Source organism: Seriola lalandi, unplaced genomic scaffold, assembly GCF_002814215.2.
Source record: "Seriola lalandi dorsalis isolate HSWRI2012SDOR001 ecotype SW California unplaced genomic scaffold, Sedor1 jcf7180002054923, whole genome shotgun sequence".
NCBI classification, from domain to species: Eukaryota; Metazoa; Chordata; class Actinopteri; order Carangiformes; family Carangidae; genus Seriola; species Seriola lalandi.
Window position 1 is genome coordinate 1,022,678 of NW_019525475.1, and position 59,906 is coordinate 1,082,583.

Below are 59,906 nucleotides of genomic sequence, written 5' to 3' on the forward strand. Positions count from 1 at the left end.
TAACGGGATGTGACTGTGTACTGGTATGAATGATCACTTCCTGATGTGTACTATTTTAGAGGCTCTATGCAGTGCCGGTGCAGCGAGCCATGATTAGATAGGAGATGAATGATGGAGGCTGCCCATTCCATTTTCTCACGAACATCCTATTTGACAGTGTTATCTCTTCGATGATTATTAACTGTGGCCCGCCGGGATCTGCTCCAGGCTAATGTAGTGGAAAGGGAGCAGGCTGCGGGAGCGTTTATAGGCCGTTTTTTTATTTTACTGTACCTCAGGAGCCATCCAGAAGGGAGTTCCAACGGAGGTGTTCCTCCTCAGACGGGTGTTCGTCAGCTGAGCAGAAACACCTGCGGGGAGGAGAATTCACACTTCAGCCATTTTAGCCTCTCGCAGGATCCAGTGCGGACAATTTGCACTATCTCAATAACTTCCTTTACATGTGTTTTTTTTTTCCTCTCAAACATCACACTGGCTGTGCAAAGGGAAACAGTAAACAGAAGAGTGCTGCTCAGCTGATATGGGGCTGAGCGGATCTAGTCGCCTCTGATAGAGCTGTCACTATACTGACAAGGAGAAAAAACAAAACACACACATGCACACAGCAACATCAAGCTGCTATGCTTTTTCTTTTTTCTTTCCTCCAAATGATAGATCGCTTTGAATTACAAATTCTTATGTCACTGCAGGGGATGTAGGTTTGCTGGGCATTTCAAGAACAAGATTTGAATACAATTCAACTGTAAACGGGCTGTGGCAGCTGGAGACGACATTTCACCCTCTCTCAGAACAAGATATTATATGATTTATTAGCTCCATGTTAGCTTTATCTGCCTATATAACAAGAGGACAGAGTCATCCTCCGACAGTCAAAGTGGAGGTGGATGTATTCAGCAGAAATGGGACTGCAGAGAGAGACAGAGAGAGAGAGAGAGAGAGAGAGAGAGAGAGAGAGAGAGAGAGAGAGAGAGAGAGAGGGCATGTGTGTCCGTATCTGTGCAGTAAAAAGCCTGACAAGGAACACGCTGACCCACAATCGTGACTTCAGTCCAGTCCAGACAAATCAGCGTTACGCCACGCTGCGATGTTTCCCGGGGCTGGCTCAGCCGAAGCAGCCGGCCAGGACAAAAAAAACAAACAAAAAAAAACCACAGCCTCCGGACAAAAGCGGACACCAACAAATAAAAGGTGATCCGCTGATGCAGGGCACGCAGCCGCAGAGAGAACTGTCTTATGAATCTCGAGTGTAGAGTTTGTGCAGAATTTAACTCTGCGGAAGGTGTTTCAGACGTGCAGCATAAGAACCGAGAGGGAACGAAGAGGTCTCTCGTGTGAAATGTGTTCAAAACGTGAAACGTGTGCACAACTACAGCGTCAGCAAACTTGTTTCTTGCAAAAAAAAAAAAAAAAAAAAAAAAAAAGCTGTGCGTCGCTGTCGGTACAGTAAACACAATGACTTTCTGTTGGTGCTGGTGGGTTTAAAGCCAGGGGCGGAGAGAAACGCCAATGCAGAGGAAAAACGGTTCTGTGACAAATCATCAAAAGGGATTAGAATCATGTGCAGGTGGGGATATATGCATAAGGCTGACACAGACACACACACAGACACACACACACACACACACACACAACCACGCTCACATGACGTTAGCAAACCACTACACAGTAACACAAACCCATAGTTCTGCTTGGATGCAGGTTTTTATACAAAGAAACAGGAAACCAAACTACCAAAGAAAACCTACAATGATCTGATCAAACTTATGATTTTATACACACACACACACACACACACACACACACACACACACAAACACACACACACACACACACGTCTTCTCCAATATATATATGTGAGGATACAGAAATAAAGAGCCCCCTATTAAAGCTCTCACTGCCCCTCTCTTTCCACTACATTAGCCCCGAGTGGAGCCTGGTGGGCCACACTTAATAATCATCACAGAGATAACGCTGTCAATTAGAATATTCATGAGAGACCCATGAACGAGCGGCTCCTCTCATTCTTCCGCCGCTCTTTTTTGGGTCCATCTCTTTGCTATTTTTTTTCTCTGCTGGTGATGAGTCACTGCGGGGGTTTTATCTCCTCAGCTGCTTAGTGTAGCGTGCGCCCCTCCACATGAAAAACCATTAATCCCAGCGTGACGCAGTGTAGCGCCGAGGCAGGCACGAGTCGGGCAATTTTTTATTTTTTTTCCCTCACCCTTCTTCGTCACTCTGCAAGCTTTTACACAAGTTGGGCTTATTTCTAAACTGCTTTCTTTCCTTTTTTGATGATGTCATAACAAGTATCTGGTACAAACTTGAACTATCAGCGATGTTAAAGACTTGCAGCCATCTTTTGCGCCTGCGGTTCTCCCGCTCTGCACACGAGCTGGAACCGACTCCAGGACGGACCTTTGCTCTTTCAGTGCTGCCAAATTCTAAAGCAAGCGAACACTTCACCGGCCAGTGATTACACAGGAGTCCACGTCTTATCTGCTCCAGTTTGCTGCCACCTTGGTTTCAGGTGACTGACATGACATTTACTTAAGAGTCACAGAAAGCTGAGAAATTCAAATTTCTGCATTTAAATGCAGGTTATATACTGTGTGTGCTGCATGTATCTATATTTTACTATTTTGTAGTACAAATCAGAACTGACAGCCATGCAAGCAGCTCTGTGACACTTCTACTGCAGGCTAAATGCTAAGATCGGCATGCTAACATGTTCACAATGACATAGCTAACATGTTGATGTTTAGCAGGTTTAATAATTATCATGTTTATCATTTTACTTTAGCGTGTTAGCATGCTAATGTTTGCCAATTTTTAAAATTTTGAGACGTGATTTGTTCAAAACCACAAATGTGAATCTCATGTTGTTGCTAGAGGAAAAATCAGAGGAACGCCAAAGTGAGTATGAGTCGTCCTCTGGGGGCCACGAATGTCCGTACAAAATTTCATGCCAATCCATCCCGTAGCTGTTGAGATATTTCAGCTTGGAGCAACACAACGTGGGGTAACAGAGAGAGTTTGAGCTTCCACTTCACCAACAATGTTTACATGTAATAAATTCTTTCCACAGACACTGTACCTTTTTTTTTTCTATCTCTCATATCTATTCATTACAAGTTTAGCCGCAGAAAACTGCAGATGCTTGATAAGATGTTCTGAAGTAAACAAGAATCACTAGATTGCAGGAAATAAAAAGGTGAGATGTTGTTTGTGATGCCTGGATTCCAATCACCTGAAATGAATAGTCTCATATGTGCAATAACTTCAGTGAGACCTTTTCACAGTGTACTTGAAACTTACCATAGTCAAAGTTTCTCTTTGTTTGCCCTTTTTATACACACATTTTTTTACTTGTTTACTTTGTTGCCGGGAAAAGATGGTAGGCATCTTTTCAAACTTCAAAAACATTTAATAAATAATCATATAAAATCATCACTAAATACCACTTCTAACAAAAAACTAATGTAAAAGTTACAGTAAACGTGTGTGTGTGTGTGTGTGTGTGTGTGTGTGTGTGTGGGTGAAGCCTGTGTCTCCACATCACCGGTGTGTTTGCTCTCCAGTGCGTCGGTGACCATTGGTTACATAATATGTTCAATTATTCAGATGTGTTTGAGCAGTTATGCTAAACAAGCTCAAAACTGTATAACATCTAAACTTATCTTGTATCTTCATTTGACGAACTGTACTTGCTCAGATATTGTGTTTAACGTGGGTATGTAAGAGTGTTTACATTTTATTCTTAAAGTCTTCACATCTTCAAATTTTCACATTTAACCTTAGATTCAAGGCCGTGTATTCAGCTTCACAGGAAGCCGTTAGCACCAGATGTAAACTAAACATTTACGAAACATTTTGAATTACATCTCTAACGTCTTCCTCCATAAAGACCTCACGGCTTTACTCTTTAAAAACTGGTGCAATAAACAGGGGTCGAGAATCTCTATATGACAGTCTTGTGAGAATGGAAAGCAAAAGGTGGCCCGGCTCCATATTAGCAACTTCACATTCACATATTAAGTGATTCCATTAATGCCCCCCCCCCCATCCTCCTCCCTATATAAGAGCTGTGCACTTCACTTTTGTGCTTCATGGTTAGGAAAAGGCTTTTAAGAGAAGCCCGCAATTAGCAGACTAAATGAAAACCTGCACGCACGCACGCACGCACGCACGCACGCACGCACACACACACACACACACACACACACACACACACAAACACACATGTTGAGTGGGGATTTTATTTGTAATGAAAACAGGCAACTGAAGACTGAGTCATCCCCCTGGAAATAGTCAGAATCACTTTGCCTATCATGAGCCTTCAATCCAGGAACTATGTCGCGCCGCTCTGAACGCCTCATTTGGTTAAGAAAACCCAAAAGCAAATCAGGGCAAACACACGATGAATAGCAACAATGTCCTCTGCCGTCTGCGGCAGAATGGAAAAGATAGGGTGTAATGGAAAAGTATAATCGTCCGCCACCTTTTCGGGTTGTGTAAATGTATTCCAACCTCTCGAGGAAACTAATTAGTGGCACAATATATTTGGCAAGCGGCTGAAGGTAATGGATTTGACCCTCTTCTGTTAAACAGCCATAACATGATTTTCACTGATTAGACGAGGGCGGTGCTGAAAAACAGACACGATGTTAAAGCACATCTTTAAGATGACACATCGCCTACCGAAATCCACAAGTTTGATCCCTCCGTGCGTCGTCAGCAGGATGTTATTGCCTTTGACGTCACGGTGGATGGTCTTGTTGATGTGCAGGTGTTGGAGGCCCTTTGGGAAAAAGAAAAAAGGGGGGAGGTGGGGGTTAACAGCTTTTTCTGGCAAGCACCTGCCTCTAAAATTATCTCGTTTAAAAAGGAGCTATTTGGAAATTTTCTCTGCCGCCAAATGTGGTTTCCTGCCGGGGGGGGGAGGGTGGTGGTGATTGCTGCTCGACTACAGCTTCGGCCATTGTTGCTTTTACAACACAAGAGGTTATAATACGCCCCTCTGAGCTGCGCTGCGTCTTCAGGGCAGATTGGAGGGGGCTAACTGGTTAGCATGCTAACTTCAGTAAGAGCAAAGAATTGATAGAGACAAGAGTTAACACTGGCGTTGCTCTTGGTGAGTAAAGGAATCAAGTTTGAGGATGAACTCGCAACGTGTCTTTTAGACTGGTAGGTAAACAGCTGTTAATGCTAACGCCGGCTATGTAGCAATAGCAAAACTTACAAATAGCTCCTTTAGCCTGTTTTCATTGAAGCACTGTCTCCCCTCCTGACTTACCATGAGGGCCTCACGCAAGATGTAGGCAATGATGGCTTCATCCATCCTGTCTCCTCTCCTCAGCATGCCTTTGGCCAGATCCGTCACTGAGCCACCGTTGCAAAGCTGCGACAGAGAAAAGCCACAAAGAGCGGAAAAACAATGAGCAAAAACCTCAACATGAGTCAGCACTTATAGCTCGGCTTACACAATGTGCCGAAATCTGGGGCAATCTTAGATACGAAGAATTTCACAGAAGAAACAGCAGAGGATGAAAATGTTTTGATCACCAGATTTCACAGTGAGAAAAGGGGGGATGCTGAAAGTAATTCTGTCAATCTCTAGCGGCTTATCTTTCTGAGGCAGCTTAGTGGGAGGTGAGAATCGTGCCTGTGCAGAGAATGTACATTTCGTGAGGAGGGTTTTAAATCTACGCCGTGATGACTAAGCGCGGTAAATATTAAAAGACTTACAAATCATCTACAAATTAAGTACATCCCCTTATGTTTTCAGACAATGCCAGGAAATCACACAGCATTTAAAGGCCGAGTGGAAACAGAACTCAGGTGGAAATCAGCATCTTTCGGCTTCTTCTCCTTCACAGAGAGAGAAACATTTCATTTCTGTGTTTATAGGTGTTTTTCTTGTGGTGTACTGCATCTAGACATGGACTCCACCGTCAATAGCAATCCCTCTTGGAAAATTACACAAAATTACCCAGTAGGTTGCCAAGGCAACAATAATAACCCTTAATTTGGGCCTTTCTTTGGAAGATGCCAGAGGTGTAGGAGAAAAAAAAAAAGAAGCGCTAAGATGTCAATCACAGTGCAAAAGGCTGGAAATGAACAGAAATTGTAGATACTGCGTATGAGCGCTGTTTGTAAACACAGACCTCGTCACTCTGTGTGGTGAAAGAAATCATCTACAGACGCATTAAAAACACACACGCATCCCTCCTTCTGCATTTTATTTGCGACTTGTGAGTGTTTTGCATTTCAACACGCATCTTTAGTCCTTCAAAAAGCGTTTTGTATTAGAGAGGAAAATTTCCATCGCAACTCTTTATGTATTAAACACTTGTTCTTTTATAATGGCACTAATTTCCTCACACTTGGAAACTGAAAGCTTAATTAGGCAATAGACGTGCAGTGGTGTGTGGTTACCGAGGATAAGAATCAGTCCCCTGCGGCGATCGTGCTAAAGAGATCATGCAGCACATATCAGAAAAGGTTAGAAATAAATAACTTTTACATACAACATGTTGCATAATGGAACTGTACAGAAAAACGATGCAATCACTGTGTAGCACGGATCGCTTCCCGTGCAATCCTAAGCAGAAAAGTGCTGACGGGTGCAACAGCAGCGTCATTACTCACATGTAATATTTGTTGTTCTGTGCACCAAATCTCCAAACAGGGACCCATTTTTGTCTTGGCATTACGATTCCACCCACCGGGCTCGACTGCAGTCTTTCTGTGCTACTTGCTGCAGCTAATTGAGCAAACCACAGGAAGCTATAAACAGCTTTGTCCAATTAAAGCGTACAGTGAACACTTTTAAAGCTCCTCTCCAGACATGTTTTAACCTATATCAGAAATACTCTGTCATGATTTATACTTTAGTTTAACGTGATTTTCCCACATTAAAGTGAAAATAATTTTTTTAAAAAGCTGAGGCAGTAAGCACATCTACTCTTACTTCGTCATTGAGAAATTTGGATTAGGTTTTGTGCCCCGCCCAGCGCCACTGCTTGCTGCAGGTTGACAGGTGAAAGAGCAGTGCATAGGCAAGACGGTTAGAGGAGGAAACATCGGAGAGACTCAGCCACATCTTTGAAGTCATAAGGTAAGAGCAGTTAATTAGTTATGTTGATTGTTAGTTTGTAACCGGCACTGGCTGACACACAATCCAAACTCTCACTCTCTGTATACTGACAGAGTAAGTTTCGGTGACTGGTGGAAGAGCAGAACGTTTACTCAGATGAGGAGTCTGTTGCGACTGAAATCAGCGACTGGCAGACGGATCAGAACGCTTAGCGTAGTTAGCATTAGCATCTTTTATTTGTTGATGCTGTTTGTTTGTTCACTGCTTATTTCACTCACGATATGTCTTGTATTATGTTAAAAAAATACCATATGGATGTTAAAAAGGTTAAAAACTCAGTAGACTTCATGTTAATCACTGTAGGCACATCCATTTTTGCTTAATAAAAGTCAGACAATGTGTCTCTTTGTTGTAGTTTTGAATCTCTTTGTGATCATTTTGTGTCTGAAGTCATTCGATTGACTTTCTAACGAGAGATGTGAACAGTCACTTCCGACAGAAACTGTTTCGCAGGGGCCCCGTGACCCCGTGGCTCCCTGGGCCCGTGCCTGGTAGTGCTGTTCAGTAATCGGTAATTCTGAGAGCGAATCACAGTCTTTGACCTTGACGAAGCACTGGCATAAGTTTTCACCACTGTGCCCCGTGTCTGTTTTCTATCGGCCTATCAATCTGCCTGTCCATCAGGAGCCCAGAGTGCTGTTGCAGGATGGATGGCGTGTATCTCAGCTGCCACATGGGGAGTTTAATCACTCCTCCTCTCTGCTATCGGACGTGCAGACAAACTGCAGTTAAGCAGAGAATCCCGCCGAGGCTTTTTTTCGCAGACAGCGCTCTGCTCTGACAATGAGCTGCGCCTGACGTCAGTCCACATCTCTGCTGCCATATCACCTGTCATCATTAAATTACACAGGGCAGACAGACAAATCCATATTAATGAGAGGTCCGGTGTCCTAGATTTAGCCCAGCTAAACGCTAGCACTCTCACCTTAGCCACAGAGCCACACATCCAGAAAGTGATGCTCGACATGAACATTAATTATTTGACATGTGATGAAGACTCAAACCTCTGCAGGGTGGAAACGATACGTGAAACCCGGTTTGATTTAATTCTTGTACGGATTAACCAGACTTCCTCTCTATGAAATGAAAGCTTGAGCACAGATGTTGAGACACAATTAGCTTAAGTTCCATTAGACTGCACCACAAATTGTACATTTCATGATGATATACAGCGCTAGTCAAACTTTTGACGGATACTCTACTGTACTTTATGTAATCCATAGTCTGAAAAACATTTGAATAATTCCCTCTGCCCCATAGATCACTCAAGAAAAACACATTTACCATCATTGTGAAGCGAAGCAACTACTGATTTTCTTTGACTGATGTGTTTTCCTGCCAACACAGCTTCATCAAAAATAAATACGTACGTTTGAAGAGGAAAGTCGAAGCCGGTTTGACTGTGTCGGATCACCCACTCACTACAATGTTACAGCGATTCATAGTAAACAGCACAAGTTCAAATTAAAACTTTCAACAAACACGTCCATAATATCCAACTATACATATAAAATCTGAAAGGAGCTACCCACTAAAATGTTAAATACATAGTATGGCTGGTAATTATTTTTGATAACAGCAATTAATGCCACCTAATTAATTCTGAGGCAGTTTGATCTGCCATAAAAGAGGAAGTGGCTGCGGTAGAAACTTTTAATATAAAAGACTTGTTAAGATTCACATCTTTCAGGTACATCCTGCACGTGAGTTTTCACAGAACGATCAGTTTTCAAAAGAATAACCTGAATACACTGAACGCCTGAGAGGCATACTCTCCATTACAAATGAGGTCAGGTGCTCGTTTAGTCATGCAAATGAAAGTAGTCGATCAAAGACGAGCAAAAGAAGTGGATGAAACAAACGTAAAGATGAAACAAACGGGTCGGTGAGGGAGAAACCCACACAGGTGCTGACTTCAACTATCTTTGATGCGCCTTTCACTGCAAATATAAACACACGTGTTTTTCCGCAGCACTGAATGAAGCGTGTGAGTCCCTGTGTGTGTGTGTGTGTGTGTGTGTGTGTGTGTGTGTGTGTGACGCATTGGATCATCTCCAGAGAAAAGCATTCCCATTGTTGCCGTGGCCTTATCGCTTACAGTGCCATAAAAGCTGAGGTGTCTACTTTCCGGCACAGTTTATTGAAAGGTCCGAACAGGGAATGGCGTTTTAAACCTCATTGTCAATTAATGACTGCAGAGGTCAGGATGAGTCGGGACAGAGACTGATGGCGGTAAATGCGGTTTATTTTTTTGACTTTAAGAGACTGTCCGTCACGGAGGCGAAGAGAGAGGACGAACCAAAGGGGTTGAAAATCGAAGCATCTGGTTTAACTGGAGATGTTGCAATATAAAGACAATGCCAAAAACAAATATAACTACAAATATATCCTTTCAATTCTTTAAAGCCATTCAGATTTTTTGTTTCTCGAGTTTCTTCCATACTTGCTTTCAGATTCAAGGACATTCAGGCTTTCTCTCAAGAAACCTCAAGTAACTTCAGCTTCATTCACGAGTTTCTCACTCATGACCAAACCCCCAAAACATTAATGTTTTTATCGCCATCAAATTCTTCTAAAAGTACCAATTTGACAAACTCTGTGCGGGCTGTCAAGTGGTGTTTTTATTCAGAAGTGGCTCCCTTTCAGCATCTCTCCCACAACGCCATGTTTAATGTGGCGCTGCAGAGACAGTTTGACAAATTCTTCCAATCTCTGCACAAACTCTCGACGATACCAACGTAATTTTGGTCCTTACAAAAGGCCCTTCATGCCCAGTTACTTCTTCCATTTCCTGAATTTTTAAATACTTGATGAGAGCTTTGCCTGTACATAATTCTCTGTGGACTGTCAGAGCTTGTATTGACAGGTTTTCGTTCCTAAATACTTTAATTTAGTTTTCTACAGGTAAAAGCCGGTAATTCGGCAAAGATTTCAGGCACCAAAGCGAACGTTAAATGGATCACCGAAATTATGTTTCACAGCAGAGATTAGAAGCTTTTTGCCAAGTGTATAAATAGTTTTTTCAATATAATTTTTTTTCTCCACAAAAATAAATAATTACCTACTTCTCGGGGGTTGTTTTCATAGATGAGCAAGACATTTTTTATTCACTTGCCTTTCAGGGCTTCCATAAATATGTGCTCAAAGTAATGCAATTTCAATTTAGCATTACAACATTGTGACTTTTCATTTTTGCATAATAGAAGATGAGATACATCTCTGGATGATGAGCTTTTAAAAGGTTGGACTAAGCACTGGCCTTCATTTAACAGAGACTCTGGATGAAACGTGGGAGCTCACAATTGAAATGTGCATCCCCCAAATCTGGTTTTTATTTCCAATTAGAGAATAAAAGTCACTCCATCGTCGCTATCTTTGAAGTATTTTTAAGCTCGCTGGGAGCAAATTTAGACCGTGACACATGAAAGCTCGCTCATCTCTGCCCATATTGGAACCCATAGAGGAGCACACTACAGGGGCAAAGCCAAAAAGCTTGAACACTCCAATGAGGGGCTAACAAAGTAGAGGATGCAATTTGTATGAATTCTGCTCACAATGAGAGGTCTGCTGTCAGCACAGGGCAGAGAAAGGCTCCTCTCAGCAGAGCTAAAGGATGGAAAATTACAGTTTAGAAAGGAGGGACAGTAACCATGGTGAATGACCACCACCACTCTCTGCTTTCCTGTCCCTTCACCTCTAAAAACCCCATGTGCATCTACTTCAGACCACACAAACACACACACACACACACACACACACACACTCAGCTCCACACAGCCACTTGCTAAACTGTCAGGCAGGGATTTCAGCCTCAGGATTAGCCACCAGATTTGGATTGCTGGCTGCAGATTTTTGCAAGGGAAATGTTGAAAATGGATGAGCGAACCACGGAGGGGACAGGGAGTAAACAAAGTAGCAAGGCTGAATGCAAGCCACAAAGACAATATTTCTATTTTTACTCATAGAAATTGAGTCCTGAAATGTAAAAAAAACCCAAAACAAACAACTGGCATGATATAAATCTACCAATTAGTACAGTGCAAAACAAGAACTACCTTATCAGATACAGGCCTTTGTTTTCCTGTGCTCTGATTATTCAGCATCTTAGATCGTACTTGATATCCGAGCAAAGTCCTCCACAAAAGGTCAGGAGGAAGGATGGCGATGAAAAGTGAAGGAAACACAAGCTGGAGAGGTGAAAACTATCTACTGGGTTTGCATAACACTGCTGCTGTTGATGCAGAACCCATTGAGCTTGGATTACAGAAATATGGGCGCTGTGTTCTAACAGTGCTGTACCTGATAATGGAAAAGGGAACAGGTACACTGTTGAACTGATGGTCACTGCTTTCTAAGTGGAGTCAGAAAAAGTTACCTTGAAACCAAAGACAACACGTGTGAAGGCAATCCACTGAGGGTTAGAAATGCCGCATAATTAGACTGGATATTTCAAGATGAACAGAAATGAAAATCTCTCTTTATTGTACCCTTTATACTTTATATATACATACACATTTTAAAACTACTTGAAAGACCTCATGGACCATAGCCGTGACACATTTCTTGCATTCTTTTTTCTATCAAACCTCCTCAGGTTTCCTGCCGGTGTTTACCAGACGTCTCCAGGTTTATACTGCTCGCTATCAAAGCAGGAACACAAAATTACACGGTGAAAAAGTCAAAAGGCAAAGAAAACTGACATCCTCCACCGCGTTGGACCCCACCAACACTTTTCCTTCCTCTGAGGTTGACCTCTATTACATGTTTGTCTGGAAGCTGACATTTCAAAAGGGGCTACAGCAAGCAATGACATATGAAAGATGAAGAACTGGGGACCTGGAGGCAAGGCAGCAGCAGCAACAAGGTCCCCTTGAACTTTTGCATAAAATATCATAAATTCACACCTGCATGTAACCATTGCTGTTCCAGAGCAGGTGCAAGAAAAGCAGTCTAAAAGTCAAATGCATGCAATGTGTTGTTTCTGCTCAATCATTCAGTCACCAATTAAACATGGCAAATTGAGCAGTTTAAATACAAAAATCTACCAACCTCAAACAATGTCCTATTATTTCCACCATTTCATCTTATTTTACCCAAAATCCAAACAACAGAAAATAGCTGCAAAAAAAAGAGACTTGTTGGCCTGTGCTCCAACCCACCATTTGTATAAACTAATTCACTGAGACAGCCCCTGTAAACAGAAATCCCTGCTCTCAGCAGGGCGTCTATGACACACAAGCTAACCCCCACCCCCAACACCACAACGATGCTAACTGGCCCGTGACCAAATCCCCCAGGTGGCCTATAAGTAAACTCCTAGACTGCCAATGGTGGCTTAAACTGTAACATAATCCCTGGCCAGATTTGGTCACCACTGCATATACCTGGCGAGACATGCGGTGAGAAGTACAATCGGACCTTTAATTTGCACTTACACGCTCTTTATCTGCACGGTACGGCCATAGTATGCACACAAATGCTGTTTAAGTCCTCAGTCAAATATGTGGGTCGTAACAAACACACAATGGGTTTTCTATTCAAATATGATGAGCGTTCTTACCTCCAGCACCAGCCACAACTGGTCCCCACATTTCACATCCTTCTTGTAGTACATCCCATAGAACTTGACAACATTGGCGTGGTCAGACAGAGCTTTGAGGATGTTGTACTCTGCTTCGATCTCCTCGTCTATATCCTGCAGAAACAAGGACACAGATCAGTTTAAAATTGCAATTTTACAAAAGTCATGTTTTCTCTATCTAAAGCTTTTTGCCACTGACTTTTTTTCTGTTAGCTCTGGACAGAACCAGGCTTGCTGTTTCCCCTTGCTTCCAGTCTTTATGCTAAGCTAAGCTAAAAACTTAGCTGAGAACAGAAATGAAAGTTTTTCCCATCTTGACGTCTAACTCTCACAAAGAAAATGCTGAACTGTCTTTTTTCTTGTAGCTGCTACTTCAGGGCAGCATGTCGAGCCTCCATCACTGACAGTGTGGGCGAAAAGGGCAAATCCAGGACATCTTGATTATAGCAATCATGAGATACTCCACCACTGTATGTTGCACCCACACTGTGTGATTAAGACTAACAAGAGGACAGGACTATTTTACGTAGAAATCTAGCTGATATACATTTAATGTACCAAACTAAGTCAAGCTTTATGTCTGTACAGTTCTATCACATCCTGCAGTGACGAAGTACAGTATATTACATTATCATTTGAGTCTCTAGGAACTGTTCTCTTTACAGTTTGCAGGATAAAACAATATTATACACTATAATTTCTGTAAATGTTCCATCAGTGTATTGAGGTTTATTGAGTTGTTGTAGCAGTATAATGCATGGTACTCTACCACAGGGATTCAAAGCCTTTTTTTTTTTTTTTTTTTTGGTTGTCATGGTTTTTATGTTTTTAATTCTCTCTGATTCATCTTGCAACTGCTTTGTGGGGTCATGATCCCCTGGTTGGGAATCACTGCTCAACCCCGAGGCAAAAATACTTCTGAACACGGTTCTTATTCAACACTCTTGAACACACTTCACCAAAAATGAAACTGGCAGAAGAATGAAAATCACAAGTGCTTCATAATCCTGAAACCGAGGATACTCTGGCACATGAAGGGACTTTTCAGTGTAGATATACTCTATTTTTATAGATCTATACATGAAATAATCAGCCCAGCGATCAAAATGGTGGTAATGACGGTCCTCACAGACTAGTGGTCTGCAGATAATCATCTCTCAATAATGAGAAACAGTAACAAATTTATAAAAAGACTAATGAGACTTTCATTAAGGCGAAGGCTGGATTTAATATATGAAAATAGCTGCTCATTAGAGCTGCTAAATAAGCCATACAGTTCACTGTGCCTTCAAAACAGACAACACAGAGGTCGTTATCTGTCTAGGATAGATACACAGTGACAACTTATCAATAATGGCAGTTTTGTTTTATAACTTTACAACAGCATGGCAAAAGAAAGCAGGAAAGCCTTTGTCTTTAAAGTCATACAGTAGCTAAACAGTGACCTGTGCTTGTGTTGTATTTCAGAAGACGACAGAAAATGATCTAAATAAATGCTCCGTTTCATTACTGCTCAGAAATGTCTTCCTAAGTAACGTTCACTAACTGGAAAATATTGTCGCTCTCTGCTTTGAAGGAAGAATCCCTCCCACACTATCATGTAGTAACATCATGCATCTCTGCTATATGTCAACTTGTTCTTTGCTTGAGGCCAAATTTTGCTGCAAATATGTTTTGGCTCAACGCTAAAGCCCTGCACAAGCAGAGGAGATGAAAAATGATCAGAGGACTGCTGCATATGCACAATGAAGAACAATTCATCAGAAGCAGTTTGCTGAGATAATGCGATGGTGGAAGAATAGTTAGAAGAAATCTCCTCTCTATACGCCCTATGCAGAGAGTAGAGCACAGCAGCATGATGTTTATCTTGTCAAGGGGAGGGCTAATGAATCGGTCACTATGTTGATGACGTATCAGATCTACCAGAGATTAATAAGCAAATCCCATCTGACGTTGGGCGGCAGGCAGGGGACACACGCGACAGGTCACAGGTCTATTACATATAGACATATAGAGACAAACAACCTTTCACACCAGTCACCAGTCAACCTGCATGTCTTTGGACTGTGGGAGGAAGAGCTGGAGGAAAGGAGTGTTTCTGATCATTAACAGAAATACCAATGTCCATGTGAAAACTGCATGAAAATAAAAGCCTTACACCTTGCAACCTGTGAGCCCTTCTATCAAATTTACAGAGAGAAATACTGAGAGTAAAAAAAAAAAAAAAGTAAAAAGTAAAAATGTTCTGATTTAATCTGTGTTGGTGTCTAAAACTCTAAAATACAGATGCTATAAATGTGACAGGTTTAAAGCCACAAGACAGCAACATGTCCTCCGTGTGCCTCCACCAAGGGCATCAACAAAGCACGAGCTTACAGCTGCTTTAACAAGCACTGACTGCAACACGTGTGGCACACAGTAAGGCATTATGCAAAACAAGTGAAGTTCAGACTGAACTAACAGAGAGAGTAGTAATACATTAGAAAAAAAATCATTCATGTTGGACATTCAAAGTCAACTTACATGGATGGGATCCAGGATCTTCACCGCTGCTTTACTTCCATCGATTTTGTTGAGCACTTTGTAGACTTTCCCGTAGGTCCCTTTCCCGATTGTCTCGATGATTTCCCAGGTGTCAGTGGGATCCGGAAAGTTGTCAAAGACAATCGATTTGCCTGATTGTGGAAACATCTTCAGGAGAGATCTCCTTTGAAAGAAAAGCACATGGGTCACTGTTAGACAAGGGGAAGGTGGCAGCTGGGAGAGAGCATTGCATGTGGCCGGTGTGCTTATACTGTTATTAATCAATGGCAGAACAAACATAAAACACAAAGGAACGCAATTATATGGATGCAATAAAATAACTGGGCCACCAGATAATGTTTAACACAGGTCAAACGGCAGGTTAACGTTTGATAATGACAGCGTGGAATGAGTTGGAAGAGTTGGAAATGTGGAACTAATTCAAATAAAAGATGAATAAAAAGTTGCAGCATGGTCATGTGGTTGTATTAGCTGGATCTCAGTTAGTGGAGACAGACCTCCAAAGATCCTGGTTAGCACTCAAGACAGAGTGTGTGTTCTCGTGCAACGAAACAGACAACCATCTCTCAGCGCAAAGACTGTGTTTGTAGTTATTTGTAAGGCCGATGCTGTGTTATTATATTGGATTTAACGCGCTGGAGCTGTAGGTGCTGGGTGCAGATAAACAATACAAAGGGATTAGACTGAGGGATTACAACGTAGGTTGATATTATGACTTTTTTGTATTAGGACTGAGTCATGCAGAAATAAAAATGGTTTATTTTCAGGACATTAAAAGGCTTAATTATCAAAAATGTAATCTTAATGATCATGGCAATCAGTAATCAAATTCTATAGTTTAAGGTTTATCATTTAAAGCTCGAAGATTGTCTTACAAAATGTGCTAAATTGGGATTTTAAATCATGTTTATACATTAAATTTTACATTAAGTGTATCTGATGACTGAGAACTTGAATACATCTCTTGATGTCAGTTATTTGGTAGAGGGGTGTGCGTTTCCTACTTTCAGGGCCAATCAAAGCAGAGTCTCAATTTCAAAAGCCCATATCAGTTGTCCCGTCTTGTTTTTCTTTCTGCATTTAGATCACAGACGTAACATTTATCAGACTATTTCCAAAAAAAGACAAGGTAATAAATGCACTGTCATTAAATGCAGTAATAACAGGATTGTATCTTTACATGGAAATGTGCAACAGAAAGACAGTAAGAGCCAAACAAATAATGATTATAAAGGAAACACTTTTAAATTCCACACAAACACACCTTTCATAAATCCTTCAAGTTAAAGGGGGGGGGGGGTGTTTCTGCCTCCACAGTTTTGTAAAAAATACAAACATCACCGAAACTAAAACAACAACAACAGCAGAATGAAGTAAAGCAAACTTACATTGTTCTCTAAAAAAGATGTAGGACATTTTTTCAAAATATGATTAATCCATTTCTGTGCAAAAGGTTAACATGGAAGCAGTGGCAGGCTAGCCTGGCCTGGCTGTGAGTGTGACCCACAGAGGAGGAGCTAACGCCAGCTAATCTCACTAGCTATTCCCCCTGCTCCAGGGCTGCCATTGGAAACCATTGCTAAGAGGTAGGAGATACGCTGGGATTAGCAGGAATTAGTCACTCTTGCAGCATGAGCCTTTCCCTATATAGATGCCCATTCATACACAAAGGAAAGCTGGTTAGAGGCCTTTAGTGCACAGTGCTGCAGAGAGGGCCATTCCTCTTTTTATTATCAGCGGTCACTTTATTTATGTTCAGGCCGGATTGCTACCCAGGGCGCTATCTTAGATTCACTTCCCTGTAGTTATTTTATCTAAACTAGTTATGATCATTTTGATGATTTAAATCAGTTTGACTGAGTTACTGAGAATAAATCACCCACGTGCAAGATAAACCTGGCAAAAACCATCATTATTATTAGAGATATTATCAGTCATCGCCTATGCAGAGCAATTAGACTCCTATACATGCATCCAGATGTAGGTAATTGCACTCATGTTTGCCTAATGTACAGTGCCTAAGTAACCTGCAAACGTCTTCAATAATACATCACTGCCTCTGTATGTGACAACATGCTGTGACACATGAGACAGGAGGGCGAAACCTAAGGACTCGCACTGGACACCTCCAACAGGAGCAGAGGCTGCAAGGAAATAACCCCTTAGAGGAGACAGAGTGAGTGAGTGTGAGTGTGTGTGTGTATGCGTTGGGTTATCTAACCTTGTGTACCCTGGAGCGCTGGCTGGCTGTCACTTTTAGTTAGTTGTATAGGGATGTGGCATTAACCACAGTCTGTGTACAAGTGCACAAATAATGAACTGTATCATGGATGTATAACTGAGCATGTGTTTAGTGTATGAGCAGATACACTACTGTGGTTTTGAAAGAAACAATATCGGTTTTACAAATTATCATTTTACATTGTTTACATTGGAAACTAAAGATAAATGACAGTGAAAGACTCCTAAGTGAAAATATACTCTTTGATCTGAGCAGAGGTTTAGCCATTTGAAGCTCTTAGTGGAAACGGAGGATCCATTTGGCAAAAAGTGGACACCAACTCGGACTAATCTGTGACACTGATGAGTGGGTTAAAGTTTCGGCTTAACCTTAGCTCAGGAAGACAGCAGGTCTACAAGCCAAGGTAATCTTCCTCGATGGACAGATCAATGTCAAAAAGCGCAATACTTTCCATTAGAGTACCTAAACCAAGACAATCCTGTGATCACAGGTGTGTACCTGGCTGTTTTTGCCAACATACAAACACTAATAGAAGTATTAATAGAGCTCTTTAATTGATAACATAATTTATTCAGGATTTAGGTTTAGAAAAACTAGTCAAAAATCACAGTCTACATGGTCCAGATAAAAATCTTAAAAGGCAACTATAGCAACAACTACAATTTTAATATTTTCCTTTACTGACCTTTGATGGCTGATGGTGAGAGGAAACAAAGCGAACAGAGACGCATACTGTATGGTAAGGATAAAGCAAAGATTTACACACATGCACACACACACATATACTGCACATACAGCTAAAAACACAAAGTCCAGTGTGTTGAGCCACGCCCAGAGTTTGCAAATAAGAAACCCAAATGAAGTAGCCATGTTTGCATTTTGTTAAGGCAAGGCAGAAAATAAAAGATTAACACATTTTTACGCCGGACAAGAAAAGACATGCAGTAAGTTTTTAGTTGTTAGTATGAGTAGCATTAGTGACATGAAAAAGCCAAAAGTCATCATCATACTCACTCTTTCTTAAGTGCATCTACATGCTTGGGTATCAGTTGTGGATGATAGCATTAGCAGGCAAGAGTAAAGATGTAGTTCCTACGTGCCCCAACCTCCTCTGCTATGTATTATACATCAGGAATAAGGAACACAATATTGCAGCGCACACCAAAGTTATTAGGCTCAAGTTATCGGTTTAAGTAATCAATTCTAGGCCAGCGGACATCCAGTAGCCAACAGCCGATGAGTCTGATAGTGTCATAAATTAGCCCGGAGAAGACAAGCTAACAACAAGCGAGTGCATGGTCTAGAGAGAGGAGCAAGTCAGGTGTAACAGGCCATGACTGCACTGGAGCGCTCTCAGCATCGTTTAGCAGTGTCCCATTACACAGCCGCTGCTGGGGGAAAGAGCTGCTGTGGGGCTGAGCCAGAGCTGGACTGAGAGTTCAGCTAAGTGCTCTGGTGGTATATAAAAACCTACTTCAAATGAACTCAGTTAGATGGAGCATTTTCGCATCAATAAATCATTATCGTAGGCATTTTGAGATATTAGCAGAGTTATTGCCAATAGACACAACAGTAGCTGCAAAGATAAGCAGTAACTGACCAGTGGATCAGGTTATGGCACAAAAAGCAGTACAGTATGACCAGTAGAACTAGCTAACATTTCGGTTGCTAGCTTGGGTTGTAAAAAACCGCCCTTATCACTCTCTAGTTACACACTTTGTATTAAGTTGCTGCATAAAACGCAACGTTGGCAAAAAAAGAACAGAAAACAGATCCGTTATTACAAATTGTTCCCACATTATTTCAAGGTGGTTAGCCCAGTGCTAGCTAGCTAAACAGCCTAAATTAGCTACTGTAGTTGTGTTTCGCCTTTGTAACAGGTAGTCAAAAGACAGAGGCTGCAATGACACAAATAGCTCATACAATATGAACTGAATGGGTTGTATTTGTGATAATATTGGCTTTTATTTTGATTTAACTGCCAGTGGTGTAGTCTGCTTTATTTTAGCAGGCATTCCGCGGGTTTGCAGTTGTTTACATGTTATTCAGATCTGCTAGCTTCTTTAGCTTAGCTGTTAGCGTTAGCTTCTCCCCTTCTCTCTCTCTTGCTCGGTGTGTCTTGGATCAACAGGTGAACTTGTTCATCAGAGCGCGGTGTTGTTGTAACTTCAGTGTAGAGGATTGTGATGTTTATTAAAGGGATGTCTGCTGTCTTACCTTCGACACACGGCTCCGCTCGCTAACCGGAGCTGCTCTTGTCCCGTGACTGTTTGTGTACACAGCAGGCGTCGGCGTTGATAGGCTAATGCTAGTGACCTGTAACCAATCAGATGGTGCTGTGGGCGGGACAACGCGAAACAAGTTTGTTTAGTTTACTGTCAGATCTCCCGATCCGTTTTTTATAAAACCTAATTGCAGAATTGCGAGTTCCTTCACGAACCTATGTTGTTACTATCGTCGGGCATTTTTAAGTGGTTATAGGAAATTCTGGAGCTTTCTTTGTGGGTATGCGGCTTATACCTACGTATCACGTAGACTACACCACTGTTTGCAGCCATTCTATTTTTTTCACCAAGTGGGTGATGTAACCGACTCGGAATTACAAAATTACGAGGCTGACTTGAATTGTTTTTTCACAATCTGCTGCTCGTAATTATGGTTTAAACAAAACAGTAGGAATGTGGCGTATTTTCACACCTGTTTATATGGCTAACACGTAAGTTGTAGAAAGCTGATCTCACTATTTCCACACTTGTTAAGGTTGCAAACAGCTCACGCATGTCGCTTAGTGAAACAGGGTGTTGTAAGAAACATTAACAGTCAGGCACACATATGCACACATGCAAAATATGACCTCTTATTAAGTTATATCCTTAACTGCCACTATGCTAATGATGTGGAAAAACAGCTCATTATTTGTCTTATAAGTCTTTGTTTACATTGATAACACCTCTGAATTGACAATGCACTCAACACTGTAAAACTTGGCCTAATTGCATCCTTTAACAGCCTCTTCATTGAGTGGAAAAGTGCGATTTCATGCAGCTATGACTTACTCTGCAAATTATTGATTCTGCTCTAACTGTCAGAAACTAATTGCTCTAACAGTGAGCCTGTTAATTTATCATACAGACTAACAGATGGCACAGTGATTGTTTTCCTCATAACACTCAGAGGCATGTATCCATCAGAGAGAGAGAAACTCACTGAACACAAAATCTAACATCAGTGTATTCATCTAATTATTGTTGCATCAACTCAATTCAACATTTGGGATACACATGGGGAAAAGTTCAAAATAGCATCTAGACCTTTACTGTCACTTTTTTTTAAATACCAGAAACATTAAAAATTAGTGTAATTGAAGAAGCCTTTGTATGTCCTGCTATATAAAATAACAAGTTCCCTTGCCTTGCATATCTTTAGAATAATAAGTGGCTCACCATTGACTAAGTTTTTGGTGTCCTTAACAAATAGTGGTGTCCATTTGGTCAGTCTGTTAAAGTCACCCATGCTGCACCTGCACAGTACAGTGGAACATGGCCCCATTTTGCAAGAATGTGTGTAATAGCAGGTTGAACTCTTGGGTGGCTCCACACTTGGAGGCCTCATATAGCTGAAATATTGATGGCAGCTTCTCAGCTCAGAGTAACAAATATATGGCTGCTCCTGTTCCATCGCTCTGCTTTTTGCCCTTTCCCTCTGGACAGGAAACTATTTATTATAACCTTAACCTTTTTTTTTGGAGTAAGTGTGTGATTTGGCAACCAGAGGCAGTAGCTGAAATATGTACAGCATTATGAATAGAAGGGATGTTGACCTGAAAACCAACAGATAAACTGAGGGCAAACTGCTCTTGCAATTGATGCTCATACTGTATTTCAAAAGGGAAAGAGAAGAATTAGAAGAAGATATAAAACTCTATGAAATGGTTGAGAGGATCTAATTTTTCATTTTCAAAAGTGGAACCACAGTAGCTCCATAAAACCTCATTCTGTTTTAGGGGCCTTAATAAACCTAGGGCCCAGTGATGTCTCTGTCCATTACAAACACACAGTGAATCTATGTCACCCCCCCACCCCCAATGGATGACCCCTACGCTCTCTGTCTGGGAGGGACCCCGCGACTTGAGTGTGGCACATCCTCCAGGCTTGGACGACAGCAGCAAAGCAAGCTCATTTCCTGCTCCGCTGCTTTACAAATGACTCCTGGAAGCTGAACCAAAACCCGGGATGGAGATGCACTGATGGCCATAATAGCCGTATGATTAGAGCGGGCAAAGGTCCAGCTCATTGTGCAGACCGGACACACTTCCGAGCCTTTGGACCAATTTCAAGACAGAAAAATAAAAATGATGGAATATATCTATACAAGGAACTCATGAAGGAAATGAGTCTCTAACAATTACTGTGCATAATTATTGATTTTGTGATCTCTTTTGTGGCAAGCAGCCACAAAACGAGCGGCCTGTAATTTCATTTTCCTAGGATTTACATTTTGTATTTTATCTCAAAATCTACAATATGGCTCGGCAGAACATTGTGTAAAGACGTTCATGGTTGCCAGATGAGATCCTAATGACTCTGTGGATCCCTTGACTTTTAGCTACACCATTCAGTTCATAACTGTGGTTTTGAGTGAAAAATTTGTCGCCATCAAAATGGATTTGTGACTCCTTTTCATTAGCGCAAAATTTGAATATGTCGTTTGACTTTTACACCTGACTATAACATCGTCCTCAGCTGTACCTGGTGTTAACTGCTTGTCTAAGATGGTAAAAATGTTACCTGCTAACCCTGCATATTAGCATTAGCATGTTATCATGCTACCCTCAGCTTCTATTAGCATTAAGCTGAAAGCACTGCTGTGCCTGCGTAGTAGGTTATCATGGAGTTGTTTGCATGGCTGTATACGGAAGCAGAGAAAGGCCATTCTCGCAAATATTGTTTTTATCCTGTTATCTCAAGATAACGAGTTTATAACTTTTAATATTTTTAATATCTCATTATCTTGGAATAACCCATAGCTGTACACTGTTGTCATGCTACTTTTGCTAATGGCGTGAAATTAATTTCCTTCCTCTCTGTAATAGTTGAGACACTGTGTGGTTAGACAAAGCAGAGGTGTTGTCTTTGATTGGAAAATGGATATTTATTATTATGAAAATGTCACATAGCATTACATTACTAAAGCCAACATGGAAAGTCATGCTGTCACAAAACTACAACAACCTATGAATACACCATCTTCTCTTTACCTAATGCCACATATGAAATATTGGATGAGAACCCAAGTGCTACACACACAGCCAAATGTGTGACGTCTTACATAAGCAGTTAATAGGCTTAATTTCCTGACAGGTAACCTACATACGTCTCTGCTGCACGCCGAGCCTCTCACCGACCGATCAGCCGCTATGGTCTCAACACTGTGAGGAATCGTTCTCTCTGACTGACACCGTACTGACGGAACATCTCATCCTGTGAAACACTCATCCCATGAAGATGGCTGCCTGATCAAATAATCCTTCTTACACAGCGCACAGAACTGAACGTTCTCCTAGTTTGATTTGGCTCATGTGTTTATTTCAGTCTTCTCGGTTCATGCCTGTTTCGACAGTGTCAGAATAAAAAGCATAAAAATGAATAATAAATGAAGACTATCCAGTGACTTTATGGTTAGAAAATTGTATCCATTTCCATAATTATGACGTAAATTTGTTAAACCTTAAACATATAAACACAACAAATAAACATTCAAACACTTATGTAATCTGACTGGGTGCACAAAAGCTGATTTCTATTGTTTTTTGCAACTGCTTTTTCAAAACTGCAAAGCTTTTTCTGTTTCCTTATTCATTAGCGAATGATGAAGGAATCCAAATAATTGTTTCTATGCTCATCCTAAGCTACTTGACACAACAACTAATCCATACTTACGTATAAAATTAGAATTAGAAAGATTTAATTAACAAAATGTCTTACCTGAAATTAAAGAAGCTGTTTTCAGACATGTTTTCTGAGCTTCTCTGCTGACAGATAATTTGTGAAATGTTGGGATTCAGAACAGTATAAGGGGTTCAGGGCAATTATGTTGTTGAGAATGAAGTGGCACTATAACGACAAGCAAGTAATTCAGCTTTGTCTCTTGTAGCCCACTCGTTAAACTCTGCCTGCATTGTTATTGCGAATATGTCTGAACAGTGTCATAAACCAAGGGAATTTTCTTGATTCAGACAGAAATAAAATCCACATTTTATATGAAAGCAGAACTAAACTTGAGTTCATACAAGATATTTTACATTACAGCCGTAACATCTTAGTGAAACTGACTTTTACTTCACATTTACACTGCACAGAAAAAGCAGGATAAATTTGCATGAAGTCAAAACTTTTTCTTCTGATGTTCTGACGGTTTTAGAAAGTGCTGTTCATGTGGATTCTTTTGCAGCACTGGTGACTGGTGTGAAGGACAAGCGACAATTCATGAGGGTTGATTGATTTATAGAGGTATTGATTAACACGGTCTCTCACTCTTTGTGTGTATGGACATGTGGGAATCAATATCCTGACGCCATCTACACTGCAACCAAGCAGACCCCACTGTTTCCTGCTTGTCTGAATGACATAACTTAATGAATTAATGTTTTGTCTTCCCTTACTGTGTCCTGCAAACCTCAATTTTGAGGTCACATGTAAATATCTTGAATGTCTTGTGTATTCAGACTGACCCACACGGACAATTGTTGACAGTTGACTAAAAAACCTTTGCCCACCACTACTGCTCAAACAGTGCATACAACAGATTAACAGTATGCCACTGTGCCCTTCCTCCCCTGCACTAATCACGTGGTGATCCTCGAAAGCGCTGAGTGGAATAATGGCACGGTGTCCGACACAATCAGTCGAAATCAGAGATCACTTCAAGGAGATTCAAGGGGGGGGGGGGCTCTGATTGTTGACGCCTCTGTGATGCAGATCAGCGGATGGCTGACTGGGTCTGCAGCACCCGAGTTGACTCTGTCTGCGAGGACTGATTGAATAAGGCTACTGATGAGGCTATTGTGGCCGTAGGTACGTGGTGTGAATGCCTGACAGGCCCGTGGCTGGCGTGAGTGACTGGCTGCCATTGTAGCCAACCACTGGGCCGTGACTTCCCCAGCTGTGGTATAGAGCATATCATGAGCCACTTGAGTGAGTATTGGGATTGTGCAGTTGATAGAAGTATCATTAGGATATCATTGGCACAACCAAATGCACAAAAGCTCCACCTCTTTTCAGCTGACCCGTAGCTCATTATAACGTTCATGTATTTTAGGACGCTGCTGCTGCTTAGAAGTAGAGTGAAATGACAGAACACAATTTGTATTCTCATCCATTTTTGTTTCTGTTATTTGTGCAGAGGACACTGCAGTGTGAAGCTTGCAGTTTGTTGATTATTTAAGCTGTGTAAAGTCAAAAATGCCTTGAGCCAAAATCAGATGAAAAAAAATCAGCCACATAGCTAATCTAATTGTGGAAACACAGGAGTATTTTAGGAGCTTTGCTTCCCATGTGATGTTAATGAATTTGTTGCGGGTTGTGTGATGTGAGCCGGGTGAATGACTGTGTATTTATAGCTGCCTTTGATATACAAAAACATGAATTCTCATTTAGATCTCCATAATTGCAGATCTCAACGCAGGGCTTCTTTAAGACGTGTGTTCCCTCAACTCTGCACGCTAATCTGACCTGCTCAGGGGGAAGTGACGTTCACTTGGTGGTTAACTATTTTTGTTCTACAAATGTATAAAGCACAATAACCGCTGTGTTTACACTGAAGAAATCTATTTAATTAGTTAAATGTTTTTGGTTTTAATTTATTTATAAACCTGACAGTGTTTGTTTTTTTTTCCAACAAAACATAAACAAGATTAACAGTTAGCACAGTGGTGCTTTGAGCTAAACGCTATCGTTAGCATGCTAACATGCCCACAATGAACAATGAACCAGAACACCGGTTCAGACAAAGAGACAAAATTAGCAATAAAAACTACAAAAGCTCAACTGAAAATCCATAAACAAGCCCAAGTGTCCATGTTTGTACAGTTGTACCTTCAGCTAAATGCTAATATCAGCATGCTAACATGGTCACTGTCAATTAGTTGAGTGTGTTAGCAAGCTAACCATTGCTAATTAGCACTAAACACAGAGTCCAGCAGCAGTTATTTGTCATAAAATACTGGACAATTTAAGATTTTTGACTTGATGGCCCTAAATGAGAAGTTGGGAATTACCAGAGTGATTAATAGTAATTAATCCTGTGAGGGACATGAACATAACACATCCCAAAGTAAACCATCCAATAGTTGTTGAAATATTTCTGTTTGGATCAATTCACAGACCTACACTGGCATCTCCAGAGCCACCTCGTTAGCACTGGTACTTCAGTAAGTAAATAGGTACATAAAAAACATAAAGTATGATGTGAACAACAAACAGCATTTTACCCAATCCGCCCACTCCTCTGCAATCCCACATGAGCACAAACAGCAGGGTTCATGACATGATGCTGAGTAGTCCCAACAGTGACTCATCTTCAAAACAGACTTTGTCCTCTTCCCCAGTGGAGAAGAGTTGTATAACTTGATGATGCAAATACCCTCTGCTGCTCTTCTGTATTCATTTCCCCTCCCCTGATTTTATGACCGCGTATGTTTGTTTTTCTGTCTTTCAGTTTTTGCATGGAAGTTCTAGCAAAAGTGCTTGTGTTATTAGGATTGACTGCGTCCGGACAAAAATTAATTGGGTGTTTCCAGGGGTTTGGACAAAAAGCCAGTAATACTCACACCTACATAAAAACAGGTTTGACTCTTCGGTTAACCTTTAGAGTTTTACTTTGAGTTTTCCCTTCCTCATCTTATTTTGCAGAGCTGAAACTCCCCGATAGAGCAAACATATTGAATTTAGGATTTGGCTGAATCTGCTTTTTCTCCATATGGCCACAGACATGGTTTTCTCTGTTTAGTAGCACTGGCAGCTGCAGCTGATATTCACAGCCATAAATACACCCGCCCCGTCACACATGGTCATACCAACAACAACAAAAAAAATGTCCGTAACACAACAGAATACACAAGAACGTGTATTTTTTATTACTACAGAATCTCAATATATGTTGTGCTATTGTGTAAAACAATAGGGGAATAGGCGAACCTGCAAGGTGTGAAAACAATAGACAGATTCACCCAGTAATTAACAACTGTTAACACAATAGAGGTCAAGTAATAGAGAATACACAGAAAAGCCCAGTTTTCCCAAATCTGACAGAATCCCTCTCTCCTGAAATAAAAAAAAAGAAAAGGACAAGACTAGATCGGGGTTATCAGATCATTTGCAGAGACAGTGTGCGGCATGAAATCTCCATCGTACTGCAAAACACGTCTTTCTCACCAAGCATCTTTCCTTTACTTCCTTTTTTTTTTTTCATTAACGCAGCAAGAGGTGAAATGATGGAGATGAAATACTTGGGCATTGACTAAATCCACGTCTTCTCTGGTTATCATGCAAATATTCTCCAACATAATGCAAATGCATTCACATTCTGAGTTGAGTGTCTGACTGGATCCGGTCCCCTTCACATGATTTTTTATTTTTTATTTTTTTTGGTTTCAGGTCAAAGATTTTCTGGTTCGTCCTGCGTCACTGGACCAGTAACCAACAGGATTTGAGGGTGGGGTTGGGGTTCCTTCATGCTGTCAGCTTGCGTATTCCTCTACGTCACGTACCATCACCTCCTCTGTGTCCAAACAATGCATTCATCAACGTAGCTGTCGTTACTGGGGGAGGGAGAGAAAACAGCCATATTTACAGAAGCATGCCTGTGCAGTTCTGCAGTTAGATTTTTAAAATTTTTAATTTCTTTTTCTTTTTACTGCTTACCTTTTTGTCTTGATACCAATACAATGTACAGTTGGTCAGATATTAAAAACAACCTTCTAGAGCCTGGAGCATACATCCATTTATCATTTTCTGCTCTTTCATCTCCCATGAGTCAGTCTGAGGACACCTGGGGGAGTACAAACCAAAAAAACAGTCAGTGCCTGTGACCCTGAAAATAGAGGTCGTACCAGCTTTACATATTTCCCTCAGTGCAAAGAGAGCAGGCCATGGAGGTGCTAGCCTGTACACAGAAATAGATGAACTCTAGTGCAGCAGCTCAGCCACGTAACACGATCACAGTTAAATGACCGGATCAGTTTTGATTGTTGCACTGTGAGCGTGCGCCTCACATGTTTGCGGTCCGAGTGCAGCCATCTTGTTTCTCCAGGAGCGAAATCACACTCCAGGCAAATCATGACTATGGCAGCATGATGTCCCCACCCCACCTCCACAACCCCCAGTGGCTATATCGCGGGGGCCGACTATGCATGAATGTGCCTCGTGTGATGGGAGGATGGGGGGGGGGCTTGGTTTATAGGGTCCTGTTTGCCGGATTCCCTCAGAATACATTATGCCCCCCCTGTATGCTTTTAAGCCTGTGAGACTATTATCCAGCAGCCCCCAGTAAGTTCTTATCAGTGGCAGCCAGATGGAGAGCGCACCAGCAATACCTTAAGACTTGTTGATCGAGCGGCGCTGGCAGAAAGGCTGTCATTGTGGAGGGGCTCTTTGGTTTCAGATTAGCATCTTTGCTTTTTTCTCTATTTTATAATTGCCAAGAGAAGCCTCATTAATGACTATTATTTCCTTTGCTGGATTTATCTGTCAGTCTGGACGGCCTCAAGAGATAAAAAAAGAAAGAAAAAACTGCAGGTAAAAACTGACATGCAAAACATGACGTATGTTCTCCTATCCATGTCTGAGGGCTGTAATAAAAAAACGGACACTACACTGTAGTAGAAGCTTTTTGTTCTTCACCTATCAGACTGAATCTAATCAGTGGTGTGAGAGCAAACTGTGCATTGAGGGGTGTTTGCATGATGTGTCAGACGGCGAACAATAGAACATGACAAGAGTGTACTGGATACAACACTGTCCTCTAGTGCCTCTTACCACTAGCAGCTCCGTGGCGTGCTACACTGAAGCAACCCTGCTGTTATCCAGTGGTCTCATGCAGTAAATAAGACGGAGGATTAGACACTGTGTCAGGGAGAACAAGAAAATGTGCACGTGTGTTTTCTTTCTTTTTCCTCCCGATAAAAAGGCTGAAGATGAGACTATGATTGCACGTTGTTGTTGACCGCTCCACCAGTCATCACATGTCACTGCAGGAAAAAGCACAGGGATAGGCATCCACCAGTGCGCAGACTCCGGCCCCCACCTCAATTCTACCACAGGGGGAAATACCCATAATGCACCACTTGATGCTTTTGTATTGAACTGGCATTGCATTGGCGCTCTGACCCACTTTTTTTTTCAGTGGTGAGCAGGTTATTTTTGAGATTTTCATTTGCAGGAATACCAAGGGCAAAAGAAAGGTGAAGAATCTCACACACACACACACACACACACACACACACACACACACACACACACACACACACACACACACACAGACCAACTGTCTGTTCGTTTTTTTGGGGGGAATTCAGATCTGTCTGAGCACCTGTCAGTGCTGTTTCTGTGCAGCCCGCCTCCCACCAAAATAAAACAAAAAACGCCAGTGGTGTTTAAGTGTGTGTGTGTGTGTCTACATGTCGAGTCCTCTTGTTGTGAAGACGTCGTTTTTGCTTAGGGGGAATGTATCATCGAGTTTAAAGGTTGATCCCGTCTCCGCTGCTGTTCTGAAACACCAGACGCACCCTGCAGACAAACTGCAGATATAAACCAATTTAAATACCACGAGTGACTCAGAATGCTCATTAATCTGACTCAGTCTATTATCAAAACAAAAACTGATCTAAAAAAAAAAAAAAGTAATGGAGGTCTGAAACGGCGGTGGTTTAAAGAAATAATCTGACATTTTGGGAAACGTGTTTAATTTCTTGCTGAGAGTTACAGTATATGGTGAGACTGAGATCACTCTAATGTCGTATGCTAAATATGAGGCTGTAACCAGCAGCATGTTAGCTTAGCTTAGCACAAAGATGAGGGGAAACAGCTAGCCTGTCTGTCTGTGAAACTTACACTGACAAATTATATTTAGTTTGTTTAATTTGTACAAAAACCAACTTCTTGTCAAATTAAGGTGACTGCAGGTGCGCGGTCGGACTAGCTGTTGCCCCTGTTCCCAGTCTTTGCGCTAAGCTAACTGACTCCTAGCAGTAAGTTTCATATTTATCATACAGATATGTGAGTAGCATCAATGTTCTCATCTCACTATTTACTAGGACTGTCATGAATTTAAAATAGGCAGCAGTTTAACAAGAAAACAATGCAAAGAACATGTAAGACTGACAAACGTGGTGCTACATGCACAAAAATGTCACTGCACATCATTAATATTTGCAAACCAACAAGAAGCCCAAGGAAATCCCTACACAAGCTGAGCATTGTTACTCAATATCTTACAGTAATCTCAGTGATTGTGAAAAAGTGACATTACACTCATTGTTTTTCAAGCCAAGAGCTACGTTCCCCCGGAGAGCATTTAAATCAATCGCTCAAGTCTGAGCTCTTTCGCTCCATTACAGGCCCTGTAATCTTTTTGTCTGAGGCGTTTGTTATGCAGCAGGTCTGGCACACGCTGCCAGTATAACAAAACATAACCCCATTCCATTTGAACTCACCAGTTCAAACACATTTTACTTGCACCATTAAGAGGGTGATTGGTGGTTATTACAAGCTCCTGTCTGTGAGAACGTCCAGATGCTCTTTTTGTCAAGGTCAGAATCAAAGCCGGACAGGGAGGAGGAGGAGGAGGGGGTTGAATTTTTTGTACCCATCAGGCACTTGGAGCCTCTGCAATGACGCGGCACCTGCAACCAGGAAAGGCACAAAATGGAGTCCCAGCTGGCCCCCCGCACCGGTGTGAGTCAAAAGGCCGGGGGAGGAGGAGGAGGAGAGAATGCTTCAGGCTCGATTAGCTCCACATCCTATCTCCATCTTCAGCTCTGAGCTTCATCACCCTCAATCATTAGCACCAAATTCACAGCTGCCACTCTGGTGTATTAGCAGGTGGGGGCTGCGTGTTTGTTGCCTTATTTAGGGACATGCTGACCAACAAGGGTGGTGCGCAAAAATTAAATAGTCAATGAAATCCTGCACCTTTCTCTAAGTGTCCCCTTTTTTTTTTTTTTTTTTCTATTTCAGGATTTGCCCAAAAACCTTCAGTCTTCACTTCATGTTCTGGTGACAGGAGAGCAGAACTGACATTTGCATGCATCAGTAGGTGGGAAGAGATGAGAGCTGGCAGAGATACACCCACCCCTTTTTTCTACCGCATGCTGCTGAGCAGACCAGCGTGCACCTGTCCCCTCTGGCTGTGAACAGGCTGCAAGGAACTTCAGGTTGTTGACGGCCGCCTCTGGTGGCACGAAATGTTTCCTACACTATCCAAAAACTCCCGAGCCACCTTCTTCGCCTTCATCACGGTTTATTCTGGGTTAATAGATGAGACAAAAAGAGACGGAGAGGTGATAGGTAATGAGAAATGACTGAATGAGTTCATAGGAGAAGAGGGTGGAGGTTTGGGGGAGGAAGTGGATGGAGACGGACTGGGGTGTGAGAGGGAACGATAAGCAGATAGCTGCCGTGTGAATGGGAGTGACAGTGACAGAGTCCCATGCAAAGATAAACAGCCCGGGTGCAGCCTCTGTAATGGCTGTGCACGAGTAATTTGTCACTCCACGTGAAAAGCAAACAGCAGGGAAGGCAATGCCAACACTCTGCACTGACACTTACCATCGCCCAAGGATGTCTTACCAAGCTTTCCCATCCGTCTACACAACCGGCGCTGCCCCCTCCTCTGGTCAAGAGATAGTCTAAATATAAAACCATACACAGCTGCATCACGTTTCATCTTACAGAATTTAACAGAAATTATATTCAAGATCTGGGAGTTGATGTTTTATTTTCAGTCCTTTGACCTGGGATCAAGTGATTATGACTCCTAGTCTGAAAGGTTACAGACTCAGTAGCTCTATTAAAAGGCCATGTGCAGAGGTGTGCTGTCACATTTTGGTACATGACACTTATAAAACCTCCTTAGATAAAAACAAAAGGAACAAAACTGTTTTTTTATTTATTTTCATTTGTTGGCAGTTCAGGAACATTAACTTTGCATTGAATGCAGCTTTTAAATCTCTCGGTTCAATTACAACCTTTTAATCACAGAATGATGGCAACAAAATGATTTTTTTTAATATATAAAGTAAAACAGCTAGTCCTGGAGAATTTTAAATTGACTATCCACCATTTTGGATTAACTAAGAATAGGAGTGATTGGTAAAAAAAAATAAAAGAAAAAGATCTTATGTGTGAGCACTGCCATCTTGTGGTTGTTTCTAACACTACACACACATCTTTTAAATAACAATAAAAAAGATCCATTATTTCCAATATTTAAAGCAGCTGTAAATAAATTTCTATGGCTATCAAGTACAAAATATACATCCTAAATGTGTAACTGCTAAAATGCATATTGATATACTGAAAATAATCCAACTTTCTGGTCCCCTTGAGACATAAAGTTACTTCAAGATATGCAACAATAAGACATAAAACATTTAAATCCAGCAGTTCAGACTGAGGGAAAACAAACAAACAAAAGAACATTATTTTGTGAAGGCCCATAATGTTTCAAGAAATTAAATAATCATCAACCTATTAAAATGCTTTCTGTAGCACCCCCCAGCTGCTGGAGGTGAGAATGTAACACCCTCGGCCTTTTCCCTGAGATGGGCAGAAGCTCGCCGTTGGCTTTCATCTCGTCTATCCTCCTGGACAGGTCGGCGTCGCTGTCGATGACCAAGGTGCACCTTTGGGCGTAGCTGACCAGAGTCTCTTCTCCCTGGCGAAACATGCCCACCAAGGGAACCATGTCTTTGCCGGCCAGGTGCAGCTCGGCGATCGACGCCGTGTTCGCGATGGTGTTGCGGTCGATTCCCAGGTGGCGGAAGGCCTCGCTCATGCTCTTCTTCTTGATGAAGGCGGTCAGGACCTGTTTGTAGCGGTGGATGACGTACTGGACACCTGTGGCTGGTGGAAAGAAAGGACAGAGAATGAGCTTTCGTGCTTGAACGTTTTGAATGTCTGCTTCATGACACGGTGAAAGATTACCTCTCTTTCTGCTGTAGTCCTTCCCTTTCTTTGACCTTTTCTTGTCCTTGTGGTGTTTCCGCCTTTTGTGTTCGCTTGAGGCCGCGGACACTTCGGATGAGTCGGACGCTTCAGAGCCGCTGTCGCTGGTGTCGGACGAACTGGAGGAAGCTCTTTCTCTCTTGCGAGATTTGTTTTCTGAGTGCTGCACTTTGCTGGGTTTACTGGCTGTATGATCGACGGAAAACAAAAGATGTGATCAACGAAAATAAATAAAAGCGGCGACTAAATGTACATATGAAGTCAGACAGTAGTCTCACCAACCTTCCGTCACTGGACTGGGCGAAGCGAACGTCGGCATGGAGCGGTTGCTTGTGAGGTTTTCGATCTGGCTCCTCAGGAACTTGCGGTCCTGCATCAGGTCCTCCACCTGTCTCTCCAGCGCAGCAATGCGCTCCTGTTTGCTCTCCAGCATGCACTGCAGCTTGGTGATAGTCAGCAGCACCCTTGGGGGCAGGCTTTCTACATGTGAGGCAGCTAAAGACAAGGGAACGGGCATGTGGAGACCATTACAACACAAGGGTATAGATCCTATAAATCATCTGTAACACAGCGCGACTATTAATGCCGACACTGCTGCTCACCTGACATGGCGCTGCTGGGTGTGTTGTCCTGGACGGCGTCCGTCGAGGCTCCTGACTGAAAATTCTCCCACTTGATGATGCGGAGGTCATCCTGCTCCTGCTTCAGCCAGGCCGGAGAGCTGAGCCTGTCCTTGGTCCTCACGGAGCTGGAGTCGATCTCTACGCAGGGGGAGTAACCCGACGGCTCCTGCTGCCACACGGACGACATCTCTTCAGACCTGGGAAAGAGTCAAACAAAGGGAGTGTTAATGTTTCGTATCACGCAGAAATCCTCTCGGTTCAAGTGCCACATTCGTGAAAGGTTTTCCATATTGTAGAAGGTCAAAAATGAGGAATGATATTCCCTTTTGATGGAATGGAAAGACCTATGTATTTTATTTTGAACCCCATCCCTATCTATTTGTATTTCTAAATATATAGCATAAGTAAAATCAAAACTAAAACCTTTCAACTATTATTAACTCCTCTATGCCCTCAACATGTCCATATATATATTGGCTATATGTAACTACAACTTTATACAGCATGTAATATAGACATATAAAATATGTTGAGTCAAAGGAACAAGCTTGTTTGGTACAAGCCTCGACAATAATCACATGATTATCTTTTTTAAATTTAATTCGGTGAAAATGAAAATGTAAAAACAATCATTCCAACTGAAATCATCACAATCTCTGCCAAAATAATCACAATAAAAAAAAACCCTCAATAATAATATAATAGTAAAAAACCTTAAAAATTATTTAATAATACTTTCCACCATCTTTTTCGAATTACTAAGTGAAAAGGGTGAAATACTGAGTGTAATTCCTTTCACGACTTGATTTGTTTTCTGTACAGCGCACAGATAATTAACAACTGTCAAAGACAGACAGGTGTCATTGGCAACAGGTGTTGGCAGACTTGTCATCTGTCCTCTCTGTGAGGTGAACTCAATATAACAATAAAAGCCTGTTGTAAATACACGAGGCCTAACCTTGCCAACATGTTGGTTCAAGCTTAATCACTTTATTGTGGCTGGCGATTCAGAAGCATCAGCAAGTAAGAAACAGTGACTTCCTGTGTTTGAGCCTTCAGTAACAGTCGAAGTGCAAATCCCGGTTCCCACAGACCATGTCGCTGTTTCACACAGACGCATCAACGTCACACATACATCTCATGCTGCCGCAACGTTTGCCGTCAACAGCTGGCGGCAACTAAACTCGGGACTGGAGCTGTCTCCGTGGCAACAAGATGCAGATCTCGTAATTATGAGATCCTGTATCTAGTCGTTAAAAGATAAAGACGTTATAATTATGAGATCTTTACCGAAATATCAAAATTACAAGACACAGAGGTTGTAATTACACGACAACACTGCCAGTTTGCTTTTCTTTGGTGCAGCACGTTCCTACACAAAATAATTCAGTAATGCTAAACTGAAGAATGACTCATCGTGTTTTAAAGCATGAATAATGTTTATGTAAGATTTAATTTATTGCATGAATGAGTGCATCGTGTTACATGAGATCCTGTCGCTCAATATTAAAACAATAAGCGTTACTTCACATGATTATTTATCATGCAGTGGACCATCAAGTCACTGACTGTATGTGTATGTAAATGCAGCTCCTTGTTTCTTTTCAGATCCACTGGTCCAGGGAGGTTTTTATTTTTCACACTTCAACTGCTTCACAATGAATTACAGGTTACACAGGTTACACGAATAAACATGTGACGTCCCCTTCATATATATATAATAAAAGAACCGGAGAATGTGTCTCGTAATTAAAACTGTCATAGCTCATAATTATGAGAACAGGTGTCTTTTTTCCCACTGTAAACATTATAATTAGACTTTTACTATACTTGTTTTGATAGTTATCAAACATGGTGGTATCTGATATCTCCATAATGCCTTGAGGGAACTTTGGCAGAAACATTCACTCAGACTTAAGGATGAACTAATTAAGAGTTTGGTGGTCAAAGGTCAAGGACACAATGACGTCATGGTCTTGACCTTGTGAACGAGATATCTCGAGAATTCTCCATGGGAACTCCTTCACATTTGGCACAAACATCCACTGGGACTCAAGGATGACCCCATTAGATTTTGGTTGTCAAAGGTCAAAGGTCAAGGATCAGTGTGACTGCACAAAGCAACTTTTTGGACATTGCTCATGACTTCACTCAGCAATTATGACAAAATTTCACACAAATGCTTCATATTTAATACGACTCTGGATGAACAGGGATGTAACCTGAAACTAGTCTGAGTGGCGGAGGCAGACGACCACGAGGCGGTAATTCTAGCTCTCATGATTATGAGATGGTAAGTCAAATTACAAGATACAGAAGGCATAATTAGATAGATGCAGCCTTCAGTTTTTCTGTTCTGGTTATTGTAATGGACTTTTATACTTTCAAAATATAAGTTCATATGTTTGTAATATACAAACAAAAGGAGTCGGTAAACCAGCTATCTGCAAACTGACCAAAAGATTCATTCCATAAAGGCTCATTACGCTTCATTAACTGCCATTAATTCATGCATTCATTTCTGCATGGAAAAAAAAAGATCATTAATTCATGCATGTGATTCTTCATGAATTATGGGAAATGCATATATAAATACATCCACATCAACTCATGCAAACTCAAACACATGAGTCAATGCAGGAGCTGAGGTATTTTATAATAAATGAACTTATATTCAACGTGTTTCACGTCTTCGTCTTAGTTCAGTTAATGACAATCATTGCTGGGTCTGTTTGATTTTTATGACCACAGCGTGCGACGCTTCCACCTTTGTACTTAATAATGGGAGACGAAACTAATAGCGACCTAATCATTTATTAATCCAGAGCCATGTGAGTTCATGATATATCACGCATGAATACATTCATTAGGACACAATGAATCATGCATTAGTTAAGCATTAATTAAGCATGAGCAGTGGATTTTGTGCCCACATCCCAAATTTGTTTTAGAAGCAGGCCTCCTGCTTTTGTTTTTTTTTTTTTTTTTACACTGCTTAGTGGTGTGAATAAAGAAACGCTGTGTTTCTCTATCCATTAATATTTTCTTACCACTGGACACATGAATCAGAATAAGATGATGTAGAGAAAACATTTCAAGTCAAAGTCAAGTTTGTGTTTATTTGGCTTTTAACGGCCGAACCTCCGTAGGAAAAATGAACTCACCTCTTCAGTCACTACCACTGTTCGAGACCAGTGCTCGATTTAAATTAGATTTAAAATGCACATGAATTTGCATCTGCAACAAATCCATCCAAACTTTCAGGCCGGATAAAAGAAGGAAGGAGTTATTTCACACCAACAGAAAAGTATTCCCCCTCTTTAAATGTAAACATCAAAAAGAGGCTTCATGCTGCAGAGAATAATTCATAATTCACATTGTGTTTGTGAAGCTGAAGACTGCTGACAACTTCTGCTTCAAAACTGCAGTGGAATCAAACATCAGAGCTTGTAGCGCGTAGAGACACGTACCCTGTAATTTTCAAGACTTTCATTTGTGCACTTTGTTATCTCTTGAAACCAGAGCAACTGTAACGGTGGGAAGGTTTAAAAAGAGCGATGCAGTTTGGTAAGTAATGGATAACTAATGCTCGGGTCATGATGATGATTTAATGCATGAACTAATACAAGATGTATCATTAGTTAATCCTTAATGGTTCACAATTGTACGCCACTGAATGATTGGTCATTAATGATTAATCCAGTTACAGAGAAAAAAAGGCCATTTCAACCCTGTGCATTTTATTCAGCCTCTGAAAGCAGATTCTCATTAATAAATTAAGTCATTTTACAAGAAAATTGGTGGCACTTATGTATTTTCTTATGATATTTTTCATTGTTGTTGAAAGAAGTGAAGTGCACCTCAAAGGACAATGGTTGACAATGACGATTAATCAGTTAGTCGATCGACAGAAAAATAATCGGCGACTATTTTGATAACTGATCAATCATTTGAGTCTTTTTTTTTTTTAATAATTTTTGAGGATTTTCTGCTTTTCTCTGATTTTCTATACGATTGTATATTGACGTTGAAGTTTCTGACTGTTGGTCGGACAAAAAAAGAATCATTTGAAAATGTCACCTTGGATTTCTGGAGGATTTTGACAGGAATTTTTCAGTGTTTTATGACATTTAATATACTTTTATAAACAATTAATCAAGAAAATAATCCGATTATTAAATAAATAAACAGTTATTTACAGTCCTCCTAAACTTCATGTGTAAAATAAGAGGAGTGCTCCTGTAACCAATCACATAAACTCATAGTGACTTGATCATTTCTGACTGGTGAGCAACAGGAATCAATAACACATCCTCCTTTAATTAATGAATCAAATCATCATGAGTACATACATTTAATAGGAATCACTTCAGAAGAGTTTTATAACCTTAGTGGAACCTATTCTGGTCGGTGGCTGCAGAGAGAAGCGGTGCATTCAGGTGCTTGATACCTGAATGCAGGATTTCAAACAGATGAAAAAACAAAACAAAACAGTATTTTGCTGGTTTTTGTTGCAGGAAGTGGACATCACTGTTTTATTTAATGTTTCCATGGAGATGACGATGGGACTCCTCTCTTGAACATGTGCATGCTGCAGTATCCAAACACAAGTGAGGAGTGAGTGCTGCAGTGATTAATCTGCTCCCAGCACCTGACATAACGTGTTAACATGAGAATTACTCTCATGTAAATGAACTACTGCAGTCTGAAAAAACATTTTTACATTTTTCAGTGACAACAAATGGGGTTTAAATACTAATAAAGTGCAATAATACAACACTAAAGTCAGCAGGTTTATTATATCTTATCACTAATGATTTATTGCAGGAATATAACTGTGTGTTAATTTGTGGGAATTTAAAAAAAAAGAAGCATATTTGGTTTAAAAGAAGTTATAAACCTCAAAGAACATACAAAGCTGTGATGTTTAGAGGGCTTAAAGGAGCCAACCATTTCTCCTTGCAGTGCTGTTAATTAGCTCCTACCAAGATGGATGCTAATGACTGTAATTACCAGGGAAAAAGGGGAAAAGGAGCAACAAAGCCAGTGAAACGCACAGAACAACGTACCTTCAAGAGAGTCCAGTGAACGGGGCTGACGCCGGTGATGTTCCTCCGTTTGTTTGGCTCAACGCCGAAAACTCACTTCGTCTAAAACGTCCCGTTTTTCATAAATATAAACAGAGACGAGTAACAAAAATGCGGGACCACAACAGGCATGTCTGAGGGAGGGGCGGTGCCACAGAGCACTGACGAGACGGGAGCACTACGGTGCCTTCAGGTGCTGGACGGAAACTCGTACGTTTCATAACTATATTGAAGGAAAATCCCTACATGATAAGCGTTTCTGATAAAATATTTGCTATTTGACATCACTCCCTGTGCACACTGATATCACATTGAGTTATGCCTGTAAATATGAGTCTTTGCCATTGTTATGCAATCTTGATATGACTTATTCAAATATTTTCAGTTTTATTTATTCAAATTTGTCTTTATTGTTGTTAAATGCTATTTTATTTTAATGTTATATTTTGCATGTATTTCCATGCGTCTGTGAAGCACTTTGATTTCCCATGTGTCTGAATGGTGCTACTATATATAAATGAACTTGCCTTGCCTAAAGGGAAAATCCTTTTTTAAGCCTCAAGCAGTTGCTTATCCCTTAAAATAATTAATGAAACAAAATAAATAATTGAAATAATTAATAAAACAATCTTAAAGTTACTTTAAAGGTTGTAAACTGTATAATACAGCATTACCATTCATATCCACATGTCTGGTTGGTTATTAGGGCAATAGGGGCCAAACAACGAGGTTAGTCCAGACTCAACTTCAAAAATGTACATATTTCCGATGGTACATGAATGCAGCAAAAGAACGGAGAGAAATTTAAAGGGGGCGTGTCCTTTCTCAGACAGTGCAGTGATATAAAAGATAATTTCCACTCACACCTGTTATTACGGAAGCCGAGAACGGCCATGCCCCTTTTTTATTTTTGCACTGTTTTTTTCTTTTTTTTTGGTGCTGTTTTCTCGTTATCTCGATATAACAAAGATTGTTTTCTCGTGATAACGAATTAATTATTTCGTTATCACGAGATAACAAAGATTGTTTTCTCGAGATAACAAATTAATTATTTCGTTATCTCGATATAACGAAGGTCAGGTGTGATGATTGTGTGCTGGACTGGACCGGAGCATCCTCATTTCAGTCCACGAACCTGCCACCGGCTGCTTCAGCTAAGGTAACGTTAACGTTAACAACATTTATTTAACCGGAAGCAGCCGGTGGCAGCTCGTGGGCTGAAATGAGGATGGTCCGATCCAGCACACAATCATCACACCTGACCTTCGTTATATCGAGATAACGAAATAATAAGTCGTTATAACGAGAAAACAGTGCCAAAAAAAGAAAAGAAAAAGACAGTGCAAAAATAAAAAAGGGGCACGGCCGTTCTCGGCTTCCGTATGTGGTGGTTGTTTGGATTGAACACTTTTGAAAAGACACATTGTGTTTCATCGGGTTGTCATGGAAACCACATTGACCTGCACCATGGGTGGGTCGAAGTGCTGCCATGACAACTGCATCATTATGCATTAAGACTTTCCATGGCAGCTGTTATGATTATTCCAACTTCACAAAACCCTTTCACCTGACTCTTCCACACATTGATCGCGGAGTTCATGATTTTATGTGGTTAAATTAGGATGGTTTGACGTTTTCATTATTGATAAGTTGTTATCAATGCACCACAGCTTAGTTATCAGTGCAGGGTAACAGTAGAACTTCTTAGACAGGGCCCAAACAAGCCTACAATTAAAATGTTGAGAAATTGTATTATAAATAAAGAACAGTAATTGCATTTCTTGAGAAAAGAGGTTGAAAAATTTAGATTTTTCACATTGTGCAGAGTTTAAATGCACAATTAACACTTCATTTTCTACTTGATTCAGTTATTTGTAAAAGGTGTGACAGTGGATGGATGTATTAAAAAGGTCACGGATTCTCACTGAGGCTGCGTATGTTATTTATGTGCAGTGTTAAACACAGTCGGAAGCATGATGACATTATAGGGAACTTTATTTGCAGTTAAACTAAACTTCTTTGGCTATAGAGAGACAAACACCATATTCCCACGACAACAGCGACGTCACCATCGAATGCCCTGCAGTTCACTTGAGTATCTGCTCGGCTTGTTGCCATACGATTGCAACAGTGGTAATGTTAACAAAGCTGCCTTATAAAGACATACAAATGACAGACATCACTGTCCAGGTGTTAAATGTTTAGCTCACATTAAAAGATTTCCTCTCATATAACCTCTGGCCAACCTCCAACTGGCAACTAAATAATGCTATATATTAATCACTCTATTGTGTTAGTCATACAATACAAAAAAATATATAACAAGGTGAGGTGTATTTGGATTTGTCAAGTTTTTCTAGTTGTACTGGATTTTTAAAAAAAAATGCAACATACTGTAAATCAACATATAGTTTTCTTTCAATAAGCAACTGATAAAATACAATAATCTCTTTCGTGAATGAGCCGTGACGACAATTCAGGGAATCCATTCACATAACATTGCATAGCCTTCATGACATCAGCTAAAATCCCTTCATGACAAACTTTCACATTTCTTCTTTCACAAACTTTCAAGCCACACAGAGTGATTGCGTTAGTTCAAACAGCGGTAAAGTGGATCAGGACGGGGAGGGTGAAAGATAATGGCCCAAAGAGCAAAGAATTACTTGATCTAAAACAGAAACAATAATACGTATATGATGATAATGATATAACACTATTGTCTCACGGTGTTAGTACGTGCACCAGCAGAACGACGCACTTATAGCTGACTTGTAAAAACATGTCTTATAATGTGATTATCCTATCAGGTCTCAAACCACCTGATCACATAACTCTCAGTCAAATTGCCTCTGTGTGATCCCAGTTGGCTCCTGTGAACGTTGGAAATGTATAAATTTTGGTGCTTCTTTCCAGTGACTGAAAATGACTGGCCGCTACTCACAGTTAATGCTGGTAAAAGATGTTATAAGAACCGAATCTAAAAACGGATTCAGAAATGGGCAGTGTTTGACAGACACTGTTTCACACACTGGTTAAGTCCAGTTCAATGTCTGTGGGGAAAAATTAGTTAAAAAGTTAGTCAACCACGTTCACAGTAACTCAGTTTGGACAAGACATGAGCCAAGTTAATTCTTTGATCACTTCCACCCTCCTGCTCTACGACATAATGTCACATGGAGAGACTGTGTAGTGTTAGTTGGTTAGACGGAAAACAGCAGTGCTCTCGGTATAAACGTACTCCGCTGTCTCTGTCCTCCACCTTCGCCACCGCCCGCCTCTCCGGCCCTCAGTGGCAGATAGCCACGAGGAGACGTTTAAAGTCGCCGCTGCACTCGTCCTTCAGGGCGTCCTTCAGAGACACATCATACTTCTCCAGGTACATGTCCTTGATGGTCTCCAAGTCATACTGTCGGCGTAATGAAAAAGCATTAGAAGAGTTCAAGACTGGCGAAACCTACACTAAAGATCGAGTGCCGCAGATTTTCCTTGTGTACTTCAACCAAATGAAATAAACACTGTGCATACATCTGCGGCTACAGTGAATCACTATCGGAAAGTGACGGGACAGGCCGGGGCTAGCTGGTTAGCATGCTAACTTCAGTAGAAGAAAAGACGTGATAAGAGACAAGAGTTAACATTGGTGTTGCTTTCCACTGCTGGCGAGTAAAGGAATGAAGTTTAATACTGAACTTGCAACATTTCCTCTACATTGGTAAGTAAACAGCTGTTAATGCTAACGTTAGCTATGTAGCAGAAGCAAAACTTACAAATAGCTCCTTTAAATACTGATGAAATAACATAAATGGTGGACATCACCAAAAATCTGATGCAGAAAACAATGGGAGTTTGGTTGCACCGGTCGTATTGAACTTTAATTTTACTTATTTATACAAAAGAAAAGTGATTCCATTACCTCAGCGCGACACACGATGATACGTATAAGGGTGTCCTCATCAGTGCCTGCTCCTTTCATGGCCTTGTGAAGACGCCTGGCAAAGTAGAGCTGAGGGTTCTTCGCGACTCTCACTGTGAGGAACGGAGGAAAGGTTTTCATTAGGTTCCCACCATCAGCTCCTTTTCTCCTATAACACTAAACAACCTCCATACAGGTTCATGATATACGATGAGATATATTCAACACTTTGCATTTCATACTAACCAAGAGCGATGTAGCACTTCTTCAGTGTCCCAGAAGTCTCATTCTCGATGGCATCCAGGATTTCAGTTCCAGAGAGCTGTGGAGAGAAAATCACTGGTTAGAATCTGAGCGCTGGCAATGACTTCATGTGGTAACGTTTCAGTTTCCAGTCCCACATTTTCCTCTAGATTTGGTTATAGTGACTAGTGTTTGACTTAAGGTATGTTCAGGACATTTAAAGTCCCGGGAATATACTGTATAGTACACCAGGGTAATGCAAGATACCAACCCTGATCACTTCACATGCTAGCTGCAGATGACATATCAACTGATACCTGCTCGTAAATCTTGAAGGTGGCCTGGAGCTGCAGGTAATTTCTGGAGGCCAGGATGTGGCTGAAGGTGGACTCATCTGTCCCAAAACAACCCTCGCCGGCCTGCATCGGACAATAACTGTTAATTTTCAGGATGAATGAGTCTGCTTCGAGACGTATTTTGAAGACGTATCGCAGAGAGAGAACGCAGTACCTCAAACAAGGCAGTAGCATCTTGTTCAGCCAGATCGTCGTCCACGTCGTAGCTCTCATCTCTGTTGCCCTGAAAGAAGCAGATTTAAGAGTTTTTTTTGCTGTGTATAGAGGCCTTTATGTCTGACCCAAGCAACCGTATCTGGTCTGAGTGTGTGTGTGTGTGTGTGGGTGTGTTTATAAGCATACTTGGGCACAGGGAGAGTGAGCTCGATTTCAGTCCAGGGACAGATGGGAGGACTTCAGTTACTCGGGTGGAATAGAAACACGAGGCCACTTACCTCCAAAAGAGCCATGAGGAGGTTTCTTACATCCCCGCTTGTATCTCCCTCGATATCTGCTTCTAGATCACGTTCATGCACTGAGAAGGAAACACAGTGCACACAAAAAGGACAGTCATACTTAACTCAGTATATCTCTGTATTTAAAGGAGGTCCACCCTTAGATATTCTTGTACTGTAAGATAAGTTTGTCACATTCAGTACATCCTGCTTTTAATTTGAGTTGATTTAAGTTTCCCTGTCGTACATTTCCAAGTGTGGCCTGTTTTCCTTCTTAAAGTCCTGATGGATTCCAGCCTTCCAAGAATTCAATTGTTCTTCTGCCCCTCACTCGTAAGTGTAGGTGCACAGCTATGCAGCTTCCAGTAAAGGTTTTAAAGACGGTGGATTGTTTTTACTGGAAGTAACTGTGAAAAACACAGTTGGATAATGGTGATGATAGTGATTACAGAAAACAGCGAGATTCCATAAACAAGAGTTAAACCAAGAGTATTATTAAAAATGAATTACTATAGCAACAAGGATGCTGGATTCCCAAAAGTATCTATAAGCAGTAAAGATCAATATTAAGTCCCTGCAGCAAGTACAGCATGTTGATTCCTTTACAAGACGTACACAATGAGTGAAACTAAAAAGAGTAAGTAATTCAGAAGTTAGCATCACAAGAATGTCGCTATAGCAACACGTTAGCCCCAGAACACAGCTAACTAGTGGCTAGCTTGGTTAGCAGGAAGCATCTGAGAAAATGATAAGATACAACAATGTCGGTTAAGTAGCAACTCGTTCATTTCATTTCAACACAACAGGGTGATCACATTGTGAATAAATTAATTAATAACCATAAGTGAATATGATGAATATAGTGGTTATCAGTACATGTGGTGAAATGTGGCAAAAGTTAGGTGAGTATTTCTATGGAAGCCTACATTAGCATTAGCACATTAGCATTAGCAGTACTAGAAAGTGAAAGTGCGAAACTGGTATATGTTCTGTTATATATGTTCAAGAATTTATACGGTTCCTTCCACACATTTAAAGCAAGGATGAGAAATCAAGTTCCAGACGTAAACTTCAGATGTTATCACAGCAAACAGGAAGTGGCAGCGGGGTGGGCCTTGACTAAACAACATGTGACTGTACATTACGTGACTTAAGGGACAAGAATAGTACAGTATGTGGTGTGTGTTGGTCCAAATGAGTCACGCTCAGCAGTTTCCTCCAGAGTTCATGATACGAGGAAGTGAAATCGTGACATTTAGTAACTTGGTGGTTTAAAAACTGCAAATAATGACTTGTATTTAAATAAAAATACCTGGTGTTATTTCAGGCTTCACTGCTTATTGGCTTACCCTGAAAGTAGCATTCCTTAAACAGTGCGATGTCCTGTTGAAAAGATGAAGATAGAACAAACATAAAGTTAGAATATTTTATATGAAGGAACTCAAACTTCAGTACATTTCTTAATTTTTTACATCAACTCACAGCGTTGGTGGCGGTGCAGAGGATTTCCACCAGGACGTCTTCATCAGTGCCCGCTCCCTTCATGGCCTTCCTCAGCTCCTTCACGGCGTAGATGACGGGCGGGTCCAACATGGCGAGGATGGCCTTCTCAAAGTTTCCTGACAACTCGCTCTTCAGCTTGTCCACCAACTCCTGTCACAGAGAAACACAATTTAACTTTAATTCAAGAGAAAGGAAAAGAAACTGAGGAGGAATAATATATTTCAAAGCCGAAATATAATTAAAAATGTTCTTAGTATAAAAATTATATGTTAAATGACATATAGATATTATCGTGTGTGTTACTGAATGACACTCACATCGTCATACTTGTCAAAATAGGCCTGTTTAATTTCCTGGCGCTGATAAGAACTGCGGTTTGCCAGGATCTCAATAATGGCCTTTTCATCCGTTCCTGAAAGAAAAACAATAAAAGAAAACAGATGCAGCACAATCACAAACAATGTCATTTGTGAGTACAACTTACAAGAACTCTTCTAGAAGATGAAAACAAACATCACTCCCCCCCCCTCCAACTCACCCAGGCCTTTGCAGGCTTTGCGGATGGCCTTGATGTCGGCTACGACGTCAAAATCCTCATAGTGCACGATCGTGGGCTGAGATTAAACAAAAGGTAGACTGTGACCACAAAGCTCATAATGACTTCTCCTGACACACGGTGACGACGTCAAACTAATCAGCGTTTAAGCAAATGGAGTTCATGGGGAATTCATGATAGCGAGCTATTTCAGGAGCAGATGGCGGAGTGGGGGGAGGGGAGGACTGCTATACAATTGCCTTGGTTGAGGAATTCGGTGCCAGAAGTCTTTAAACAAACTTAGTGGGGGCTGTATGGATGCCAGCAGCAGGCAGAGAGCGATGCAGGGGCTCAACAGGGGTCTGAAAAGAGGTTTTGAAAAGGTCTCCACAGTGGGAATATATATCAGCCTCAGCACCTTTACTATAACAAGTACACTGTAAAGTATTTGATTCTTGTATTGGTTTGTATGAGTCAAAACTTCTATAGACCTCTGTGTTTTGTTATGTAATCACTTCATTTTGTGTTGGACCAACACTTTTATTTATGTTCTGAATAAGAACACGACTGTAATTCGACACTTAAAGCACTTTAAAGTAAATATCAGACTATTATGTAACAATAATATAAGAAAACACTGTAAAAAATGTGGATTGGTGCAATTGAAGCTGCAGCTTTAAAATACAAAAAGGAGAAAGGTGACAAAAATTAGAAAAAATGAAAAAATGTGACACACATACAACAACACATACTGTAAACCTCCACTCATTCATACAGGCTACGCACTCATCTAACGGAGCTGTGCAGAATTCCGCAGGGGAGTGGCTCTTTCCTCTGCGTAGAGCCAGACACGGGTGTCTGTCACACGGTGTCATTTTACCACGTTTTGCATCGTCTCGTATTTAAAGAAACACCAGATATAAATGAATGTGGAGCTTTTACTGTGAAATTCAGTCACAATAACGCAGATTTATCATGTTGTTGTTTTTTTTGTTGACGCTCTGCGCAGTAAACTGACGCTGAACGGAGCCACTGCACCACCAGCTTAACACACGTGATAATTAAATTTAACATTAACCGTGAAAACACCGGATTTCTAACATCGATTCTGGTGTTTGAATCAAAAATCTTTGATCTATTCATCAACCCTAAACTGCCGCTCACACTCCGAGCGAAGCGCAGTCTGCTGACTGTTGAGATTTGTTTTACTTCTTATTTACCAGTGGATAATAAAAGACATCGAGTCACTTACCTGACAGTTTCCCATCGTGTGGACGGTGGATGATCCAGCAGCTGATGATCTGTTGGGGGGGAAAAAGTCGTGCGGCGGGGATTTTTTCTTTTATTTTTTGGTAGGTGGTGGATGTTTGTCCTCTTCAAACCAAACTGCGGCCCAAAGCGGTAGGAACCAGCCCGTGACGTCACCACGGACCGCTACACCGTCGGGTTAACCATTTACATCCGGTCACTGTTTCATTAACAAACGCTTTCTGTCCGTGGTTGTTATAATCTATACATTTATAATCTAAATATATCACACCACTGTGTTATTACTTCCTTATATATATTTATTTATATATACCTACATTTATATACAGACAAATATACACTCACTTTTTTGAATTCTTTCTACTGTATTTACAATGTTTACATGTTAAGTGTGTATCAGCCTGATTTTGGTATCTCAATCATTTAATTCATCATTTTCAGATTAATACATAATATGACACCAGACGTGCTCATGATTTACACCTTCCAGGATCTCTGTTAATACTCAAATAGTGTTGCTAAATACAATATCTTCTCTTATAAACTTGACATTCATTCTCATTTGGTGAAACAGACGACTTGAGTTTTGTATCTTGTGGCCTCGTTTATCTGAGTATTTTTTTGTAGCAGCTGCGGCATCATTTACTTTTTTTCTGTTTTCTTTTGTATGTTGTGCTAATGTGTTTAGTTTTTTGTTTTTCTTAATTGATAAACTGTGATTTAGATGTTTTTTTTATAATATATTTTATTATAATAATAATAATAATAATAATAATAAGAGCAACACAAAATACTCAAAGTTTCCACCAGAAAACTGTCCATTACAACTGCAATAGGCTAAAAGCTTTAATGTGGGACTGCTGTATCAGACTGCACCATCTTATGAACTGGAAAATGAGTGTAATTCACCAAAGGGTTTATTGGGAATATAAAAGTGATGAGTCGGCATAAAGCAAGCTTCAGTAAGGTCACCACCGAGTCTGAGAGAGAGAGCATGGAAATTAGTGGTCAGAGTCCTTCAACCAGAGCTTTCAGACATCCTGCAACTCGACTGCACTTTGCTTTAACTCGTGTTGCTGGGGTGATGTGTTGTTGTTTACCATGACCTCTGACCTTCCTGGTTGAGGGGTGCTGCTGTTCCAAATGCTGGAAGCGTAAAAACGGTCGAAGTTTACACTGAGATGAGCTCGAGCTCCTCATGGACTCATCGAGGAGACGATGAATAAAATCTATTTTAAAGCTGGGTGAGCAGCTCATTGTACAGAGGATGAAACTAGAAGGAGTAGATGAACCAAAAGGTAGATCCTCTGTGTTCCACAGTATAATTACCAACCTCAGCAGCCTACATCCCTACATCATAATTATTCTCCCACTGAGATGGAAAGCTGCCGCTGCCCTCTGCAATAAGGCCCTTATCCTATAAAAAACTAAATACAATCACTCAGTGTGTGCGTAAACTGTTCCAATTAAAAGCCCGCTAACGTCACGCTAACAAAGCCATGCAATTAGAGGGGATGAGTCATCGCTCCTCACAGTGTAATTATCTGACGACTACCTGGTAGATCAATCAGGGAAAAAACTTTTTGGACAAATAATTCAAAGTATTCAAGTCGAGGCTGTTTGTTCTTTATGTCCAACACTATAATGAACAAATCAGCGACGTATTCTGCCACGATACGAGTCATTTACAGCGAAGATATATTCACAAACTTTTCTCAGACCTGTGTAGGCCGATGTCATCTCAAACTTCTGCAAGCTCAAACTCTCCAGCAAAGCAGAATCAATCATTTGTGAGTGTGTGTGTGTGTGTGTGTCAAACTTTAACCTCCTTGGTCACTGATGAAATTCAGCTCTCAGTCGTGCAGCTCAGTGGTTGAAGTTGTCTGGTAATCAATCTTTTCATTTTCCAAAATGTAACTTTCCATAAAGACTCGACCTGAGCTGCAAGAACGATTACCGAAGGCCTTGACCTCACGCAGGTGTTCCATGGAGACGCAGCTTCAATATTCAGTAATTAGGCCTTGAATTAATTCCAATGTCGTATGATTTAGATGGTCATGAGGAGAACAACTCAGCCTGTGAAAACATAGTTGTGTAATGTCGTCTGTGACTCTGGAGGAAGCTTGGTGTGTGTTTTTTTTTTTGAACATTATAATGTCACAGTGAAGTTGACCTTTGACCTTTTGGATATAAAATGTCATCACTTCATTTCATCCTTGTAGACGTTTTGAGTTAAACTGTGTATGGATTTGTGACAGAAGTAATGAAATTGCCTCTGGGCGTTTTCTGATATAATGCATTCACGACAATATGACATTGACCTTTGACCTTTGTCCACCAAAATCTAATCAGTTCATCCTTGAGGCCAAGTAAATATTTGTGCCAAATCTTGACAAAGTGATACGACATTCAAGAGGCACAATACCGTGTTTTGTGAGGTCACCGCCACCTTGACCTTTGACCTTTGACCACCAAAATCTAATCAGTCTATCCTGGAGTCCTAGTGAATGTTTTAGCCACATTTGAAGAAGTTCCGTCAAGGTGTTACAAAGATCTCATGTCCATGAGAACGGGATGAACAGACAACCGGAAAACAATATGGCGGCTCCGGCTGTTGCAGCTCCTCAGTTAAAAAAATGAACCGCTGTTTGACGCACAGTCAGTTTGGCGCCTTCTTAAATGTTTGCACAGCAAGTTTATTCTGTATTCTGCCGTCAGAATCTGCTGCTGAAAAAGCCCAAATTCCTTCGACGGCTACAAAATTAACATTGCTCGAGGAGCAGGAAGTCAGAGGCAACAATTAGCCCCTCAGTTGTCTCAGTTTGGGGATGTTATGGTCTTCATGTCACTGGGAGTGGAAGGGGATCCCACAGAAGCCTTTATCACGGATCTGTGACGGAAACAAAGAAGAGCTTTCAGAAGCGCCGGCCGCAGAAACGGGCTGCAGTGTCATGCTGGCACCCGAACCCAGACTCATGTTATGACCTCAAACAAAACTTGTTTAGAGTCTGAACGGCTCCCACTGTTAGTAACCACAGACAGAGGTTTTTGAGTTTCAGCTGCTGCGAGATGAATGCAATATGTGGAAAAGAGGTCAGGTCGGAGTTTTACTTAGGAAAATATTTTGGGCCGGCAAAGTTCGGCAGGAGGTTTAAGGCTCACTGGGAACGTTTTAGAGCAAAAGTAAGAAGAAAGTTTTACCTCTATTTGGTCTGTTGTCAAGGAGACGTTGACTCTCTCCTAGCACTTGCTCTTTTTGCTATTTCATACTCTGATTAAGGTTTAATTTAACTTTGATTTTTTGCTTTACAATTGGTGATATGATAAAAATAAAATACTGAGCATGGCATGATACAGCAGATATTTGCATTGGACAAACGGCTGCAGACTGTCGTTCAGTTCTTTCCCATCAAAGCCAGACTGATGTGATCAGGAGACCTTTCTGAGGACACTAGGCTTTTGTTGCACCGAACAATGCTCGGCTCACAAACGCCGCATTGTTCACCTGCTCTTGGGGTAAAATCCCGGCGGTGCAGAGGATCTTGGTCCGTCTCACTGTGCCCAGGTGGTAGTTCGGTGCACCGCTTCCTGGCCTCCCCCAGATGGAGTGCTGCAGGGTCTCATTGTGCTGCAGATGGCAGGAGAATAGTGAACACTACAGTAGGAATTTTCGAGCTCAAACGTGTGATTACTTAAAATGAGAAGCACTAAAACTACACACATTCTCCTTGTGTTGAAGTAACTAACTTTCTGTTCGTCAGTGTAATTTCTCCTCCTCTCTCTCTCCGTCTGCTGATGTCTCTCCTCTACCTGCCTGCAAAGGTCGCTGTAATACTGCTTTTTGGTCTCCTAAAGAAAAGAATAAAATACATATCTCACTATTTTTATATATTTCTTTTCTTTCCTGAAATAAAAAGGGACTTGAACACAACCTGTTTGCTCTGTCTGAGCTCATACTATATGATACTGTGTGAGCAGCTAAAATCTCTGCTACACACGGATCCACGCCTCCATCTAGTGGTCATATTCACCACCTACAGCTTCAAACTGATTTGCAGTAAAGGTGATGTACGTTTTTATTATTCTCCGTCTCCAAAGTCTGATATTATGTATTCCTACTGTTTTCCAAAAACACAGCCGCACAGTTGCGCTGTTTCTGCATTACAATGAACAATGAAAAAATACATTATTCACTCCTGTAAAAGTGCACAACAGTTCCACAGCTGTTTAAGGAAATGATTCAACCTTTTAAATAAATGAAACTACAAATCTGTGAACTATTTTTTAAAATATTACATATGCTCATGATGCTGCCACTGCCCTTAAACCACAGGATGGTGTCTTCATTTACAAGGTGTTGCTGCCTAAGCTGATAGATGTTATAGTCCTTAGTTAAGTTAAGAGCTAATAATGAAACCACATCACAGGATGGACTGGCTTTAGTTCCTCATACCAACTCTGGTTGAAAGATTGAAAAGTTTTATTAGCTTAAATATGTGATTGTAGTTTTATCATAAATGTGTATTTAATTTAAATATAATATGTAATTAAAGCAAGTCAGAAAGTAAAGAGAGACAGGCTAAAATGTGGTGTAATTGGCTTTTCATAAGATTTGTTGACAAAAATAAATTAAAAATGGCAGGGAATTTGTGATAAACTTACAGTGACGGATGCGTGAGCTGGAGACGTCCTTACAGTTCCTCTCAGTGTTAGTAACGGAGGACGGGCTGGGAAAGAAAAAAACAATTAAACATTCAACCTCTACAGAAGTAAAAGTACAGTATTGTATTTGATCTATTCACTGCCACAGTCCCGTCTCTGTCTATCCATCTACATGTGTTGAATCTGAACAGCCTCAAAACACACGACTTGAATCTAAATTCCACTTCACTGAAACATATTTCGTGGCCCAGAGTAAGTGAGGGCTCCATTTCACTCCCAGAAAATAAATCAATAAATCTGCTTTGTAACCCAGACAGTCTCTTCCACTGAAAGAGAGAGAGAGAGAGAGAAAAAGGCCTTTGTATGAGAGCCAGAGTTATCCATTTAGCTCCCACTGTAGTGAAGCCCACTCATAATAAGTTGTACTATCAGGCTGACTCACGTTTGCTTTCAGGCTTTGACTGCTGAACTCACCATCTCCCCCTCCAGGCCTCCCATGAGTGGAGAGAGAGTGTGTGTGTGTGTGTGTGTGTGTGTGTGTGTGGAGGGATTGTACTGTCATGAAGGCAGTCATTATAACATTAAGGAGACTCAGCCTGATGATATAACTAATTCACTGCGTCTGTAATGTGGATTTAATTCAATCTCTTGTTCTTCTTCAGCCATAAACACCTGTCTTCTTTGTTGCACTTTAAACACACAGCAAAGACGATACAAAACATTATTAATGTCAAATCATATTCATTTTGATTAATCTTACAGTCACTGAGCTGATTTTTACTCGTATTCGCAGCAACTGTATCTGACGAGTGAAACTCCAACTCGTGCTGTTTCACAAAGCTCATTCTTCACCTTGGAAACAGCGGTCGAGAAAATGACCTCATGACAAGGTCCATTAAGTGGCTGTTCCGGAGCTTTTGATCATATTACATGACAAAAAAAGTGGAAGAAATCTGAAACATATACAGTGTCTGATTGAACATTGAGTGGACAGTCAAATTTCATCACCTTAGAGACGATACACACATTTTCTGGAAACGGGTCGGTTTACAGAGGCAGTGGCATCTCTGATGTCCATTAGGAATAAACGTATTTAAATCTACTTAGAAAACTATGAAAAGGAGATTTCTTATACTCACAAGCCTCATAATCATCATGTTTACATTTTGTTTTTAGAATCAGAAGTCAGGAACAGCCACATACTTTAGGCCGCACACTCTTGTTCATATCATATCAAGCCTTTTGTGGCTTTTTACTTTGTAAAGTTTCATTTTATACTTTATGTTTTGAGCATTGTGAAGCACCGTGAAGCACCATGAATACATCATTACACACACACACACACACACACGGTATGATTCAGAAATTTCCATCACTGATGCTCGAGAGTGAATGACTAACAGTGTGTAAATGATCTCACATTGGTCCCTGAGAGAGGCCGCCTCGTTCCCATCACTCAGCTGCCTGCTCGCTACCTGGAGGCAGAAACGGCGAAGATAAAGCACAGTTACCTTCTGGAAATTGCTATAATTGAGTGATTAAGACCGATGACGTCAAATGAAAGCTTTTTTTTTTTTAATTTACAGACTGAACGTTCACTTAGCCTCCATTCACACACATGTCGGCATGACTGTGACTCACCAGCGTCCTGGCCTTGGGCTTTGTGTTTGGCATCTGTGTTTGTGCAGCAGCAGTCCCTGGTGAAAGAAAGAGCGATGACGCTGAGTCAAAAAGGCTGTTTTTTTTTTTTTTCTTTCTGTCTTTTGCACCTAATGTGAAATCAAAACAAATTGGATTATTAGATGAGTGGACCTGCCTTTGTCCCCTCTGCGCTGGATGTCCTTTTTTGATGCCTCCACTTTTGCGTAAACAGCGTCCGGCTCACGATTGTTGTCAGAATCATCACTGTAACGATGATGAGCCCTGAAACAATGACATCCACTTACTGAGCTGGATTTCAAGAGGAGCTTCAGTGTTTAGCAACTTTTATTTCTGTTAGTCACTTACTCGCAGGGTTCACTGTCGTTAGAAACGCAGGAGAAAAGCTTGACTGAGATTTTGGGTTCGGATGTTTTCACCCCCAACGTCAACTCGACCCTCTCACTTCCTGACTCTCTCTTTTCCCCCCCACATTTCTCCTGCCCTGTTGAAATCAGATGGATTCTCACAACAACACACACTTTACACTGGAGTCAAAGTCAGGCAACAATGTGATTACAGCAAATATGTCTGCAGGGAAAAAAACAAAACTATTGTGAGTTGTCTTTTTTTAGTTAGATTTAATTCTTTCTTTTTGCAGTAATGTTCAAGTTTCAATGAGCAGAATTGCGCCGTAAAGACAGAGCAAATTCCAAACTCAGGAAGTGAAAATTAATCCTTTTTCTTTCTTTTTTTTTAACTTCATCATATGATTTTAATGGTGTTTATGTGAACTTTTCTATTAAGGGCTTTGTTTTTTTATACTGTACAAACCTTTACTGAGCCAGCTTTGCACTGCTGAAGATGTGCTGGTGACTCCTCATCACTTTCCATGGTGTTTCTAGATAGATAGATAGATAGATAATTTACTCAAGTACAGTACTAATCCAATAAATAATGAGTAGATTTACATTTGCTTCTTATATATTTCTACTTTTACTTATAGATAATATATTAAATTCAGAACTTTTACTTGTAACTAACAAACAAACAAACAAACAAACTAATTAAAGCAAATTCCACCAACGTCTTGCTTCGTTTGGTGCCGCTCTTTGGGGATATTTTCCCAGCACCGTGTGATAGACGTGTCCGAAAATAAACATTACTTTTAAATACAGGTAGGTTACATCTAATTAGCCTGGAGTTTAGCTTAATTATCCCCCCAAAAAACACGCAGTGACACGTTGTATTGAACATATTTACCTGGAAAGTGACGGGTGGTGAATGGAGGGTTCAGTTTGTGCACATTTAAAATCAGCAGAATGAAGCTAATGAGGAAGCGACGTCACCGCAGGACGTCATGACGTAGGGTTCTATCGCCACTAGGGGGCGGTGCGCAGCCGAGCGAGCGCCCACTCTCCTGCCTGCAGCAGGTTAGCAGGTGGAAAAGCCACACAGAGTATGACATGAGTACAGGTTGGGTACATACAGTATATAGGCCTGTACAGGAGGGATGGTAACAAAATTAATCAATAAATAAAAATAAATACCAACAATAATAATAATAGTGATGGAAAATAATATAAAAAATTGTTCAAATCAAAACTTATCGACCAAAAAATGTGATTAAGGACACTGGACTGGATTTACATAGGCTACAGCACATGAGCCTGAGAGACTGTGAGTTTATGTGTTAGACTTTAATATGTTTGTTTATTTGTATTGTGTTTTATGTGTTTTATATTGAAGTCTGTGTGAGTTATGGCTGTAAATTCCCCTATATATAGTTCAAATTGAAGTTAAAATGACAGTTAAAGTGCTGTGCACCTTTGGTAAAAAAAAATCTTTCTCTGAAGCAATAAAAAGTTAAACACAACTTTACTCAATTAAACACACAGAGGAGTGGGTGAAGCCTCCTTCTGGTCTGGTATGACCAGCAGCTCATAGTGGCTAATGTTAGCTAATGTTAGCAAACTTTAAAAGAGGAAGTAAACATAATATCTCTGTGGAAGACATGTTTGGCTGCTCTTGAGCAAAGACAACACGGTCTTGCTTTAAGAGGAATTTGGTCGGCCTAGTTTTTTTTTTCCAGCAAAAAAAGAAACTGCAAGATAAACCATTAGCTCTCATAGATGAAACACATGCTCAATCAACAAATAGGAGGAACACACAGCACAGACAAAGCTAGAAACACACAGGCTTCAAGTACAATCTCACAAAGATATGTTGGAGGTTTGGGTGTGTGCGTGACAGGAGCAGGAAGAGGTATTTCTCCGAGAAATGGGCCTCTCTAATTGGGCGAGGTGTCATCGGGGCCCCGGCAGATAATAACAACAATGTCAGGAGAGAATTGCAGCCGGGGAGGACTCATCATTTCAGAAAACACTCTCCCTTTTTCTCCTACAAGGTGTAACTCCAGGAAATTCACAACCTCCTGTCACAGCTACAGGGAACGTAATTGACACTGAGCCTAAATCATCATAATCAGTATACAGAGTGTTTGGAGATAATTGATGGAAAAAGTGTATTCTCACAACCGGATCCGCGTGTCTCTGTTGCTGGTATCGTTTGACTTGGATAAGCAGTTTAGATATAATTTGGCTCATAAATATCTAATGCACTCCGGTTGTGGAGGAGGGGCCCAGTGAGTGATGACCTCTCTGGTTTCAGTAACACTAATAACAACATTGATTGCCAATATTTGAAGAAGAATTTCATCTCCAAAAAATACTGTAAATCATTTTGGGCCAAAGCCGCTGTTTAAATTTAGTCATTCAATATCAGAGCGCAGTGAAAGTGGCCTCATCCTGTCAAGCAGGGAGATAAATTGCCTATTAGCCTTTTGGGTTTATGATAATTTTGTGCAATCAATCATATTGTAAGAATAGGTGCCAAACGGCTCAATGGAGGCTAATTTTAGAATAATCAAAGGTTGAATTTATAAGGAGTGTATGTTTTCTTTTTATTGAATGTGTTATGAGTTATTCCATCAATATTTTTATTAGTGTTTTCAACACTGTCAGGAAACTGCTTCATCTCCACAGTTGTTCCCATCAGATTACTCACCCTGTTTGCCCATGAACTAACCTTTCGCCACGATCAGACCCCGTCATTGTTCTCCCGCCCACCTGTCGTCGAGTCACCAGATCCTCCACTTATCAACACACCGAGCATTTATACCCCTGTTGACCCAACAGTACACACCCGCCTGATCCCAGACTCACTTTGTTTTCCTGTTTTCTTCTGCTTCTTCTTTTTCATCCTGATAGTTTTTAGATTCTTAAACGTTTTTATCGTGCGGCTCATGTCTGCTGAGTCTGTTTGTGGGTCTCAATCCAAAATTGTCACACAAAGTGGTCTGCAAACAGGTTTTATTCTTTATTTTTGTCAGAGCAATAGTCAAAAACCCAAATAGATTTGATTAACAAGTCTGTAATTAGCAGATAAAGTGGTTAACTGCCCTGGCCCTGGGGGTGTTTATTTCTTACATGCAAATATTTAAACGTATGCTTTTAATCGTGACTGTAAGCAGATTAATACATACACACATACACAGTGGACACAAAGAAAACAAAAGACTAATCTTGCCCTGAATATCTGCCTCTGTTAGTTTACAGTAATAAAAGAGACAAAGAAAAACAGCAAATCCAGATATTTGAAAATCTAAAACCAACAAGAGGGATAAAGTGTTTACAGAATATTCATAAAATTGTTTCTGATTCATTCATTCATAACACAAAGCTTAGGCTGCCATTGTTTAAAATAAAAAGGGGGGGGGGGTGTATTCTATTATATAGCACATTGATCCTCCTGTACGGCTTCTCAGTACTGAGTAAAATGTGCAGAAGGTGAGAAGAAAAGGTGTGAATGTCAGTTGCTCATGCATGTTTATGGATATTTTCAAATGACATTAATCTGTCAGTCCTGCAGAGGTGCGTCAGCGGCACAAGATGTGACGCCGGCTTCAAGGTTTTTTGATGAGCTGTGCTTCCAGTTGTTCGTCTCTCCTGCAGTCAGTGGAGGACAATCTTTAACGGGGGCGTGAAATTACTCACCGGATGACCTATTCATTATCTTACGCGCGCATGAGTGCGTAAGTGATCGAACTGTGAGCGTGTGCGCCTTTGAATGCTGCATTTCGAGTATGTAAATGTATTAATGTGTTGTAATGTGGATCATCTGCCAGCCCTCCAGTTGTGGAGGTGGTTAGTGGTGGCGGTGGGGGAGCGTAACAGAGGCTCTCTCTGTGAGTCACGGGTGCTCACATCACCAGGGGCTCCTCTAATGACGAAGCCACCATTGAGGCTGGGGGAAGCTGTGTAGGAGTCCAGGCCTCAGTGTGGCTTCAGAGGATGGAGGAACAGGAGCCATGTGGGTGGGTGATCTGCCTACTGGCTGTGGTCTCCAACAAATCAAACACAACAGCTAGGTGCTGCAGTAAATCACAGGAAGGAATTAGAATTGAGAACCATTCTGGTTGCAGAAGAGTGATTATTAAAGGGCCAATTCACCCAAGGTCCAGAAAAAAAACACAATCTAAGACGATCTAAACTCAGTGGTGAATGGATTTTGAAAAAAATGCTGTTAGAGAATTAAACATCAAAAAAGAGTGCTGCAGCAAATTCAGAAACGATGCAGATTCAAGAACGCACGCGAATATACGAAACAAATACAACAACGGAAACGTGCTGCAAATGAAATGACTCGCTGCAGGACGCCAAAACAAAACCATGAACAGCAAACACGCTGCAAATACAGAAACGATGCAGAAACAAAAACAAAAACACACGAACCTCCAAAACAATTACAGCAGAAAAAAACCGCTGCATATCCAGACAGCACAACGCAATTTCCTCCAGGCCTCTAGGGGGAGCTCTAAGTGGAACACCTTGAGCTGAAGCTGGAGCTTCGACCCTGAGAGGTCAGACCTTTGACCTTTGACCTTGGACCAAATGAGAGAATATGCGGAAATAAAGAATAAGCGACTTTAAACATATGTTTGTTTGTTTTTTTACATTCGGCCTTAGTTTTTACAATATTGTAAAAGAGCAACAGAGAACAGCAAGCGTTACCGTGCTTATACACAGTCTCTGTTGAAGACAGTGGTGACAGATAGAAACTCTGCTTGCACTGACCCTTTAAAACTTACCACATTAAAATGACTGAATGATAGAGACGTGTCCTCACCTGCTGAATGTCTTTCAAATGTTTATTACAGGAAGGAAATGAAATGAAAACGACATGATTTCCGGGTACTGAAGTCCCTCTGACGTTGTCTGGCACAATATAATAATAATAAATAAAAAAAAGATGTGAACACTTTTAATTATGTCGCACAGCTTGTGTGTTTCCGCGTGTGTCTGTCTTGTGCTCATCTCTCCCCCACAAGCTGCACCCCACGCACACAACCCCTCTTTGTGAGTCATGAGTCCACCGCGACACATGAGATGTCCTCCACATCCCACACCCTCCCACTCCTCCCTCCCTCCCTCCCTCCCCCACCCCTCACTCCTGGCCGTCCCTGCCTCTGAGAGACCGATGAGTCAGCGACGGAGCACGCTGGCTTGTGCCAAGTGATCAGCTTCCTCTCATCTCCCGTCCATCCGACAAACCCCCCTCCTCCCCCCATCTCTGCCCACATGGCCTCACCGCGAAAAAAAAAAAAGAAAAGAAAAAGGCTGTGATTCACGAACCGATCACCGTCTGAGGGTTTAAAAATAAGTCCTGTCACGCCGGAGGATGCGTCCCGCTGTCCCACAAAGACAACAAAGAGGCGCACAAACATCCAACTGTGATCCTCACATGCGCCACAGGAGATCCAGTTAGTGAGATGCTCAGTTAGTTTGCAGCCAGTGTTGAATGTGTCTTTTGCAGCCGCCTCACTGAGAGTCCTCGTCCTGTTGTTGTTGAGGTTTTAACCAAAATGCTCAGGTCACGTTGGTTAATTAGGTGGAAAAGAAAGGAGAATTTGAGTCTCCTCCAAGTGAGTGGTGTTTTTAACGGGATTAATGGGATTAACAATATTATATACAATATAATTTTTTACACTAAATGTTTATTATGGATTAAAGGTAAAAAAAAATGATCCAATAAAAATACAGCAGATTTCAGATAAACATCATGATCATCATCCTTTTTTTTGGTGCGTGACTGTGATGAATATCAAGTGTCTGTATCTGCCCGTCACAAGTTATTTCTCTCAGTGTTTTTCTCTGATGTTTGTCTATTTTAGTTCCCTGCAGCCGCCTGTATTGATCTTCTATTTATTAGACCGGCTCAAAAAGTGCTCTTGTAAACAGGAATCGATGCTAACATGTTTGCTTTTACACAATACCCTTTTGCAATGTTATTTGGCAGCATCACCGCCTGTGTGTTCAGAGATATAAGCACATAAGGGACGTAGACACTATGCTTCATGGGTGCCTCATTAGGCAGAATTTATGGGGTTAAAAAAAAAATTGATGGATTAATAGAGCAGGAAATAATTTTCCCTTTGGCTCAGGGAATAAATATAATATCCCCTTGGTCAGTAATTATTTTGGAATTGGAAAGTAATGACGCTCAGTTTTTCTGCAGGAGTCTGGAGTCAGCATTTGATACCATCTTGTATCTCCTGCTTCCTGCAGAGCCCCCATTGATCTCTGTTCAAAAGACCACAACAAGCCATGAAAGCATTTCAGGACAGTCGCCAAGGCGCGCATATCCTAAAGTGGTCATGATGCACGAGGCTTTTAAAGGCCAGGGTTTCTCCAACTGCATGTCTACATGAGGAATAAGCAAACTAAACCTGAGACAGGGATGGTTACTAGGCAGAAATGCATCATGGGAGCGTCTTGTATCAGCTTCCTGTGGGATTGGAAATGTTGTAGTAGAAATTAAGAGTGAAAATCTTTGTT

The 59,906-nt window shown here is 41.0% G+C and overlaps 4 protein-coding genes and 1 long non-coding RNA gene across 9 annotated transcripts in view; all 5 read right to left on the bottom strand.

Moving 5' to 3' along the window:
* Positions 1–15,464, bottom strand: part of myo3a (myosin IIIA) — a 44,656-nt gene extending 29,192 nt beyond the window's left edge. Inside the window, exons 1-5 of the mRNA XM_087169940.1 lie at positions 15,261–15,464; positions 12,717–12,851; positions 5,294–5,398; positions 4,699–4,798; positions 274–350 (exon numbers count right to left, since the gene is read on the bottom strand). Of these exons, the coding sequence (XP_087026066.1) occupies positions 274–350; positions 4,699–4,798; positions 5,294–5,398; positions 12,717–12,851; positions 15,261–15,428 (585 nt within the window). The 5' untranslated portion in view covers positions 15,429–15,464. The remainder of the gene's footprint in view (positions 1–273; positions 351–4,698; positions 4,799–5,293; positions 5,399–12,716; positions 12,852–15,260) is intronic.
* Positions 15,465–26,633: 11,169 nt separating this feature from the next.
* Positions 26,634–38,609, bottom strand: LOC111673626 (uncharacterized). Of its 3 annotated transcripts, XR_002762109.2 has the most exons (8): positions 38,437–38,609; positions 33,347–33,564; positions 33,027–33,239; positions 32,724–32,930; positions 32,268–32,642; positions 30,871–31,426; positions 27,444–27,570; positions 26,634–27,340 (listed from the first exon to the last, which is right to left on the bottom strand). XR_002762109.2 is itself a non-coding variant. In XM_023431457.2 (5 exons), exons 2-5 carry the CDS (start codon positions 33,552–33,554, stop codon positions 32,263–32,265), a joined length of 1,008 nt encoding a protein of 335 aa, XP_023287225.1. In that variant the 5' UTR covers positions 33,555–33,564; positions 38,437–38,606; the 3' UTR covers positions 31,499–32,262. The 3 variants fall into 3 exon arrangements, 1 of the variants encoding a protein (XP_023287225.1); XR_015436176.1 differs by having other exon boundaries at positions 27,444–31,426; XM_023431457.2 differs by lacking the exons at positions 26,634–27,340; positions 27,444–27,570; positions 30,871–31,426 and having other exon boundaries at positions 31,499–32,642; positions 38,437–38,606.
* Positions 38,610–40,431: 1,822 nt separating this feature from the next.
* On the bottom strand, positions 40,432–46,864 carry anxa13 (annexin A13). Its single transcript, XM_023431485.2, has 11 exons — positions 46,694–46,864; positions 45,445–45,520; positions 45,224–45,318; positions 44,886–45,056; positions 44,753–44,786; positions 43,404–43,483; positions 43,124–43,192; positions 42,931–43,032; positions 42,617–42,692; positions 42,371–42,483; positions 40,432–41,863 (listed from the first exon to the last, which is right to left on the bottom strand). Exons 1-11 carry the CDS (start codon positions 46,706–46,708, stop codon positions 41,744–41,746), a joined length of 951 nt encoding a protein of 316 aa, XP_023287253.1. The 5' UTR covers positions 46,709–46,864; the 3' UTR covers positions 40,432–41,743.
* Positions 46,865–47,004: 140 nt separating this feature from the next.
* Positions 47,005–53,065, bottom strand: LOC147817658 (uncharacterized). 3 transcript variants are annotated; one of them, XM_087169942.1, is made up of 6 exons: positions 53,014–53,065; positions 52,793–52,847; positions 51,373–51,437; positions 50,458–50,559; positions 50,216–50,338; positions 47,005–49,600 (listed from the first exon to the last, which is right to left on the bottom strand). In XM_087169942.1, the coding sequence occupies exons 1-6, from the start codon at positions 53,044–53,046 to the stop codon at positions 49,556–49,558; spliced, it is 423 nt and encodes a 140-aa protein (XP_087026068.1). In that variant the 5' UTR covers positions 53,047–53,065; the 3' UTR covers positions 47,005–49,555. The 3 variants fall into 3 exon arrangements, with proteins under 3 accessions (XP_087026068.1, XP_087026070.1, XP_087026071.1); XM_087169944.1 differs by having other exon boundaries at positions 50,432–50,559; XM_087169945.1 differs by lacking the exon at positions 50,458–50,559.
* Positions 53,066–53,187: 122 nt separating this feature from the next.
* On the bottom strand, positions 53,188–54,357 carry LOC111673634 (uncharacterized). The gene is made up of 4 exons (XR_002762112.2): positions 54,274–54,357; positions 53,845–53,911; positions 53,380–53,515; positions 53,188–53,295 (listed from the first exon to the last, which is right to left on the bottom strand). It is a non-coding gene; the product is annotated as an uncharacterized LOC111673634 (long non-coding RNA).
* Between the last annotated feature and the right edge of the window lie 5,549 nt (positions 54,358–59,906).

Excerpts from the sequence above, each read along its gene's own strand:
- LOC111673626 (XM_023431457.2), bottom strand. The coding sequence starts at position 33,554 with ATGTCGTCCGTGTGGCAGCAGGAGCCGTCGGGTTACTCCCCCTGCGTA. Across the intron at positions 33,240-33,346 it reads ACCCAGCAGCGCCATGTCAG|CTGCCTCACATGTAGAAAGC; the intron begins GTGAGCAGCAGT and ends CCTTGTCTTTAG. Across the intron at positions 32,643-32,723 it reads GGACTACAGCAGAAAGAGAG|CCACAGGTGTCCAGTACGTC; the intron begins GTAATCTTTCAC and ends TCTTTCCACCAG.
- anxa13 (XM_023431485.2), bottom strand. Across the intron at positions 44,787-44,885 it reads TCTGCACCGCCACCAACGCT|GACATCGCACTGTTTAAGGA; the intron begins GTGAGTTGATGT and ends TCTTTTCAACAG. Across the intron at positions 41,864-42,370 it reads TCATCGTGTGTCGCGCTGAG|TATGACTTGGAGACCATCAA; the intron begins GTAATGGAATCA and ends TTACGCCGACAG.
- LOC147817658 (XM_087169942.1), bottom strand. The coding sequence starts at position 53,046 with ATGCCAAACACAAAGCCCAAGGCCAGGACGCTG. Across the intron at positions 50,560-51,372 it reads CAGCTCACGCATCCGTCACT|GAGACCAAAAAGCAGTATTA; the intron begins GTAAGTTTATCA and ends TCTTTTCTTTAG. Across the intron at positions 49,601-50,215 it reads GGATTTTACCCCAAGAGCAG|ATCCGTGATAAAGGCTTCTG; the intron begins GTGAACAATGCG and ends TTTCCGTCACAG.